This window comes from Bemisia tabaci, chromosome 2, assembly GCF_918797505.1.
Source record: "Bemisia tabaci chromosome 2, PGI_BMITA_v3".
In the NCBI taxonomy this organism is placed as follows: Eukaryota; Metazoa; Arthropoda; class Insecta; order Hemiptera; family Aleyrodidae; genus Bemisia; species Bemisia tabaci.
The window spans coordinates 53953413-54014576 of record NC_092794.1 but is presented as its reverse complement, the minus strand read 5'-3'; the positions used below and the strand labels follow the sequence as shown (position 1 = coordinate 54014576).

At 37.8% G+C, this 61164-nt stretch overlaps 7 protein-coding genes across 15 annotated transcripts in view; 3 read left to right on the top strand and 4 right to left on the bottom strand.

Moving 5' to 3' along the window:
- Positions 1 to 1138: 1138 nt before the first annotated feature.
- On the bottom strand, positions 1139 to 15194 carry fzy (cell division cycle 20 protein fzy). 6 transcript variants are annotated; one of them, XM_072295817.1, is made up of 13 exons: positions 15076 to 15194; positions 14657 to 14729; positions 13651 to 13777; positions 12033 to 12181; positions 10880 to 10977; positions 9985 to 10134; positions 9122 to 9251; positions 7974 to 8167; positions 7423 to 7602; positions 5873 to 6000; positions 4190 to 4337; positions 3296 to 3397; positions 1139 to 2542 (listed from the first exon to the last, which is right to left on the bottom strand). In XM_072295817.1, exons 3-13 carry the CDS (start codon positions 13755 to 13757, stop codon positions 2351 to 2353), a joined length of 1578 nt encoding a protein of 525 aa, XP_072151918.1. In that variant the 5' UTR covers positions 13758 to 13777; positions 14657 to 14729; positions 15076 to 15194; the 3' UTR covers positions 1139 to 2350. The 6 variants fall into 6 exon arrangements, with proteins under 6 accessions (XP_072151918.1, XP_072151917.1, XP_072151921.1 ...); XM_072295816.1 differs by having other exon boundaries at positions 14980 to 15173; XM_072295820.1 differs by lacking the exon at positions 14657 to 14729 and having other exon boundaries at positions 13651 to 13771; positions 15076 to 15185.
- Positions 15195 to 15467: 273 nt separating this feature from the next.
- On the top strand, positions 15468 to 23004 carry LOC109035958 (presequence protease, mitochondrial). 2 transcript variants are annotated; one of them, XM_019049821.2, is made up of 2 exons: positions 15468 to 15649; positions 16402 to 23004. In XM_019049821.2, exon 2 carries the CDS (start codon positions 16427 to 16429, stop codon positions 19553 to 19555), a length of 3129 nt encoding a protein of 1042 aa, XP_018905366.2. In that variant the 5' UTR covers positions 15468 to 15649; positions 16402 to 16426; the 3' UTR covers positions 19556 to 23004. The 2 variants fall into 2 exon arrangements, with proteins under 2 accessions (XP_018905366.2, XP_018905367.2); XM_019049822.2 differs by lacking the exon at positions 15468 to 15649 and adding an exon at positions 15656 to 15798.
- A 127-nt stretch (positions 23005 to 23131) lies between these two features.
- LOC109035891 (uncharacterized) lies at positions 23132 to 30034 on the bottom strand. The gene is made up of 2 exons (XM_019049702.2): positions 28527 to 30034; positions 23132 to 25261 (listed from the first exon to the last, which is right to left on the bottom strand). Exons 1-2 carry the CDS (start codon positions 28539 to 28541, stop codon positions 24860 to 24862), a joined length of 417 nt encoding a protein of 138 aa, XP_018905247.1. The 5' UTR covers positions 28542 to 30034; the 3' UTR covers positions 23132 to 24859.
- Positions 30035 to 34017: 3983 nt separating this feature from the next.
- On the top strand, positions 34018 to 39716 carry eIF2alpha (eukaryotic translation initiation factor 2 subunit alpha). The gene is made up of 6 exons (XM_019049842.2): positions 34018 to 34193; positions 35173 to 35415; positions 36152 to 36380; positions 37038 to 37270; positions 38250 to 38365; positions 39475 to 39716. Exons 2-6 carry the CDS (start codon positions 35178 to 35180, stop codon positions 39637 to 39639), a joined length of 981 nt encoding a protein of 326 aa, XP_018905387.1. The 5' UTR covers positions 34018 to 34193; positions 35173 to 35177; the 3' UTR covers positions 39640 to 39716.
- A 1478-nt stretch (positions 39717 to 41194) lies between these two features.
- On the bottom strand, positions 41195 to 48195 carry Pop1 (POP1 ribonuclease P/MRP subunit). 2 transcript variants are annotated; one of them, XM_019049840.2, is made up of 6 exons: positions 47877 to 48195; positions 47031 to 47149; positions 45343 to 46339; positions 44083 to 44328; positions 43236 to 43449; positions 41195 to 42424 (listed from the first exon to the last, which is right to left on the bottom strand). In XM_019049840.2, the coding sequence occupies exons 1-6, from the start codon at positions 48013 to 48015 to the stop codon at positions 41539 to 41541; spliced, it is 2601 nt and encodes an 866-aa protein (XP_018905385.2). In that variant the 5' UTR covers positions 48016 to 48195; the 3' UTR covers positions 41195 to 41538. The 2 variants fall into 2 exon arrangements, with proteins under 2 accessions (XP_018905385.2, XP_018905386.2); XM_019049841.2 differs by having other exon boundaries at positions 44083 to 44325.
- A 3840-nt stretch (positions 48196 to 52035) lies between these two features.
- On the top strand, positions 52036 to 59859 carry LOC109035968 (uncharacterized). Of its 2 annotated transcripts, none has more exons than XM_072295814.1 (4): positions 52036 to 52351; positions 54029 to 54573; positions 56307 to 56694; positions 57928 to 59859. In XM_072295814.1, the coding sequence occupies exons 2-4, from the start codon at positions 54115 to 54117 to the stop codon at positions 59106 to 59108; spliced, it is 2028 nt and encodes a 675-aa protein (XP_072151915.1). In that variant the 5' UTR covers positions 52036 to 52351; positions 54029 to 54114; the 3' UTR covers positions 59109 to 59859. The 2 variants fall into 2 exon arrangements, with proteins under 2 accessions (XP_072151915.1, XP_072151916.1); XM_072295815.1 differs by lacking the exon at positions 52036 to 52351 and adding an exon at positions 53151 to 53343.
- A 130-nt stretch (positions 59860 to 59989) lies between these two features.
- The window catches only part of LOC109035887 (uncharacterized), a 5686-nt gene continuing 4511 nt past the window's right edge, over positions 59990 to 61164 (bottom strand). Inside the window, exon 1 of the mRNA XM_019049699.2 lies at positions 59990 to 61164. This exon is cut by the window's right edge and continues 4511 nt beyond it. The gene's annotated coding sequence lies outside the window, so the exon portion shown is untranslated.

Genomic DNA, 61164 nt, shown 5'->3' with positions numbered 1-61164 from the left:
CAAATAAAATTCTTCTTTAAGACTCTAATAAATAATGAGCCGGAGCCAAGCAAAAATCACTCTATTATTTTATTTAATATAAAAAAAAAAATAGCAACATTGTTCAACTTGTGCGGCCAAATTAGGGAGCTATCTAGAAGCAAATCTAGATCATGAAAATGTCTAGATCCATTCGAAATGTGTGTAAAATTGTTGATGCGGTAAATGAAGGACTTTTTTTCTATAACTATCCATGATTTTATTTTTTTGGCCGGGTCTAATAGACCCAAGACTTGCTAAAAGCACATTTTTCAAATACAACACAGACATCCATCAAGCACGAATAACTAGTTTCATCTCTTCGCCGCCATCAACTCACATCCTTTCCCTAGCTTCACTTCCATGTGATTCCTTATGTATCACTTGTGTGATGTGTATCACTTCACTCCAATTTTGATGAGCGAATAAAAAATTGTTTCTCAATTTTCTCCTCTGAATGCTGTTCAACTCAAATTTGATAAGTATCATAAATGAGAATGAGACGGAGCTGAGAAAGAAAATTGTTGTATTCCATTCATGCACTGGATGTGAAAAATATTTTCTTTAAATGCTTATTGAAGGAGAGATCTTTTTCAAGGATTCAATAATTTCATAATTTTCCAATTCCCTAGTGTTTCCCTTTTCCCTGACTTCAAGTATTCAAATTCTCAGAACTTCCGACAAGACTTCCTCATAAATTTTTCATTCTTTTCATTATGCTGAATTTTGTGAAACTTAGAACAAAACTTCCATTTCAAAAGATTCAAATTATGAAAAAAAACCCTCAAAAATTGCCTGCACTTTCTCGAAGAGCACCAGTTGAAGTTGTTGAACCAAAAGCTATTCGTTGAATTCCCTGCCTTTCCAGACCACTAGAAATCCTGCCATTACTATATATTTTCTTTCAAAATCTTAAGTTTGCCTTCAATCAACTGCATTGTAAATTAAAAGTATTTACGCATGTACTACATTGTTGATTTCCTTTAAATAAATTGTGGTGGTTACAAGAATAAGGCTCTTACTTTTGGGTAAAACAGACTTTCAATGTGTCAACACTTAAATAAAAAATTAATGAATCCCATAATATATCATTGAAGAATCAGAGAGAAAAGCAGAAAAATTAAAATAGTAAAAATAATATTTTATTTATTTCATATTTGGAAGTTGAAGAAAGTACAAACATTGGCGGGTTCATTCAAAAATACAGAGAAAATTTGTTTATTGTCACAAAAGTATAAAAATACATTTATTAAAACTATGAACATACATAAGAACAGTTAACACATTGGTCGTTGAATAAAATTTCATGCAATAGGTACGTTTCTTATTGATTCGCTTTACTCAAGTACTTAGGATTACAAAAAAAAAAAAGAACAAAAATTAATGTAAGATATTATTTTTTACTCATGGATGTCTTTTTTTTTACTATAGGACTCCTGATCAATGATCCATGCAGATTTGAACATCCATTGTCTGGCCCCTACACTACTCTTAAAATCCAGATTTATTAACGCACTTTTCTTTCTGAGGAAAAATTTTCACAAGAAAAAGTAGCCATTTTAAGAATTTTTCCAGAAAAAACTTGCTTTCACAGATATTCGTCGAGATCGCCTGGTAAGAATTTAAAGATCAATACGATAGTCCTATGAAATCCAATTAACCAACGTCATAATGTTAATTAAATTTTGTGAATTTTATTCAAGGACCACAATATCTTTGCTATATTATAGAGCTAATCTGCAAAATGCATGTAAAAATTGAACAATAAAAATTGATAAAATGAATTATTTGATTTAATTTTAACTGGCAATTATTACATTGATATACCTTCAAAAAATTATTTAAGAACTCTAAAAAAAATTACAAAACATATTAAAACCAACAACATGCTATTTTTAGATTGAGTTACCTTAGGCTGAGGGTTGACTTTTTGATCTCGCCATAAAGAATGTTGAGTATTTACAAAGTTGAAGAGTACAGTGTCAAATATAAAAAACAGTCTTTAAAAAGAAGAAAAATAAATAATTTACTTAACAGAGCATTGATGAAAAATTAAATGAGAATGAGAAAATTAAGCACTTCAATCAGCAAAAATTTAACTGAGCTGCCAAAATGGGTTTACATATAATCAATTCAAAACAGTCTGTCGTAACCGTATTTTGTACACATATAATGAGTGGTCAGCATATCTTCAATACTAAAACAAGAAAAGGATAGATATATAAATTTTCATCTCTATTTTATCAGCTATGTCAAATGAATGCTGACTCTGATAAGCTCAGTCTATACAGTTATCACAAGAAACAAATGAAGTGGAAATACTTGATTATAATTAACGGATACTTTGTTTCAAAATGCTGTGAATGGGTGCCGAATCTTTGACTTCTTTCTTTTTTAGTGGATCTGGGACAAAACATTTCCATAGGCGCAGAGTCTCATCGGCTCCTGCAGAGAGCACAGTTGTATTGTCTGGTGACATTGCAAGATGTAAAACACGTGCTGTGTGACCCGTTAATTCTGCCACCTAGAACAGAAATACATGATACTTAAAATTCTCTTTCTTATGTGTTATGTGTTTCTAGACCAATCAACAACCACCAGAAAGGACAGTTTGTAAACTGCTAAGAGATATTATTTTGTTTGATTCTCTGATTCAATGGCCAAATTACAAAACCACGTATCTCCGTTGAGGTACCTCAACATTTCTGCTTCTACTTTAACTTTTCCTTGAGAAACAAGCCAATTTTATGGCTTTATATTTACACGGAATATTTAGCTGAAAGAGAAGAAAAATCCGGGAAGTTTTCGAGAAATTACGTTGACTAGTTTTTTGAGGAGATAATAAAGTATGACAGAAAGTCTGCAAAGTCGTAAACGGAAATATGTGGTTCCGTACTTTGGCCATCAGATAATTTTGTAAAAAATTTTTGTGATATTCCTAGGTAACTTTTGATTCGCTGTTTATTCACTTTTTCCAGATGTATTCAAAAACCTTATCCTGAGATCCTCGGTGTAGGTAGGAGGTATATTATTTTTCAATTCTATTTAACGATTCTGACAAGGTTACAGTAATGACATCACAGTTAAACAAATACACACAATACAACAGGAGGAAATTCTGAATTATATGATTTTACAACTTTGTAATTGTTCATTTACTGATTTGATTTAGAAAAACCTTTATGACAGTCAACTGTATGATTTGAATCACAGAAAGATAGTGAACTGTGTTCAGATGGTAAGTTTGCTTGATTTTAGTCGATGAATAATTACTTACTTTCGCCATACTGGGATATTTCCAAATAATCAACTGGTTGTTTGCAAAGCCATGTCCTGATATGATTTCCTTGAAAGCAGATGACCATAAAATACCGCAAACCTAAAAGAAAAAATTGGACAGTTAGACTTGCTATTAAGTCAAAAAAGTGTCAGGGAAAAATTGCAAACCATTCATTGGTTGACATTCATCGGTTTTCCCCTAACCTTGACCAATTTTGCTCCATTAGTCAAGATTCTAATTAGTATTGGTATTGAATAATCTGTGCCGATTTTAAAAGCGAGTTTGCCACTTGCAATATGTAAAGAAAAGCCAATTGACCTATAACTCTTGGGCCTAATTTGTTTTTTAAAAAGTGAATGAACATGTAGGCAGATGAACCGTTAGTTTCTAAAATTTTGATCACAAAGCAGGAATTTAATTTGTTTCAGATCGATTTTCTTGAGACCCGTTGACAAATATTTATTTTATGCTCTTATTGGAGCAATTGGACTACATTTGGAAATCAGGAACTACAATTTCTGGCTCATTTTAGAAACAACATATGTGCCATTAGTGTCCCTATGCAGATGGATGTTTCTATTTGAGGGCCAGAAATTGTTGTTCTTCATTGCAAAATGTAGTCCAATCCGTCGAGCTGAGCCACTTGTATGAAGTTTTCAAATATTTCTACCAGACTTTTGAGGCACATTTCTGAAATTTCTCCTGCCTTATAATTAAAGCTACCCTAAAAATAACTGACTTTTAGAGACTTCTAAACACCCTAACTTTGATCAAGAAAAGCGTTTATCCAGTCTATTGCTTTACATCTTCTTATCAATTTCTAAGACACTCATTCAAATTAAAGAAGAAAATACATCATAACTAAAAACAAACAATTCAGCTCAAGCATACCTGAGACTTGGTATCGATGGAGTTGAAACAAGAGCCTATATTGCAATTCCAGAATCGGATGTGTCTATCAGCCGTGCCACCACCACTAGCCAGGATGTGCGGGGCCCATGGACACCAAGCTAGTGCCTTTACCGCTGCTTGATGAGCACTGAAATAAAAGCCAAAATGTTTCAAGAAAAAATTGACTAGCAAGTATAAATCGTAAGAGACAGCATAAGAAACAAAGTAGGTGTTAGTTGTGATCATGCAAGTTAACTCTTATTTTATGATATTTATAGAACGGACGAAATTCCTGATGAAAGGAACAGAATGGGACTGTTAAGTGATGAATGAATATTGAGTGAATTGTTGGAAGTATTTATCTTTGAATGCAAAAAAATACAAATTATTTGAGATCATGACCAATCATCACCAATTTGAAAATGACACGTAGGCACAAATATACGACCGGATCTGTGAAAAAGGACCTCATCATCTGGGAGGAAATTTTCCTCAACATTTCCCAAATGCGTGGAGGAGGAAAATCTAGAAAATTTGGCGGAAGTTTGATTCTGAAAGCTCAGATATTAAGGAAGATTTGAGTCCTCAGATGGAAGAAAAACCGCGGAAAAATTCCGTTGTTTAATGTTTCGAAAAAAGTTGAGTAAAAATTTTCTTTTTCTTCCTGGAAGATTAGATCCCGTTTCACAGAACTGGTCACATATGTGGTTCAAAAATATTATCATTTTTACCATTTTATGAAATAATCGCTAGCATTTTGAATAAAATTTAAAACAGATTTTACAAAATATTCATGTATGTGTAAAATTATTTTGCTTCGTTTCAAACATTTGAAATATGTTCTAATATTTTACTTTGAATTGGATTTTATTGTATTGTTTATAAGGGAGTTAGGTGTGACTAAGAGTGTCAGCCACCCGTTTGCTATCGGGACCTTAGTAGGACGTTATTTTCCTCGACCAGGGGTGGCTACCGCCACTCTTGAAAAAGAGCATGACTGGTGGAATTAATGAAGGTGAGAGAGAAAAAAAAACCCATAATTTCTTGTTTACCAAACGAACAGCTGGGCTCTAATTGAATCATGTAATGTGAATATGGTTTCTCTTTTTCTGAAACTCCTTCCTCTGCCCTTTTTTTTATACTGGAAAATCCTGACCATCTTTCTATTGAAGGAAAGTAATTCTAGACTCCAAATAAATCTTGTCTATTGAAATAAAACACTGAAAATAATGCGCAATACCTGAAAAGGGTCGGTTAAAAAGATTGTTTTACATCCAAAAATGAAAAAAAGAAAAAAAGATGATGTGTTTCTACACACACTAGACAAAGCTCCTAGACACACACTAGACAAAACGCCTGGACAAAGTTCATGCCAAGCGCATTGCTAGACCAATACTTTGCGGGCAAAAAAAAGTAAAAACCACTCTGAAGCTGAGATTATTGTTTCTAAAAAATTAATAATGAAGAGGAAGCTCATCAACAGTGGCGTGACGTGCTTTGCGATACATCGATTGGTCTGCCATTCAAACCCATGGAAAAGGTTCGATTAACAGGGTGTTTGCAACAAACACCTTGATAATCGATTCTTTGCCATAGCCTCAAATGGGGAAATATCGCTAAATATCGAAGCACGCCACGCCACTGCTCATAAAACTTAAAAGTTTGCCAAATCAGATATAATACCTTAAACTATAAAGTGGTGTTGTTTGATATGAAGCTTGACCAGGAATGCCTGACCAGATATACAACATGTTATCATTGCCACCACTGGCTAGGTACTTCCCATCTGGTGACCATTTAAGTCCACAAACCTGATAATAACAAAAATTCAAGGGGTAAATACATTTCATTGAGATCAAGATAAAAACAGCATAAAGGACCCCGCACACTCCTTATGGGCAGATGAACCCCGCTTGATTTCCAATTTTTTGTAATGCACTAAACTCGTCTATAGATGCTGATCAAAAGTCACCATTGCCCCAACTTTCTATGAGCTACCGTTTTCGCACAATCTGCGGTAGACATTTTGATGATTCCTTGAATAAAAGGAGGCAGAGCGGCGAGAAAGTAAAGAGATCCCTCTTACTTCTAACAATTGAGAACGTTCTAGATGTTGGAAAAATTCAGCTGATGAGAGATAAAGGGGAGACTGGGAGAGAGAAACTGATTCGGATGGTCAAGCGAAAAGGTGTGCCGAATCCCAGATAAGACTGTCTGCGGTTTTCCTGATTTTTTTATTGTCGCACAACTGACCATATTCAAGTGCTGAGATAAGGAGCTCTATAAATCTTTATTGCCGCACAGTCTCCTTTTATTCAAGGAATTATCAAAACTCCTTCATGGATTGTGCGAAAACAGTGCTTCGTAGAAAGTTTGCACAATGATATTAAAAAATTGGAGATTGAACAGGGCACACTTTTCCATAAGGAATGTGCGGGGTCGTGTACACTTAGTGAGTCCAATTGAAACTCACAAGATCAAATTTTAAACAAGATTCATATCAATGACCAAAGTCCGAAACCACATACCTCTGTTTGCTGTGTTGGAGACTACCTGTTATACACAATTTTTTTCATTGAAAACTAGTCAACGCCATTTCTGGAAAACTTCTTTCAATTTTTTTCTCTGCTAGCAGAACATTCTGCATCAATTTCAAGCTATGAAGTTGGATTGTTCCTTTACACCACAATAAAGATACGGGGTTTCGCACTTTGGCCATCAATATTTTAACTTTGCGAACACATATATATTCCAGTGCTAGCTTTTGCAAATGGATTTTAAATTAATTCTCATCAATTAACTTTTAGCTTTCAGAAAAGCAAGGCAAATCAAGTTTTTACAATTACAGTAAAAATCAAACAAGGAGAAATTTACAAACACATTCTGAAGCTTGAACAGAGAGAGGAGTATATTACAGCTCTTAGAGTTTGTCACCTTTTTTTTTTTGATAAATACAAAAAGTAAAATTATTTACAAAAGTTACGTGGGGAGTCCTTTAAAATCGCTAGTGGTCAAAGTGGCATCCATAGAGTGTAGAACAAGGAAAATTCATACAAACCACTCAATACTCCCTTAAAAGCCAAAATCATTTGGGACTGTTCATGTCTTTTTACGATAGACTTGTTTGGTGTAAATGAAAATGTGCTTGGTTCTTACTTTATTACAGGGTGATAATGAGTTCATTTTTTTCGCCTCCTTGATTCAATTTCAGGATACAAACTAATAAATTTTACCTCTTGAGTGTGACTGGATAACAAGGCTACTTGGTGTTCCCTTTGTCTCACATCATGATGGATGATCTGACCGGTGCGAGATCCACTGGATAAAATGAAGGTGTTCCATGATAATGATGCAACTCGCTGAGAATGTCCATCCATCAAACGCAACCGTTTGTTTTGAGTTGCATCCCACAACTATTGAAAGAAATACACAAAATTAGAGTAGCTGAGAACAAGAGGAAATTCTTGAAAACTAGAAATTTCATTACGATTTTCTACTGAAGAGGAAGATGTTTACCAATGCAATTTATGAATATCAATGGCCAATACCAATCGCTGCAAACAAGAAAAGGAAGAAAGAAAAAGCAAGTAGTTCCAGCAACCTTTAATGCAGAACAACAAAGTACTAAATTAAGTAATCTTAATCGTTTTTACATTATTCAAAGTAAGTAACATATAAAAATGTGATTTAATAATTATTGTAAAATTATTCTATTCAATGAAGATTGTATTTTCTAAATAACTGTCAAAAATTTCTTTTGTTTTTAACTATAAGGCGTACAAACCTGAACGCAACCTAAACTCGTTCCGACTGCCAGTAAATTCCCTTCTTGAATCCAATTCAATGAGGAAACATAGTCTTGACCTTCCAATTCCAGTAACTGATCTATATTACCGGTGGCAGCATTCCATAGATACACACTGTTTCCTAAAGCAACTGCTAAGATATTGGTTGAACTCCAATCGATTAAATTCAGATCTGGACAGAAAAAAATCGACACATAAGAGAATTGATACAGTCATTGAGATTAATTGTTAAGAGAGTTAAGATCTTTTCGATGCAGGGTTGGCATAATTTCATCTTCAAATTTTTTGACTTTCTTGCTTTTCCTTGACTCTAAGAGTTTCCAATCCCCTGACTTTCCCTGACCTTTGAACAAAATTACCAACTTTTTCTATTTTATTTCTTTTGTTATTTTTTAATTCTTACCCGAATTTTGATCAATTTTGGACTAAATTCCCTTGTTTTGAAATCAAATTATGGAAAAAGGCATTTGGTAGCTGGTTAAGAGATGACATTCTTGAAAAATGACCGGGAAGGGTACAAAGTTTTAAAATTAGTGATATGTTAGAGTGACTAGTAGATGTGTCAAAAATTCCCAGACTTTCTTCGCCTTTTCCCAGTTGCCACAAATTCTCTGACAATTTCGGTTTTCTAGATGTCCAGCAACCCTGACAATGAGTTAAACACAAAAAATACATCAGTGAAATTTAATAAAAAAAAAAACAAAAAATATCTACATTTCATCGTAGCCATCCGCAATAAATGTGGGCTCAGTCTTGAAAATGTAAAAATTGAGCGACTAGCAGTACTGTATGCAGAATTGTTTCTTAGCATCTTGCTATAAAACACAACAAAAAATGTCTAAATAATCCAAAACTATGGCGGTTTGAAGTTTGCGGTACAAAAATGTACTTTTACAACTTAAATAATCAAAGCTAATCGTTGACTAGTAAAATCGAAGGGTGCAGAAAAGTTTGAGCGCGCAAGCGTGGGTGGTGTGAGGAAACCAGTGACCTCTAAACTGCCATAATCCACTCACAATTTATGAGGAATTGAGGACTTTTTCTGGCAAATATTTCCTGGTGAGGAGAATACAATCACATAGCTTCCTATTCATCTACATGGATGTTACCTTATTGTAATACTTACAGTAATCATCAACAATTTCAGGGGCGTCTAGAATTCTATCTGGTGCATGCGGTATATATCTGCTAGTTGCTTTGGCCGACATGGGAGTTTTAGACTGACTGTAGAGAACTTTTAATGGATTTACATAACCCTGAAAAAAAAAATTGAGATGGTTGAAAGACCACACAGGTACAAAAATTTACTAAAATGTAAACAATTCAAAGTTAATCTGGAAAAAGTCTATTGCACATACTTTATTTCGAGATATGTTGCTTGAAAAAAAAAGTTCAGCGACGCCGATTATTGAAATTTAAAGTTTGTCTGGCGGACATAAATGACAGATGTGAAAACGAGTAGAGTGGCTATGTCGTATCGCTGCTGTGTCGTGCTTAAGTCAGGTGGAATTGACGACAAGCTAAAACCACCACCTGAGTTCTTGATACCATGTTGTCAATTCTACATGACATAAGGACAACAAAGCCGCGATAGGACATAACCGACCTATTTCACTATGCCATCCCACCTTTGTCATGTATGACCGCCCGGCATACTTCAAATTTCAGTAATCAGTTAACAGAAATTAACTCCATGAAAAAAGAAAAAAAAAGAAAAAAACATAAATACAGATTAGCAGTAAATTGAAATAAGCAGATGGTGAAATAGGGTTAGAATCACATGAATATTTTTTAAAAAATTTGAGCATATTAAGTGAGTATGTACTTTCATTTGACTGTTTAGATTTTGCTACGCAACCTTCCTCATTAAAGCATGGGATTTTAATAGAAATTTTATTGACGAACACACATGTTACGTTAAATGCTTCTAAAGACTAAGACTGAATCTAATGGAAAAATTCTGATAAAGAAGATAAAGACAATACTTACTTCAGGAGGAGCTGGCGCCTTCTTTTGAAAAGCCAGGATCCTAGTTTGAGATATGTCACAACCGTGAAGAGTTTCTTTCATGGCTTGGCGATTGTCTTTTTGAGCCGGGCTTAACCCGTCATCTTCTCTTTCATTTTCCTGTTGATTGAGCTGTAAAATTATAATTTATTAGCGTCATTATTACCTCTGCATTCTCAACATAAATGAAGAATAAGACATCTCCTTAGTTTTAGTCTAAACCTCTTCCAAAATGAGAATGCATTTACTGAAAAAATTAATACTTTGAACTTACCTTTAAAATCTTACAAGCAAAAAATAATTGTGTGGGAAGCATTTCCAGCAGATAAGAGTCAACGTCACATGAGTTTATATGCATGTAAGAAGGAGGCAGAAAATCCACCATCTTCAATCTTGCATTTAATTTCAATGCTTTTGAAGAAAACTGATCTTTTGTTGCACTCTAAAATTGTGTGGACTTAATTCAAGTGGCCCCTTGGAGAGCTAAAAACATGTGATTTTTAAATGATGAAGCATAATTTTTTTCTTTGATTTAAGTACGTTTTGATTCAAAGTATGAAAACATTGTATAGTAAATTGGTTTTTCGATGATGAATTTTTCACAGATCAAGTTGAGATCCTTCATTTTGGAGAACGTTTATAAGTTTTTTTTTTCCAAGTTTATAAGTCCAAGATTCCCTAGGAAATATTACGCAGAGCTTAAACTTTAAGGAGCCAAAACTTGCACTGAATTACTTCTAGGCACTCTGGTATTGCTGCATTGACAAACATAGTATGAGAGCACTTTTAAGGTTAACTCGGAGGACTATCTGAAACAGAGACAATTGCGTAGGTCCAAACAAGACGTAGGTGGACAAAATATAAAAGATAGAAATACCTTGTAATGTCCAAGTTCAAAATTAGTTCCAGTCCTGCTTGGAATGAATCGATCTCCACCGCTGGGAGTTCGCGTTGGGGTTCTTGAGGGTGTTTTACCTGCAAAATAAATTGTAGGAGGTGAAATATTAGTGCGGTTGTGTTTCAAGCTAAAAAACAATATACTTTACAGCTACACTAAGATTATGGTTTTTTAGTGCCTTATACAGGATCATTGTTACAAGACTAAAATGATAAAGGTGGTGTAATAATAACTAGTCACAACTAAGTATGTAATTTCACGGCAGAAATGCCCAATTATGTGCCCCAACAAGCGCATGAGAAATTGAAAAGGCCCTACCAATGCGGAAGAGAGAATTTTTAAACAAAAGAAAATCACAGAAAAAAGGAAGAAATAAGTCATCATTTTTTATGGTGGGAGATTTTGACGAAAGAAAGCCGATGAGGAAAATGTCGGAAGCCGGCAGCGAGCGTGTAAAAATTTGGAATGTTTGGAAAATCCTACACCCCTGGAAAATGCTCGGGACAGTCAAGCCTAGACATGCGAGGCCTATAAGGACCAGGATAAGTAGGAACTTAGCTTTTACTGTTATTCAGATATGTCTAACAGTTCTGACAATCTTCCTTTCATTTATCATACTTAATACAAGTTATGAGATGTTGATCAGAATATTGTCACAAGCCTATGGAGTGTATCTTTGCCGGCACACTAGCAATTAAAATGCTGGTCAATAAGGGAACCATTGCTCACTTTACCAAGCAGTTACCTACATGATGTGAGCATTTTTCCTTACCACCTTTGGTTCACAGACAAAAAGTTTCCTTTTTGACCAACCAGTGACTAGCAGTGTTGCTGCTGCTAACTCTTCATCAATGAGCCTAAAATTGCATTTACTGTTGGCAGTAACGCCATGAATAGTAGAAAAAAGGTTATTTGATACTTTGACAGAGTTATGATGAAAAACACATGGACAAAGATGAAAAATTTAAGTACAACAGCATTAGTAGTGTATTCTGTCGGCAAATTTTTAACTGAGCTCTGCTTCAGTTGGCCGTGAACTTGACAACGCACCAGGTAGTGCCTGCCTCTGCTTGAGACAATTTACAAAAAAAGGAAAGCACACATATCAATAAGAGTGGCTGGACTGAATTACCAGGTGATTTTTTTGGAGTTTTCGATGGTGTTTTCTTCATGGCCATGGCATCGCTCTGTTTTGGTGTTTTTGGCATTCCTGAGGAGCTGGCATTGAATGAGGCTGATATTTTCCCTTTCGATAAATTCAAGCTGGAGTTGATCCCACCGCTGAAAAAAAAAGAAGAAAAATCTGAATTCATATGGACGAATCCCTAACATCAAGTAAAGCCAGTGTTCAAACATAATTACTTCTGAAAACCCAAGGTACACTCTACTACAGGTATGGACAAACAGGGTGCCGAAGTGGCAGCGCTGAGAAAATCGGCGATCGAGTGACGTATGAAGTCGTACCGTCCATTTGCCGCGTATGTCTTTGCAGTCGTACTCTCGATGCTGTCAAATCTACGCGTTTTGACGACTTTCTAAAATTCCATTTGTCCATACCTGTAGTAGAGTGTACCTTGAGAAAACCTGCTTTAAATGTCAGAGCATACTAGAAAGTTGCTTTTCACAAAGCAAGCGATACATACCGAGCATCTGAGAGTCAAGTCTTGGTAGGGGCTTGATTTCCTATTTACTTACTTAATACAGAAATAGGAGATAGTTGAAGGCACTCTCATACTTAAGTATCAAGACTTAGAGTAACAGGTCAATGTAGTTGGTACAGAATATAGTTTATCAACACGGATTAACAGTCCTGATGGATTAAACTTTAGGAGGGGGCACTGAGGGTGTTGGCAAAAATTCATGGTCCTCTCTGATTTCTCTAGGACTACTAGTTGACCGACAAGCTGAGGCAACAATACTTAAATAAACCACATCTATCTTTGGTGAAACTCTTGATTGTTTTTAATGTCTAGAGATAAATGCTTGAGAAGAAATAATCAATCTTAGTTTCATTTTAAAGACTGACTTCAGCACGTCTTGCTGTTATTGAAATCCAGAGGAACTTACAACGTTGTTAAGTTTCATTTGATAACACAATCATTTAAGTACCTACGTAATATTTTCTAGATAAATATTTCAAATTTTTAGGTGAATTTTCTGGTTACTTTATTGAAATTTCTCATGAGTATAAGAGTCACCTAGAGTTGTTGATTTTTCCCCAAAAATCAATTAAACCGAAAGTGTCAATTCCGTCAAAAATATCGATTATTCACAGAAGAATCACAACCGACAAATCGATTTCAAGAAAATCGCTATGAGTAAAAAAATCGATTTTTAGGATGAGTATTGTGCCATTACTTTTTCTTAAATTCTCGCCTCACTGAGCGTTGAGTTTCATTGTCCCTTAAAGTGGAGCAATTTCAATGGTCTCCTTTAGTTTAGAAGAATAATGTAGGCCTGTTGCTTCCTTCATTATTCAGGAGTAAAATTTTTGTTCGTAAAAAATCGAAAATTTTCGATTGGTGAGTAAAAAAATTGATTCAGCTGCAAAATTGCTTGCAAAAAAATCCATTCAATTTAATCGATTATTTTGTGCAAAAACCTGATATCTCCGGAAAATCGAAAAAAAAATCAACAACACTAGAGTTGCCTAATAATGAATTAAAAAGTGACCAATCAAGCCTTAGTGGCTTTCACCTCTTAAAACCTGAATGATCATGGCAAAGACTTCTATCAATCATAAGGCTCACCTGGGTTCCAGAGTTTTCTTCTGCCATCTGGGGACAGGGCCCTTGGTGATTGGTTCGTCCATGCGGACAGCACTATTGAGATCATTCAAAAACGAAAACTGAGCCATCAAAAACCGGTGACCTGAAACTGAGAGCACAAAATTATGTGGTCTAATCAAAGGAATAGAAATTTACATTACCTTGCCAATTAACTCATTATACCTCATTCCTGAGTTGAAAAGGAGGCTTTTGATACCTCTAGGCGATGACATCAACACAGCTAACAAGGAGCAGAGGCATAAGAGAAATATTGTATAGCGAATGTGCACTAAATATAGCTAAAATTGCCGGAGATCTGAAAATATTCTTCACAAAAGGTGCCGGCATCTTTTAAGTAAGTTCTCAAATTCTCGTCGTAGCTTGCTATTTTAATGTGTCTGCGATTAAAATCTACTTAAAATTAAATAAAATCAAACAAGACTAGATGTAAAGTCTCAAATGGAACACAAAATTCAATAAGTACCATAAAAAAAGCCATGGGAGTGTGGCATTCGGTAAGCATGAGTAGAGGTAGAGATGGTAGTTAGGATTGAGATAGGGCTTCTGAAAATCCGAACCGCAGAGGGTTGCGATAAACCAAGCTATTTCCTGATACCTGTACACTGCTGCTGTTCAGTACGATTCAGTGGGGCGCTGGAGATGCTTTCACAATGTGTTCGTTGAGTGTAGCTGTGATATTTGCTCAAAATGACCCACAGTGGACCGGTCAGTATGTCATACAACTTGACGATACTTATGTCCTCATAGCATGTTTATCTTTACAATGCGGCGACAGCTTTGCAAAAGCTTACGTTCCAATTTATCACCTAGAGCTCACTTACCAGGTGTTGAGACAAAAGTCACCTCTGACATAGCCTGTGGGAGCACGGAGTACCTCTCAACCAATTGGGTACTTTATGCATTCAGATTTATACAGGTATGCAAACGTGAAACTAAGTGGAATTAAGACAAATAAAAAGTAACTTACAGAAAAATTAATCTAAGAATGGAAGACTACAAGCCCAATTTTATACGTTGGGACCAGTCAAACGGGCCTAAAACTGAGATGATGGACAGGAAGAAAAGATAAGATTTTCTTGATTCTTGAGGAGAGCCAGGGTAGTCTCAAGACCAATCCACACAGGTCAGTCATTCCCGAGGACGAATTTTGGTTCTCTACTGCGCAGTGACGTAGTATTGAGTGCATACAATGTATTTCTTATGGGTGCACTCAATAGTACGTCACAATGAGTGCTGCGAGTTAGGGCCGGGCGGGGGAGTGGATTTCAAAAAAGCTGCGCAATGACTGACCTGTGTGGATTGGTCTTGGGTAGTCTTCCGGTTGCTGGTGGAGAGGAAAGATCACGGTAGATTTAAAAGCTCAAAGCTCCACAGAAAGTGAAATACATATAAAAATGAAATGCCGATTGTCGGTGAACACAGCGTGAGATGATAAATTGAGAGAATTGGGGAAGCACGAAGCAGCAACGGCCGTTAAAAAATTTGGATTTTGAAATATTCTTCTTCTTCAACCAAGCGATCATTTTCAACAACATGAAAAAAAAGCACCACATTATTGTTGATTTATTGAATTGTTGATTCGCGACCTGAAGAGTGTAAAAGAATCAAATTCTTTGATAAAACATCAAATAATCATATTTATTGTACTTAATCACTTACTCAATATTTTTTTGGTGCTCACACTCATTACATGAATTTCATCTCAATATCTTTCAGTAGATTTTGAGTTATTATAACTGGGAACCATGAAAACAGCGAGATGATGTAATCAGCTGATTTATGTTTACATCCGCGCATGTGCATGCTTGTGTTGTGCCGAGCTGGCCGAGCTTATCACTTATCAACAATTTTCAATCTAATTTAGCAATTAAGCCTCGCTTTATGAGTCGCTGTCACCAGTAGTACATTGTCGGCTCCTTCCAATTACTTCCTAAAACCCCATCAATTCAGTTTGTTTCAAGTAAGTTTTACTCAGAGGTCTCCTTCATGTTTTTAGGTTAACCCTCTTGTTCGATTGATTTGGTTTTCTTTGCAACCTTTAACTGTCTGGGTGAAGTAAAAATAAACACAAGAATACAGTTTCAATATCTCCGACTGCCTGCATTTAAGGTAAAGAAAGTGTAAAGTGACTACCACAAATAACTGTCAGGAACTCAAACCATTCACTTTGTATGTAGCACACCTCAAAGGAAGTTCGACTCTGTTCCTACCATGTAGACCCGAAAATCTTAGAAGTCATTTGGCTAATGTTCTTAGCAAGTTCTATTTTGCCATCTCTGGCTCTAAATCACTCCCCTCAATTCAAAACTTTTCCTAGTTTCATGAAAACATCTTAAGTATTCTCTACCAATTTTAAGCGGAAGGAATTGAGAAATCTGCGCTTTTGTGACTTTTAACTGGAAGAAAGAAAATAGAATTGACTTATTCTCTCAAAAAAATTCCCCTCAAGCTCAAGAATTTCCTCACATCTTAGGTGAGCTACATACAGTTTGCGAGCTTTCTGAATGTTTTTTGTGCCCCTGTGACTGTTCATACAATATTCAGCTCTTCCGGAACTTTGTTTTAATTCTCTCAAACTATCTGTCAAAAGGTCATTTTCTGTTCGAGCATATTGCTGGGCATAGGAAGCTGGTATTAAGTGATCATGATTATGTCCTACCTTTATCTGTATGTAACTCTTTTAATTTTTTTTTTTTTTTCATTCTTTTTCAGAGATCTGCCTTTTGATTTATTGAGTATGTTCCATTTTCGACGAGCGTCCTCTCACTTAAGCCAGCGGCTAAGCAGCTTCGACAGAATTCTTCTTAAATCTCCAATTACCAATGTAAGTGACTTCAAATATCCATCTAGTAGCTTCAGCACAGCACCCCAGTTGTTTCAGACTGCTCCTGAAAAGAAACGAGAGTCTCACAAAGAAGTACTTTCACCAGGCCAAGAAATCGAAGGATTTGTGGTAGAAGAGAAAACAGATGTCTCCGATTTTAATTTAACAGCAATAAAACTACGGCATTTGAAGTCTAATGCCCAGTATCTGCATCTGGACCGAGATGATTCAAATAACGTATTTTCTCTTAACTTTCGCACCACTCCATTCGATTCATCAGGAGTGCCACATATTTTGGAACACATCACACTTTGTGGCAGCGAACGGTTCCCATGCCGTGAAGTATTTTTTAAGATGCTCTCTCGGTCAATGGCAACATTTTTAAATGCTATGACAGGGCCTGACTATACTATGTATCCATTTGCTACTCAAAATGAAAAAGATTTTGGAAACCTCTTGTCAGTGTACCTGGATACAGTTCTCCGGCCAAGACTTAGTGAGCTAGATTTCAGTCAAGAAGGGTGGCGTTTAGAACATGAAGATATTAATAACCCCAATTCGCCAATTGTAATTAAGGGTGTTGTGTACAATGAAATGAAGGGATGTCTGTCTGAGAATAACACTATATTTGAAGAAAGTCTCCTCAATACCTTATTGCCCAGTCATACTTATGGTGTCAATTCTGGTGGGGATCCTTTAGTTATTCCAAGTCTGACGCTGGACAAGTTACGAAAGTTTCACTCTCAGTATTATCATCCTACCAACTCCCGGTTCTACACGTATGGTAATTTTGATGTAAGGAATCATTTACAATACATTAATAGAGAATACTTGGACAAGTTTACAAGCTTGCCACAATCATTTTTAGATAAAACCAAAGTTCCATCAGAACCTCGTTGGACCTCTCCTAAAGAGAAGCAAATTTTTGGGCGAGAGGACCAAACTGTACCAGAGCCTCTCAAACAGTCCTCTTTGGTAGTCTCCTCTTTGTGCGCTGATATAACTGATCTGAACGAAGTGTTCACCCTACAGATTTTGTCTGAACTTCTAGTGAAAGGTCCAAACTCTGCTTTTTACAAAAGTCTAGTAGAAAGTAACCTTGGATCAGGTTTCCATTCTGCTACTGGGTTTCAAGCTCAAACCAAGGACACAATATTCGCTGTTGGATTGCAAGGACTGAATCCTGATAGTTTTGAAAAAGTGTTACGCATCTATGAAGAAACTGTCGACAAGGTCATCAGCAATGGTTTTGACGAAACTCATCTGAAAAGTATTTTGCACTCGATTGAACTGAACATAAAGCATCAGTCCGCAAACTTTGGGCTAAATGTCTTGTTTGGGCTAACACCTGTTTGGAACCACGATGGGAATATCTTTGGAGCTTTACGAGTCAATGATCGTGTTTCACACTTTTGTAAGGAGCTTGAAAAGAATCCTAAGTTTCTTCAAGATAAAGTCAAACAGTATTTCAAGGATAACCCGCATCGACTCACGCTCACAATGGTACCGGACAAAGATTTTGAGAAAAAACTTAACGAGGCAGAGAAAGAGTTAATAAAAAGTAAAGTCTCGGCCCTATCAAAGGAAGAATTGAAAAAAGTTTATCAGCATGGTCTTGATTTGAGGCATTATCAGGAGCGAGAGGACGACTTTTCATGTCTTCCAAGTTTGAAAGTCTCTGACATTAAAAAGAATATTGATAAGACTCAAATAGCTACAGAGGAGCATAAGGCGATCCCCATACAAATTTCAAATCAACCAACAAATGGAATACTTTACTTCCGTGGCTTGCTAGATATCAAAAATTTATCAGAATCTCAGAAACTTCTACTTCCACTGTTTTGCAATGTTGCAAGTCGAATGGGGACCTCTACTCATAACTACCAAGAATTTGATCAACTTCTACAATTAAAAACTAGTGGGATTTCTCTTGATACGCACCTCAAAGAATCAGTTACAGATATTGGGCGCTTCGAAGAAGCTGTTGCATTTAGTATGTATTGTCTGGATAAAAACACGCATGATATGTTTGGTCTGCTATCTGAACTTTTGAACACAGTAACGTTAAAGGACCTCACCCGGTTTTCAACCTTGGTGAAAATGATCGTCGGTGATCTAGCACATGGAATTGTCAATAGTGGTCATGTCTATGCTGCATCCCTCGCATCAAGCCAAATGAACGCCACAGCTTTCCGCAAAGAGCAGCTGTTCGGATTGAGTTATATCAATCGAATGAAAAAAATTTGTGTCGGTGATTTGACGCCAGTTTTGAATGAATTAAGTCAATTGTCAGATGTCCTATTCAGCCGTCATAATTTAAAGTGCGCTTTGAACATGACTCAGGACAGTCATAAAACTGCCGTCCAAACAACCCACAACTTCATAGATAATCTGTCAAACAAAACTGTCCCAACAAGCCCCCCTTCTTGTAACACCCCTGGATCGGAAGAAAGTGCACCGAACCCGGGATTACACTATGTTTTACCGGTGCCTGTGAATTTTGCCTCAAAATCCATGCAAGGTGTTGCATACATGCACGAAGATTTCCCAAAACTTAGAATTTTGTGTAATTACCTCTCTCTTAAGTACCTTCTCCCTGTTGTTCGTGAGAAGGGAGGTGCGTACGGAGCTGGTGTAAACGTCTCTCCTGCAGGAGTAATCAGCTTTTATTCTTACAGAGATCCAAACTCTGTAGCAACGTTTGATGCATTTGACAATTCAGTAGAATGGCTCATGAATTCGAACTTATCGGATGAGGATATAGATGAAGCTAAACTGTCCGTTTTCCAAAGAATTGATGAACCGATCCCGCCAAGCAATCGCGGGATGCGCCTGTTTTTGCATGGTATTACTGACGAAATGTTCCAACAACATAGGTCGCATTTGTTAAAAGTAACAAGAGATGACGTTATCTTCGTGGCAAATAAGTACTTGAGTAAGCACGAGCCAACTGGAAAAGTTGCAAGAGCTTTAATTGGACCAGAGAACAATGATTTAAAAAATAGACGAAATGAATCTTGGAAAAATATGTCCTTGTATTAAACGTTCGCCTTCTTAGATCGTTAGATGATTTTGGCGGGTTTTAAACATTTCAATTAATGTCCTCCTGTTTTTCGACGTGAAAAATCACGAGGCTCAACCGGAATCAGCCCAAGTTCATCAGATGTTGCCTGATTTGTCCTACAAATTATTTTTTTAACAAAAAACTGAGCAACCCCCCGACTCGAAATTTTCTTGAGTTTACTCTTTACTTACGTACGTAAAGAACGTAATCGTACGTAATTTTCTTACCTCTACATGCGTAAAAATTCCAAAGAGTTGTTTACGTACAGTGCTCTGTCAAAAAATGAAACAAAAGCTAAAAGTGTGCAACGTGTGCCAGGGGTCCAGAAAGTTCTTCGACCCTCGCAGTTTCCAGCAACTAGGAATTCAGTCTCCGCACTATGACATCGTGCGTTCCCGGTGACTTTCACCAAAAAATAACGCGTTCGCAGTAATTTTCTAAAAATCAAACGCGGTCGCATTGATTTTCTTAAAATTCAACGTTTATGTAGTAATTAATTTTCTCAAAAATGCAATAATTTCGCACTTGATTTGTAGCATGTCAACATCATTGTCACAAATTTCGTGAAAATCAGTGCGTTGAGCGTTCATTCTTTAGAATAAAACCTATTTTTTACTTTCTCGCTCCCCTAGGGTAGAGAGGAAGTATTGTCATCCTCCAAGAAAAAAAAAAAAAAAAAGTTGAAATTTCATCATTTCTAGACGTTTTAAGGTCCCAGGAGTCAAAATAACCATACTTGAAAAAATGTGTGTCCGTCCGTCCGGCGTCCCCCAAATCTGTCTACAGCGATATCTCAGAATCTATCTGTTCGATTTCATTCAAAATTCTCACAGAACACCATATTTATGGTCTCCTTATGCACGTCCAACGATTTTGGGGTACGCTAAAATTTGGGGGGGCTAGGGTCAAATTGGGTTAAAGGTCCATTTTCAGCAAAATCACACGGAAAGCTCATTTTGAGGGACCGTAAATTTTGAAAAATGCCTTTAATTCTTTAAAAGTGGGCATCAAGCACATCACCTGGGTCATTAATTTAAGTTCCTAAAAGATCTTTGGACTAATCTCAAAATTCAAGGGATTACGAGGCCCAAAAGTAGGGCACTTTGCTCCGCGACATCACACAAACAACTCATTTTCAAAGACTGTAAATTTGAAAAAAAATGCCTTTCATTTCTTCGAAAGTTGGCATAAGAGCACCACCTGGTTCAATAATGTAAGTTCCTATGAGGTCTTTGGACTAAACTAAAAATTGAAGGGTTACGCGTCATATAGCGAGGAGAGCACTTCGGTCACACGGAGAGCTCATGGACTGTAGATTTTGAAAAAATGCCTTAAATTCCTTGAAAGTTGGCTCAAAAGCACCATCTGAGTCATTAATTTAAGTTCCTAAAGGATTCTTGGACTAATCTCATAATTGCAGAGGGGCCGATAGGAAACGCTCAATTCTCTGATAAATGAGTCGGAACGCTTCTAGATAATAGCAGCAAACGCTTTGAGTCAGGTGAAACCTAGGAATTCAAATGCATTATATAATGCATCATATACTATTTCCAAAATTACTCCGTAGGTATACACCAAGCAAAATTAGACAACTAATTAGGTAGGTAAGTACTTACAATATATAGTTACTATTAGTCATCAAGCTGACGCAAGAACTGACACTTACATCTTTATTAAATACTAATATGTTTGTTGTTAATGAATTTAGAATCCCGGCAGATTCCATCTTTCGCGGTTCCTTTTTACGAGGTACTAAGCACAAATATGATATAATAATACGGCACAAATATGACTGATTTAATGCTTGTTATTTAATAAAGGAGGTTATAAATTGTTAGTTAGAACCCGAGGTTTGGTTGAAGGAGATGGCGCTCTCAGCGCTCTCTATTGTTTTCGCTTTGAATTACAGGGATACGCGGTAAGGAGATGGCGCTCCTGGCGGGCGTGTGGTGAACCTTCCAGCAGGTAGATTCGCCCGCCAAATTTAAAATTTGGGAGATGCTAAGCGAAAACCGTTTAGATTTAAGACTATTTGAACATCGAATAGTCATTCTACCCATTCAAGTAGATATTTGATGGCTTTTGACCGTGCTTAAGGAGAGATTATAATATAAAATCGTATCTGAAGTATGATGTCAATGAATCTAATGGATCCTAATGAATCGTAGAAAAGCTAAGATTTTTACGGATCGCCATCTTTGACAGGAGACTTTGTTAATCAATTACATATTTAATTGAAGATGCCTCATAAAATCAACAAGTCGAGGCCGAATATATGAATTCATCACATATCGCGAAGACATTTACAATAAAGTTCAGTGGTTTGAATAAAAATTTCATAACTATTATCCTGTGATCAAAATTCCAATCAAACTTTATGATTTTGTAAAATTGGCAGTATTTTTCTAAATATTCCAGTAAAAGTGTCTATGCCGGCGCGAAGCGCCGGCTCGAGCGAGAAAGTCCCGTGCGGTTCCCGCACCAATCCGCTAAGCGGATGGGGGGGGGGCGAAGCCCCCCAAATGCCGGCGCGTAGCGCCGGTACGCGGCGCGAAGCGCCGCGCATAAATTGGCCGGAGGCCAATTTTTTTATTTATGCAATCGAACGTTTGGTTCATGTAACCGAACTTCATATTCATGCGTTTTAAGCTCATAAGTTCGGTAATACGAACCGAACGTTTGGTTACCTACGCGAACTAAACGTTGGATTTTCCGAACCAAATAGTTAGGATGATAGCAGAAAACACCATGTTCTCCTTCATTTTGTAGACAAGTAGTTGTTTATATCTTCTTTGAAGTCGATATAGTTGTATCGCGCGGTTTGCCCCTTCCAACTTTTCTACCCCTGCGTTAAAGTCCCTGAACTAGTCGAAAAGAGATTTTCCTTCATTTTATGGATATGCAATTTTACCTATTTTGAAATCGCTGTAGTTCTTGAACGTTCTGCACCCCTGACGTGTGCACTGTGCAGCCAGGCTGATTCTGATCAAATCCATCTATTTTTAGTGCTCCATTTAAGTTTTTGTTTTTTTTTCGTCTTTGCCATTGGTTCTGATCCTACGGAACAGAACACCTCTGACTCTTAAATACAATGTTCTTTATATTATTTTAACAAAATTAGGTTTTAAAATGCTGTGATACTTTCTTGCTGTCACACCCTGCTGGAGGTGTGATCTTTTTCCCCTTTTTTGTAATTAAGTAAGTGCCGTGAAATATCCCTGTGAAAATACAAGTATTTGTAGTTAGTCATCCTTTAAAATATTACATTTCACTTGAAAACACAGGCTAGTAATTTAGTAATCATCGACTGATGATTTCAGAGCCTGTGTGGAAAATCAATATTTTGGCCTTTTCTATCACTCTTAAAATTACACTTTTTTATAATTAATGTACAGATTGTAAATAAATGATTGTTCACCCTCTGAAATCTTTATATTTATTCTGAACGCTATATCTCGAACATTTTTAATCAATTCAAATCAAATTCCTTTACCGAACTTTTACTTATGAAGTATTTAATTTTATCTCTATCATAATATTTTGTTTTTAGTTCCTGCATAAACTCTAGTGCAACTTGAAAATAAAAATGCATGAATTGTAATCGATCTACCGCAAAAGGGATACTAAGTACTTCTGGTGAAAAATATGCAACTATTCCTATCAATTGGAAATAAGCAACATCTTCAACCTGAAGTCCGATTAACTCACCCTCATTCAGGGCCGGATTTACCTACTTGCCGCCCATGGGCCGTCTGTACTTTGCCGCCCCCATCCCATTCGTTTCGAAACATCAATAAAAACCATCAAGTGAATGTGCCAGAGGGGGAGGGGACGGGTGTATAAGACGCGTTTACTCGTGTTAAGCACACTATTTGCGAAAGCCCTGTCAGCACTTCTAGCAAAAGTTCACGGAACTTTGCGCTAAAGTTAAGTTCCGTAAACCTATCTCTGTGAGGACAAGGCCTTCCATTTGTAAGAAATGAACGTAAAAATTATGCAAAAACAAACATAAATGTGGTTTCATAATTTTAACTTCCGCGGCCGCGCTGACCGCACTGTGTTTGGCGCAATGCGTGAAGTATTTCTACAGTCTTGTAGGCGCTATGTGTTTCACGCCGACCGCCGCTGAACGCACTGTGTTTGATGCAATGCGTGAAGTATTCGTGCAGTCTTGTAGGTGCTAATATGTGTTACCTACATGCCGACCGCCGCACAGTGGATTTAGTCAATTAGAGAGGTCGGACATGAAATTGTTGACAAAACCTGCAAATGTTTATGTTTATTTCGTCACATTTTAAAGTTCAAGGGGTGATACTGGAGGAAAATTTCACGAGAAAACTAATGGAACCGTTTGCAGAACATCAGATTCTTGTTTAAACGGAGTTATGAGCGTTTAAAGTTTCCAAATTTTGTCCGACCTCTCTCATCGACTCGATTCACCGTGCGCCGCGCTGAGGGCTTCTCCTTTTCATCTCTAGTCCTCATCATCATTGCTCTCTGATCAATTTTTTTGTTTGTTTTACAAATCTTAATCATTATCAATACCAAATCTCTTGAAATAATGGAATGATTGTGAGACATTGATTAATTATCTAGGTGGTTTATTTTTATTTACCCAATGAAAGACAAAGGTTGGTTTTTTTCTTACAATCTTATCTGCAATCAGTTACCTATACGTGACATCTAAAATAAGCATTAAGTATTTCATAATTGGACAAATTTTTAATCATAGAACTCAGTTTTTTACTTGCTCGCTAGAGTTTCTCCGATGTTAAACTCGAAACCCACTTTAAGAGACACTGTCAAGCAATGGAGATTCATGCAAGTCAACAGTTGAGATTGTGATTTTTTTTTTTTTAAAGGTCTGGATACCCACACGATCAAATTCCGAACCATAACTCTGATCAAAGCACCCCGGTTGATGACTGATGGTCACCATGCACACCTGTCTTCTCGGATCAAAATTTGACGGCCCGTCCAATTTTGACTTTGACCCATGAAAACTTGGCAGAAATGTTTCCGGAAAATTGGACGGGCCGTCAAATTTTGATCAGAATGGAGCACCACCATTCATCATTTCTTGCCACACGGAACATTTCTGCCAAGTTTTCATTTTAAAATTTAGCAAAGTAACGATTTTAAGACTAATGACTCCCGACACTTTGATAGTAATTGGGTCGGGAATTTGATCATGTTTCAAGACCTTGATGAGTGTCAAGTATAGTTACAGCACACGCATACATCCAACAGCCTCGAGTTATTATCGTTGGTATCAAATCACGTCAATGACAGAAGGGGTAATTTGGACAATGGTGAGCGCTGACCCCCGCAGGGTAACTTCTCGCCCCCGCGTAGCCATGATTGTAATGTACCGCGTGAGGGATGTGGTGGCTGCAGTAGGGGTAGTTGGGACAAGCGGATGGCGACAGGCCGACCGGGTAACCAGGAGCTGCCTGCGGCCCGAAGAATCCCGGCGAGGAGTAGAAAGGAGCATGGCCGCCGCCCTCGTGGATTTGCAGAAGAGACATCGCTGTGCCCGCGGCTTGTCGGTCGCTGCTCGTGTGAGCGGGGACGAAAGCTCTGTCGCAAAGGGGGTAGTTTGGACACGAGGCCGGGTCCACACCTGCTGGGTACCTGTGCGCTTGTGCTGTCGTACCTGCGATAAGGGAGCTTCCAACTAGAATCTGAAACATGTATGCAATGTAATGTAATGAAAGTATTTGAACCTAAATGTCGACGGTGTAAGTCCGCAACCACGTACCTCGGTTTGCGACGTCGCAGACTTCCTGTCATACTTTATTTTTTAAATGGAAAATCACTCAACGGTGATGCTTTAACGCTGCCGTGATTTTTCTTCACAGTGCGAAGAAAGTTCTGCAAAAACCTCAAGGAATGATGCCGATTTGTTCTCTTGTAAACAAATAATAAAGGAGCGGAGATTTTCAAACACCGCAAACGAGATACGTGGTCGCGGACTTACACCGTCGATAGGTATAGTAGAGGCGTCGCAACTTGAAGTACACGGTTATTCCAAAAGATCTAGCAATGTAAGATTTGGGCTATATTTTGCAATGCGGAACCACAATAGCTAGCTCATCCGTAAAAACACGTTTAGGCAATGGGAAACTAATGTTGCGTACCTCATTTCTAGACTGAGCCAGTAATTGTAGTTCCTATAATCGTAAAATGTAGTCCAATTTAAGTTGAGAACAAACAGAGCTTACTTCCATTGAAACTTTGCAACGTTTCATGTGGGTTTTAGGACATTTCGTCAACGATTTTTTGTCCGCGCGCCTGTTTTTCCCAGTAATTTTCGTCTGCGCGTATTTTCGGAACGGAGGTTTTGGTCCACGTGCCAGTTGAGACCCAAATTTAATAAATTGGTCCACATGTAAATACAAACGACAATTGCTCACGACGTTTTTGGATGAAAATGTGTAATGTGTAGGAAAAATAAGGGATTGCTTATTTTTTTTTTTTATTTATTTATTTTTTTTTATTTTTTTTTGGTTGTTTGATCCAACGGAGAATAATATATAATTGAGATTTTTGGTAAAAATGAGGGAGCGTCAATTCCATTTGTACATTTGAAACATTTGTACTTTTAAAGGCTACCTGTCATTCTTAATACGTTCAATTTCGTAAAATACTGCGCAACACCGCTGTTGTGAAATAGTTGCTTCAGGCGCCGCCGCACGGTGGGCGGGCGGTCAGCGCGAAACGCGCATTGGCGCCCACAAACTTAAGTGGATACTTCAAGCATTGTGCAATGCGAGAAGTATCCACTTAGGTTTGTAGGCGCCAGTGAGCCTCTCACGCTGGCAGCACGCCGCGCCGCTCCGCTCTGTTAGGCTCTACTATTTATACTCGCATAGTCAGCGTTTTTTAACTGATGTTTTTGAAATGTTTGCACACTCTGCATTGATTAATCTCATTTCAATTATTGATGAAAAAAAATAAGTATCAATTTATCAAAGGAGAGTAATAATATAACGTGTTTTTTAAATATTGGTGGTTCCGTGTCAAATTTAATGATTTCCAAGCACTTTAATTTTTTATTTTACATTTTGTGCTTTTACTGTGCTGCAGCGAGGTGTACGCTCAACCAAACGCTCAAAAATTGACGTATTTGACTCTAAAAGATCGATGTACAAATGGGTTAAAAGTAAAGATTGCGTGCCTCTTGGTTTTTTCCCTCTTTTATTCATGTTTGCAGTTTCTTTCGGCACAACTGCGGCTCATTGAGATTAATATCAATGCCATTGCTTGGAAAAGGTTTTACAAATATTTGTCACGTTTTAAAAATATAAATGTTTACAAAATGAAGTAATACTTTCGTAAAAAAAAATGTTTAAAAATAAAAAAAAGTACCTGTACATATGTGAGGTATATATTGCAAATCGAATATTTTAAGGATAGAAATAAAACCATAAATTCACCAATGACAATTTAAAAAGATGAATCAAAAGGAGAAAGTAAAGTAACATTTCATTTAGAAAATGAACAACCATAACAACACCTCCTCCTCTCTCAATTTCATATTGTCAATAAAATTTTATATTCCAACTAAAATATAACGCTTGGACCAAGTCACTGAACAGTGACTTGGTCCAAGCGTTATGGATAAGCAACATTGCTTATTTTACGTGTGGGCGTAAACTACTGGACAAAGAAGGTGCGCGGACAAAAAATCGTTGACAAATTGTCCTGAAACCTTCATGTGCGACGACCTATTCTTTTACCTAAGAGAGGCTGAAAATTTATAATAGAAATGTGTAAATTTATTCTCCGATTTAACGAAAATTCTCACATGTAACACATTCTTTCGTTTCATTATGAATTTGAATTTCATTATGAAAAATAAGTTGAGTATGAGGTGAAACTTTGAAACGTTGCAATGCAAGTAAACATCGATGCTTCTCACCCCTTCAAAACATGTTCTTCCTGGGCATTATCATGGTTTCTCGGACATTTCGTCAACTAACACAAAACAGTAACTTAAGTAAAGGTCAAGCTAAAAATGCTGAAAACCTTAGGATGTTGTAGAATTTTTTGTCTATAGGTAGAATGGGTACTTGATTTTGTCGACAAGCGACTGTGAAACATTTTGGATAAATAGGTTTTAACGAATTTTTATAGATGCCGGAAGAATAAGCAGATATAAGAATAAGCAGAGTAAATCAGTTCGCCTTCGATTTTTAGCCTATGCAACACACAACCCTAGAAAACGAATTGCTGCCTATGAACGTAATAAAAGTCGGCGCGCCTTCAGTATGTCTCATCTGCAATTAGCAGTCGAACCAAAGAATGCATAGTTCTACCATAAATTAATGCTGCTAATTGCTAAGGAAAAACGCAGGATATATTCGAGGGTTGCCAATAGGTTCCCTCTCATGAAACTTTAATTTTCAAGGCGAGTTCTACATGTTTTCTTTTGAAATTCTCAGAATAATTAGCTCACATCATCAACGAAATTTTCTGAAAAACTGAAGAAAAATTTTCACAAATTTTCCTAAAAATTCGTGTTCTATCAAATTAAATTCAGCAACGCCTGGAGGCCTATAAGGCGTTCGTCCTTAGCACGGCAGTATTGAACTTGACAGAAGTTTGAAATGGCTCACATTCATGCGTGAACCAGTGTTCCTATGCGAATCATCTGGTCCCGCTTGAGCTCTGCATGCCTGCATAGACTGCATTTTGCAATTTAGGAACTATAATGCCTACCTCATTTGTAAAAACACGTATGTGCCCGCGGAAACTGATGGTACATTCGTTATGTTTCTAAATTGAGCCAAGAAGTGTAGTTTCTGATTGCAAAATGTAGTCCAAAACAACTTGACGCCAAGGCAATAAAGATCTTGTGGAGCTCAATTTTCTCTGAAAGACGAATGGAAGTGTCGATAGCACGCCCATAATATTGAATCAAAAGTCACATAAATAAATAATTACCAAAATTCCGAACATTTTGTCACGTAGGTATAGGTATATGGCACACTGGAAAACGATTCTTCACGTCGACGGACACGGAAAAAGAGCGTTCTAAGTTAAAAATTTGAAGCACTCAACTTGAATGACACATCGCACATGATCGGTCATGCTCTGTCACCAGAGCTTTTATAATGATTCGAAAATCGGGCATTGGGTAGCGATCGAGTACCGTGACCATGATTGCACGGTTCATGTCTTTGTGGTTTAAACTGCAGTAACTACAACTCCCCTCCCCTCCCTCTTGGTTTTTCAAATTCGATAATGATTATTACTTTATCGGTGACTGTCGATATTCTCTCGGGTTAATGCGGAGACTCTGGCTGAGAGAGCGCTACATTTTGGCCAATGGTCGAACCGTAAATGAGCAGCATCTTGCTGTAAAGGAATCAATATATGTCTGGATCATTTTAGAAACAACAGACGAGGAGCTGGAAGGTCAATAAGGCGCATATGAGAGCAGTTTTTGAAGAAAATTGAGATAGGTATTAATGATTTTAATTAGGACTAGTCTTTAATTATACCTATGTATAAAATTCACTCCCATCATAAAGTGAGTTTGATGTTTCTTTCCGCCACAAAGCTCCATAATGTACCTAATTTTGAAACTTTAAATGCGTTTTTCTTGAAATAGCAAAATTGGAATTTTGCGCCTTATCCTCCATGCCCCTGATATGTGCTAGTAGTTTCACCATGCAGGTAGGTGATAAAATGGATAAGCCAAAATTTCGTAGTACCTTTACTTCATCGGCGGATCCAGCAACTTGGCAACACCGGATTTTCTCCATTAAAACCTATGGAAATGTATAGATTCTTAGAGGGGCCAGGACAGGTGCCAGATGTTCCGACAAGAATTGATTATTCAGCATAGGTTCAAATGGAGGAAATCCGATGTTGCCAAATTGCTGGATCCGACTCTGTTGCAAAAAGTGGTCCAAATGAGTCGCATATTCAAATCTCCTACAATGGATTTTAGCTTAAATGTTGCGTTATAGCTCTAACTTTAACAAATATAAAGTAGCAAACAGGTATCGCTGAAAAGACGTAGGAGGAAGAAGAATAATACTTTAGAAAACTATGTAAGTAAGGTATCCAAGTAAAATATTCACTCTTTCCCCATGCCATACGTGTCATTATGGCGCCGCACTTTCCTCAGCCTTTCTTCGCAAGGCGAAAATTTTCTTACTCATGCCACTTATTGAAAGAGAACGTGTACGAAATTAGCAGTGACCGTGCATTACTGTCAAGACGCCTGCTCCCACTTAGTTGCTAAGGTCGCAATAAATCGCGATTTCATCGTAGAGTCCCTTTATACCCAGAGTTAAGACAACTCACTTTTGGTTCGGCTGAAAGTGGCCTAAAAAAAAATCCAATTCTGATTGGTTCTCGCTCATGGAGGCCGAAAAGAGTGCACCAAGATGGCGGTACCTCGAATGTGAACAAGAATAATGAAAATATCACCTAATTGTGGTTTATGAAGAGTAAATTGTCATTTCCATCGGTCCAAAATGAAAAGAGAATAAGAAATTATTTAAACCAATCTCATTTTCTTTTTAATTGATCAATTTGTTGCTGTTGTTGTTTTTGTGTGACAGACATCGCAGGATTCCTGATCCTTATCCCTCAATATCGTTCGTTTGGGTGCACTCGTTTCGGCCTCCATGACCAGCCAAGGCCGGCTGTCAGTCAGCTGATAATCGAGTTGTCTTAACTCTGGGTATAAAGGGACTCTATTTCATCGTATTGTCGCTTCGTCGGTGTGTTGTATAATATGTTGCATCTTTAAGAAATGAAGGGGCTCGAATTCAAAATCGTAGTAAATTGCAATTAGCATTGCGATTTTTCTTCGCATTGAAAATTCATATTCTAGTCTCAAACCATGTAGGTAGATAAAGGAAAACTGTCAAGGGGAACATGTTAAGGAAATACTTGTAGCAGTTACGTTATATTTAAATACAATTCCTTCAAAAAAAAAAAAAACAAACAAACAAACAAAATTCATATTTTCCTGAAACATGGAAAACTTTGTATTAATCTTTGAACTGTATTGGCCAAATTACCCATTTAAAAATTTTGCAATAATATGATGATAAAGAAAATTGCAGTTTCATCGCATTAAATTGCAACTCTATTTCAATATTTACGTGTGTTGCGTTTGCGTCGAGGCATATAAAATGCTATACTTGTGTATAGATATTTCGTTTTTCCACTCGAGAAACGTTAGTTTCCGATCGCATTTTTCTTGTCCATAGCTGTCGATTATGAGAAATCTCATGCTCATGATTTCGACAGAAAAACCTGAGATAGAAAGTGAAAATACCAAGCAAACCATCACCCACATGTATGAGCAATGAAGCTAGTAACTAGAGCTTGCAGTAGTTGAGGGAATGGAGACACATATTATAGTTAATTGGAGAAAAAAAAGTGAAATGGGGAGGGGGGGGGGATCCCTATCTCTCTAATACTGCATGCCGTTCAACGTAGAAGACCACGCTCCTGATCCATGAATGAAATCACGGTTCGGGTGGCCACAGTCACCACTCACCACAATGTCACAATCCCGCAGTTCTAGTCTAGTTGAAGGGGTCAGAGCCATAGAGGCTTAATTCCATCGTAACGTTGCAACGTGTCACACGTCTGCAACCTCAACCACGTATCTCTGTTTGCGAAGTCGCAGACTTACCATCATTCTTTATTTTTTAAATGGAAAACTACTCAAGGGCAGTTCCCAAAAACTGATGTGATTCTTTTACTCTGTGCGAAAACTTCAAGTAATGATGTCGATTTGTTCTCCTTAACAAAAATATAAAAGGAGAGGAGATTTTGAAATAACGCAAACGAGATACGTGGTTGCAAACCCATAGGTACTAACACCGTCAAGGTGGAATACTGCCGTGCTAAGGACTAACGCCGTATGAGCCTTCAGGCATCGCCAAATTTCCCTTGATAATACACGAATTTCTCGGTAAACTTATGAATATTTTTCTTCAAATTTTTCAGATAATTTATCTCGCAATTTCACCGAAAAGTCCTGAAAATTTCAAGGGAAAATATTCATAAGTTTCCTCGGAAATGAACATTTTATCGAAGGAAATTTGGCAACTCTCGAATGTTCGAATTTGTTTTGTAAGTTCTACCTAGGTGCCTACCTATACTCCGGCGTTCATTGATAATAATTCACCTGCTGCATCGGAATGTTGTGCATGTTGCCTGTCTACTAACTGAAGGCGCTCCTCTTATTGAAATGCATTGCAATAAAAATTTATATCGGTAAGTTGCAATTCGATGGTGAAGCTACCAAACCTCGCGTATCTCGGTTTGCGACGCTGCAGACTTTCTGTCACATACTTTATTTTTTAAATGGAGAGCTTCCACCGTCAATTTTTGAAAACTTTCGTGATTCTTCTTCCTTGTGTAGGTACAGCAAATTCTGGAAAAACTTGAATGGTTTTGATTTGTTCTCTTTTAGAAAAATGAATAGAAGTGGAGACTTTTGAACACCGCAAATGAGAAATGTGGTTTGGTAGTTTCACCATCGAATTGGTATTTCCATTGTCAACTGGCTGCTAATAGTTTAAAATCGGCATTGAGTGATCAAATCACACATGTGAACAAGAGAGGGATTTCTTTTTATTTTATTTTTTCCCTGTAGTGCATGCCAACATCTAGGGAATATCGCATCTTTTATCAACGAGTTCTACAAATTGACGGGGTAAGTCTGCAACCACGCACAGGACCGGATTTACATACTTGCCGCCCATGGGCCGCTTGTATTTTGCCGCCCCATTTAGAGTCCCTTTATACCCAGAGTTAAGACAACTCACTTTTGGTTGGGCTGAAAGTGGCCTAAAAAAAAATCCAATTCTGATTGGTTCTCGCTCATGGAGGCCGAAACGAGTGCACCAAGATGGCGGTACCTCGAATGTGAACAAGAATAATGAAAATATTACCTAATTTTGGTTTATCAAGAGTAAATTGTTATTTCCATCGGTCCAAAATGAAAATAGATTAAGAAATTATTCACAAACCAATCTCATTTTCTTTTTAATTAATCAATTTGTTGATGTTGTTGTTTTTGTTTGACAGACATCGCAGGATTCCTGATCCTTATCCCTCAATATCGTTCGTTTTGGTGCACTCGTTTCGGCCTCCATGGCCAGCCAAGGCCGGCTGCCAGTCAGCTGATAATCGAGTTGTCTTAACTCTGGGTATTAAGGGACTCTAGCCCCATTCTCATTCGTTTTGGAACATCAATAAAAATCATGAAGTAAACTCGCCGAAGGAAAAGAGGTGCATAAGACGCGTTTACTAGTGTTGGACACATTTTTTGCGAAAGCCCTGTCAACACTACTAGCGAAAGTTAAGTTCCGTAAACCCATCTCTGTGTGGACGAGGCCTTCCATTTATAAGAAATAAACGAAAAAATTATGAAAGAACAAACATAAACGTGGTTTGATAATTTTAACCTCCGCCGCCGCGCCGCGCTGATCGCACTGTGCTTGGCGCAATGCGTGAAGTATTCATGCATTCTTGTAGGCGCTATGCGTTTCACGCAGACCGCTGCTTAACGGAGTAACGGACTGTGTTTGACCAGACGCAATGCGTGAAGTATTCATGCAGTCTTGTAGGCGCTAATATATGTTACATGCAGACCGCTGCGCCGAGGCTTCTCTTTTTCATCTCAAGTCCTCGTCATCATTGCTCTCAATGCGCCGCGCAGCTCCAGGCCAAATTGCGTGATTGGTTTCTCTCTGAACTCGACTACATAGTTAAAGGTGCTGCCTCTTGTACCACCGAAAGACGACAAAATTAGAAATTACTATCATCTCAGGAAATGAGGGATTTTGTCGCCTTTTCTCGTTTGTATTTTTTTCCTTAATCCGTTTTTTTTTATACTTACATTTAAAAAAATTGCAAAATTTGCTGCCCCCTAAATCCGGCCCTGACCACGTATCTCGGTTTGCGACGTCTCAGATTTCCTGTCATACTTTATTTTTTAAACAGAAAATTACTCAACGGAAATTCTTTAAAACTGCCGTGATTTTTCTTCCATGACCGACGAAAATTCTGCACAAACTTTAAAGAATGATGTCAATTTGTTCTCCGTCAAAGAAATAATACAGAGGCGGAGATTTTCCAACACCGCGATCGAGATACATGCGGTTGCGGACTTACGCCGTCGAAATATCTCGACGAAATACCTATAAATAAATTATTAACACGAGTTTTAGAACAATAAAATAAGAGTTTTGCAAATTTCTTGGCACAAAATGAAAATTATGTTCGGATGTGCCACGAATGTATAAGCAAATTAAGTTCAACCTAAGCCGCGTACCACTTTTGGGTGCGCTTTTTTGAATCTCGCGGGCGATTGGTGCTCTTTTTGACTGTTTTGACTACCGTCCGAAGTTCCATCATAAAACAGTCGTTGATCCCCATGCATCAGCAGCAGGAATTTAATTCTAACCTCACTTTTCCCCAATTCCGCTCTCGTTGACAATTTTTTAATAGTTTGTCAATTTCTCCTGATACTTCAGTGCCGTAAATGGATTTAAAGTGTTAAAACATTACATCAGGTTCTTTTAACCAGGGTAGCTCTCTCAGTTTGTCTTTAAAGTTATATACACTCAGGTAAGTCGCCCGGCTTTCAGCAATTATTGTCCTTATCTTCAAAGCCAATGTGTTGTCACTTGGCCCGCCTGCATATGTTTCATCATATTTCAGATCTGTCCTTTTGGATTTCAACTTCTCTCGGCGATATAAACCAGTCAAATTAGAACTTACTATAGCTTTTTAAGTTTTCGCACGAGTTTAAATTTGTTACCTATTTGCATTGTTGTGGACAGATTTCTGATAGGGGGGACCAAACCCTAGACAAGGCTCTTATTTCATAGAGACATAATGTGTTTTGTGTGCAACATTTTCCGGATAGCGAATGCTTTGATAAAAGGCTCCAATGATTATCTCTCCTGTCATTATCTGCTCTCAGTACTGCTCTTCAATTGAAGTGCCACCCTGTTAGTAACTTCATCGATGTTGCACTCGAAAATTTTGGCATGTCCCCTGGATTGACACCGAGATCAACCGATGGTTTCTTTCAGCTATATTTTAAATTATGACTGTAAAGTCAACTCTAGTGCTTGCTTACATTGATCCACATAAATCTCTATTTTCTCTCCTATTACGGCCAGCATAATTCTCATAATTGATTGGATTTACCAACTAGGCGACATTTTGATCTGCGATTACTCCATTATTTTGATACCACTACCCCAACTTATCATGAGGAACTAGACGCAAGCTACACAATGGTTTGTACGTGCTTATAGAACAAGTAGATTCCCAAACTATCTGAATTGTTAGGCTCTGTTTTTGCCATTTTTTGTTACTTAAGTGTCAAAAAATTCACTCCCTATATCATCTTCAGTTTAATTGTTGATCTAATCTGTGTGATTATTAATTGCTAGCTTATTTGATGACATACCTTTTCCTCCTTTCAGTGATCAAGCCTTCCAACAGATTATTGCAAAGTGAAAAACTCAGGAAGGAACCAATTCAATTCTACTGCCCATCAGCAGGTGTAATAAATTTATAATGCTTCCTGTTTCAGTGAAAATGCCGTTGTCGTGTCGGTTTTATGCCGAGAGGTATCCAGAAGTGGAAGATGTGGTCATGGTAAATGTCCGAAGTATAGCAGAAATGGGTGCATACGTGCATCTGCTAGAATACAATAACATAGAGGGTATGATCCTGTTATCTGAGTTGTCGAGAAGACGTATCCGATCAATAAACAAGCTCATCCGAGTCGGCAAAACAGAGCCAGTTGTAGTCATCAGAGTGGACAAAGAAAAAGGTTGGCAATCCTGTTGCAATGTATTTTGTCTGATTTTTTTTTATTTTTTTTTTACTGTAGTTTGTAAGTGTGTCAGAGTTTCATTCACGTGATGATTTACGACAGAACGCTTGGATGAATTTTTCAAATGCAGAATAATTGAAAGTGTTTGGCGGTTGTTAGATGGAGAAAGCTAAAGAAACTCAATGATAGAAGTAGAAAAAACAGTGTCTAATGACCACTAAACAATTGAGCATTGTATAAATAAAGCTCTACTATATTGAATTTTAAAGTGAAGTATGCGAGAATGAGAAATCTGTACAGATGTAAAAAGAATGGAAAAGTGAAATTATGAGCAAGTCAGTGTCTGCATTTTAAAATTTTCTTGATTCAGGAATGGGTAAAATTCCTGAAGGAAAATTGGATTTCGGAGTCCATTCATTTTAGATAGATTTGAGTAAAGAACAAAAAAACCTGGTCCTTGATATTTTATGAGGTGTTCCTCTTTTCAATATTCCTGGATGTAATATGTAACATCAAATAAAGTTTCAACTTAGTGTTGTTGTAAAATCTTACTTAGCAAAGCTGTTTAAACAATTGCTGTTGATTAGATGGTCTTTTAAATTTGTTTATAAGTTTCAGTAGGTATAGAAATTACAACAACAGCAAAAAAAAAAAAAGAAAAAAAATTATTTGTTTTTACAGAAATGTAACCACTGAAGTAATTTATTCTAAGAGTTTTTTTCATTTTTCACAGGTTATATAGATTTGTCAAAACGTCGAGTTTCTCCTGAAGATATTGAAAAATGTACAGAAAGGTTTTCAAAAGCAAAGGCTGTCAACTCAATACTGCGGCATGTCGCTGAGTTGCTTGGATATGAAAATGATCAGCAACTGGAAGAATTGTACCAGCGAACGGCATGGTATTTTGAGGAAAAAACCAAAAAGAAAGCATCTGCTTTTGACTTTTTCAAACAAGCAGTAGTGTAAGTACTTTATTTCTTCGTTTCTAGCTTTCAATTGGTTCAGAATTCTAATTACATGAAGGTTCTTTAGAATTTATCAAGTGCTTCCCTTCTAATGCCAAGTTATTTTCACCAAAACTGTTTCCTTTGCAGAGCTTTAAGAGTTATTGTCAATCTGTTTATTATCTCTCTTAGAATAAAGTTAGTCAGATTTTTGGAGACTTTTTTTCTCAGATCTGTAAGTACTCTTAGGGATACTCTTGCTTGCTCATTTTGCCGCAGCAGAAGGGAAGAAATCTATGCTCGTGCGATAAGAGAACAGAAGAGGTCTAGCATTGTGTGACGGAACGTCAAAGGGGTTTTTACCCATTCCTCTCACCCTTTTCCCCTCTTTTCTCTATAAAGTTTATAACTGTACACTAATTTGCAGGTTTTAAATTATATTCTTTTAATTTGAGATTTTTTTCACACTCATATTTCTATCAAAAAACAGAAGTTTTACAAAGCATCTTATCTGTTGCTATTATTTTTCCAGTGTTTTAACATGTGCATTGTACTTACGAACTGCCTATCTTGACAAAAAATTGATAGTTTCAAACCAATTATATTTTGCTTTCATATTTTTTTTGTTGTGTTTAATTTGATTTGTTAATTGTTATCTGATACTGCTGTTTATAGTGACAAGAGTGTCCTGAATGAATGTGGGTTGGATGAGAAAACATTAGATGTGCTGTACAACAACATCCAAAATAAACTGACGTCGCAAGCTGTTAAAATTCGAGCTGATATTGAGGTTGCTTGCTATGGTTATGAAGGCATCGATGCTGTGAAAGCTGCGTTAAGGGCTGGTCTTGCATGCTCCACACCTTCTTTACCAATTAAAATCAATCTTATAGCGCCTCCCTTGTATGGTAAGTCTCCTAAATATTTATGGTTGTTATCTCATTGTGCCAGTGAATTTCTCAAGGTATTTCTTTTTTTCTTTGTGCAGGTATTCCAGTCCATTTCAAGCTTTATAAAGTTGATCTTTGATTTAAAGAAGGTTGAATTGTATCTATTAGGTACTTCAAAAAAAAATAAAATAAAAAAATAAAAAAATCATTTTGAATGAACATGAGAGGTTTCTTATTTTTAACTTTGATTTTCTTTTGTCCGTTCGAGGAAAACGGAGCCTAATTCATAGAGTCAAAGTTTTAAGAAATGTGATTTTGTCTTGTAGGGTTGTACCTAATTTGAGATATTGATGGAAATCACTTTCTGGTATCCCACAGAATAATTTGCGAGTAGTTTCATTATAATATTTAGCAATAGAGGAAGAAAATTTGTATTAAAAACCGACAATTTTTTGTCTTAATCATGGCTGATTAAAACTTTGATGAATAGCTTTTCTACTGAACCGTGATTTTTCAATTGCAAACTTCAAAGTACCCAAATTGTTGTTCGGTTTGAACTTGTCTTTGCCAAAATGTTTGTTGAACACTCCTTCGATCAGTGGTACCAATATCTTATTTCTGGGTCTTTTGCACTTCAGTCCCTGTTCCAGTAGATGATCATATTTGGGCAGATTTGGTAGGAATCAGCTTAACTGCATTTCTTTTTGCTTGATTTTTTCTTGTGTTCTTTTTTTAAACACTTAAACAAAAAACTAACCCACTGAACTCTTTTAATCGTTCAGTGAATTTACCCCAGATTATGGAGAGTATAAGTACTCATGAAATTTCAGTTCATGTTTAAAAAATAAACTACCAGAGAAATTTTGGCATCGTCTGATGTCGTCGAGCTAATTAAGAATAAACCTGTCCATTCACAAAAAGGTTGTTTGCTTTTCCTACATACTTATCTTAAAAGTTCTAATAACATTGCTTTTATTTATTTTTTTTTTTTTTTCAGTCATGACAACAGCAACACCAGAAAAAGCGGATGGCTTAAAAGCTCTACAAGATGCCATCGAACAAGTAGACAAGAAGATCAACGAACTAGGAGGTGTTTTCCAAATCCAGATGGCTGTAAGTGCAGCAAAATTTTTGATGAGATACTTTATTTTGGGTTAAATTGAATAGCGTTCATTAAATAGGAGCCTACACTGGTACACATTTTTATGAAAACGACAAGGAAAGTAGTAGCCGATGGGATACAGATTAATCCGAGAGAGTTGGCTTCTGTCTAATAAATGCAGCTCTCGTGGACTGCATTTTGCAATTAGGAACTACAATCTCTGGTTTGCTTTAGAAAAAACGTGTGTACCATTTGTTTTCCTGTGCTCAAACGTGTTTTTATGAATGAGCCAGAAATTGTAGTTCTCAATTGCAAACTGAAGTCCAATTAAGGTTCCTTTTCATGCTTTCATACAATCCCCCCGAACATTCACTCAATATTTTGCCTTTCGAAACAAAAATCTTTGATCTTATGTCTATTTAACCAGGTTAATGCCTTCAGTTTCCTATGTTGGAGGTCGTGTTTGCTCAGCATATGTCATTAGGTGAATGTACCATTTGGCATGTTCATAAGTTTATTCCAGCTAGATTTACTACTGCCTTTCTGCGGATCTATACTATAAATCAACAGAAATAGGCACTTTTAAAAGTTTACAAGTTACTTAAACAGAGCAAGTTACTACATTAGACATTGATTCTGATCTGATTTCTCATTTTTTAAAACTTTTGCAAACTTAACTTGTTAAAAGTAACTCGAAACTTGTTTTCATGAAGCCTTCATGAAAACTTTTGCAATGGTTAAGATTGTGAAATTGTCAAGCCCAGACTCTGCAAACAGAAAAATTACTGAGAAAATAAGAAGAAAGTGCCTCATACAGAGTCGAACAAAGAACGCCCATGCCACAAACGTTTGCAAGTTTTTGGTTTTATACAGACACAATCAACCCAATTGCGATCATGGATAGATTAAGCATCGTTATTCTATCTCTTTTCTGTTTTTCTCTCTATCTGTAATGATACATTAGGTTTTTTTCCTCTCTTTAAGATATCCCATCATTTGCAAGTGACATTTCAAGGATTTGAAAATGTGTATTGTTAAAAAAAACTTTAAAAAAAACCTGAAGTTGGACGGTTATAGTGGCATCGCTTTTGAATGATATTTCATTGTTTTGTTATTTTAGCCGAAGGTTGTGACAGCCAGCGATGAAGCAGAGCTGGCACGGCAGATGGAACGTGCCGAGGCTGAGAACGCTGAAGTGGCGGGAGATGATGATGAGGAGGATGAAGAGAGAGGAGGCTCTGAGAACGGTGATCAAGACGACGAGGAGGACCAAGACTCATCCTAAAGTTTGCTACCAATTGAAAAATGTTTAACATGTATTATTTCCACTTAGGCAATAAAGAATTAAAATTTTTCTTAAAACTTCTTTGTCATAATTTCAACGTTGGCGTCTATAGCTGCGGCAATTTTCACAAGTCATTGACTCCAAGTTTTAAGGTGGACCCTCAACTGTTTGGCAATGCACCCTGGGTATGATCGATGAATTAAAAATTTTAACCTGCAGTTGAATTATGTGACAAAATCGAAATTTCAGTTAGTAAATAAATCATTGAAGAATGTTCATGCCAAAAATTATCTTTCAAAGACTTAAGATAAAGTCAAAAATACTGTTTCTAATTAATCATCGATATCGGTTGCTTCATGGAAATAGTACATGACTTAATTCTAAGATTTTGTAGGATGATAAATTTCGATTTCCCCAACATTATGCACCAAACGGTTAAAATTTGAAATATATCTTTCATACCTAGAATGCATTGCCCTAAAGCCAGAGTTCCACCTTAAACATTCCAATCTAAGTAGAATTGTAAACATCAATTATCATTGGTCACCTTTCGGCCAAAGTATCTCAAGCGCCATGTACAGTTAGACGCCATGTTGCTGGATATCTCAATATCGCTTTAAGTTTTTCTTTAAACTTTGGCACATGTGTCTGCGAAAATTTCAGAGACAAATTTTGACAAAAGAAAAAAATATTGGCCAAAATTTTCAAGTGACTCTGCTAATTAGTGTTCAGTGTAAAAAAATGGACAGTTTTGCAAAGTTTGGCATCAAAGTGCCCAAGCATAAATGGCGTTTGTAATACTTTGGCCGGAAAGTAACGGATAATGGTAGGCTCCCAAATACAGATTGATCTTTTAAAATGTAAGCATTCCAAAATAAAAAAAAAACAGTGTTGCCAACTTTTGACAATTTTTGCTATGGGCAAGAAAGAAGATAGCCGTACTGCCATTCAGAGAAAGAAACCCTATAAATTGTTTTAATATTGGTGAGAGAAAATATTGATATCTTAATTTATACTTAAAATGAAAAATTTTCCTATAGTATCAAAATAGTAAACTTACTTAAACATATGGACTGAAAAAAGTTGATGTTCTGTTTAAAATAAATTGGTTTTTTCTTAAGAATAGAGTCATTAAAGCAGAAAACACAAATACTCGGATGAAACAGATGGAAAAATTCGTAAATTAAAGACCAAATTGAATAAATATTTTTGCGACAGTGTGAGCATTTGAAAAAACTAAATTTTCTCCTATGGACAGTAATTAACTTTTGCAGGATATTATAATACTGTTTCTCAGTATTTTCTGATAAATTTTTAATTCCAAATAAACTCTTTTGCAAATCAAAGAGGAAGGCACCCTATCAAAGCAGAAAGGGATGCCGGAAGCCTATTTAATAAGGTTTTTAAAGTTATGACAAACTTTACTATTCAATTTAATTCATTCAAAGTTATGACTGACCATGAAACTCTGATTATTGCAAGGAATAGAGGCAGATTTCAAAATTGAAGATAGGTAGCTCAGGAAATATATATGTATTAATAAAGAAATGGGAAATGCAAGTTTTTCTCTTTTTTAATAAAAACAATACTATACAAAATAAAGACATACAAAAGTGTTTTGTCAAAAAAATAAACAAATTCAATATAATTTTAACTGAATGCAAACATATTGATGGGTGATCAGTATTAATCCATTTCATCTCTGTTTTCTCGGACAAATACATACTGAGACGACAATGAATGTATTTGAACATTAAAAGGGATGAACTTTTGGATTCTGAGCCCTGCAAAGCCTATGGCCTCATGAAAGAGAGATGTTAAGGATGTCTGATTCATGCTTAAAGACAAACACATAGTTTATTCACAACGACTTATGGACGAAAAACAGGGCAAAGTAATTTATAGTGCTAGGGAGAAGGCAGCAAATTTGTAATGAGAAGAGGCATAGTTCCTGATTAAGAGAAAATTTCTTGAGACGCTGCATTTATCTAATAATAAAATTAATTGCAGGAGGCTCAAAAAAGTGACATAAGCTTGACCAGATGACAATGACTCAGAAAAACAAAAGGCACCATTAGTGACGAAGCCCATAACTGCTCTTGAATTAGAATTTTGTATGGATTTTTCGTCGGGTAACCAAAGCGCTCGCATTTTTTCATTGTAATCTTTCACTAACTCTAATGTTGGTGAGGGTTTCCTCATTTTCCTCTTTCGAATTTTGAGATCTGCCAGACAACAGTTTGCTTGCTCCTCTCTCCTTTTCCTATATTCTATTACTCTTTTTCTTCTGAGTTTTTTCAACAGTTTCTGATGCTCTGCCCTCAGAGATTGTCTTTTATCAAAGTGATAATCTTCATGCTGGCTTTCTATGATATCTTTATCAATCATACTTTGATCTCTCATTCGCTTTCGATTATGAGTCTGTTTTATTCCAGAAAAGTCAGATTCATTTGGAAGGCATACTAATGAATACTTATCTAATTTACCACCATTATTTAAAAGAACATTAATAGGTACTAGGCACTTGGATAGTGCTGGCTCAAGTATTAGAAGTTTTTTCAATTGTTTTTCGATTTTTTTCTTTTGTACATTCCTAGTCAAAAAAGATAATAATTGGTCTAGATAAAACCTATTCCGTAAAACAAAGAAAGAGCCGTCAGAGCTCGGATTCTCAGGCAGCAAGCTGGAGGATGAATTCCATTCATCAATGAGTCGTGACCACTGGAAGTCGAAAGGAGTTGGAATACCCATAAGGATAAAATTCAATCGCTTTGCAGGAGGCCTCCTGTTAAAATAAATAACACCTACTTACATTGAATGCTTCAAAACTCACCATGGATATAAAAAAAATTTCAGTGTACTAATGCACATAATCTGTGCTTCAGTAAATTTCAAAACATCTAACTAACAGAGTATTACAAATTAATTTTATTTTTTTTTTTGGCTGAGCAGCAAATTGTTTGCGTGGTTATAACAGAGAGACAACAACAGATTGTCTTTTTCAGACCTTGTTCTGCACAAAGTGAAGATGAAATAGGCAAGAATGGGATGCTCTAATTTTTTCCCTCTACAAATAACTGACCATTTTCAACAAGAAAGTTTCTTAGCATGGAGTGAGCACTTGAAGGCGGCTCATTGAGCGTTTTCCCCAAAATCCGGTTCCACAAGCAAGCTTCTCAAGTCTGCTTGAAGCACAAAAGTAATTTACTACTTCCATTGTAAGATTGTTCTCGGTACCAAACCCATCAGAATTGCTTATTTTTCATGTGCTGATAACCATGCATTTTTTTCTACAGAGGCAATGTTCAAAATGTAATTTTAATAACTCAAAAACATTGAAATTAAACGTGTAATAAATATATTTGAAAAAATACTTTCACAAATATTTTTTCCATGATGTGAGCGAAAAAAAAAGAAGTTTCAGAAAAGTGAAATATATAGAATCAGCCCATTATTTAGATTATTCCATTCTTTCTAATAGGTATCTTTTTTTCCTTTACTCTCTTCATCAAGAGTACGTAATGAAAACACTGAGGAGGTGAGCATATTTGTGTTGAAGTATAAGGTAGGCAAAGGAAAAAGATGGAGATTGGTACCTGAAATATGCATCTAGATTCGCTTTCTTGTCTGACTCATTGCTGATCTGCCCCGCTTCAGTGTCTGGTTCATTGAATAATGGGGTCCCCATTTCGCGAGAAAGTGAGATTGCTTCACGCAAACCTCCAGCTCGACATCCTCTAAACACAAGACCCACCCACAAGGCCATGCCCCAGCCGGCCGGTGAGATTATATCCCAGCCGCCACCAAAACCTGAAATTAAAGACAAATTAAGTGCACAGTAAAGTTTTAACTCCTCCATAAAAAAGAAATTAAACTGAAAATTATTAGGCAATGCCAGAGCAAACGTGTGAGACAGCATGAACATTTAAAAGAAATTGCAGCAACTTTAGCTTGCGGATGTTGATTGGTTTTCTTACAAAACATTCAGCTAGGATATAATATTTGGAAACACTGCATTGTAGATATCAGTACTTTGCTTAATTCTATTCAATTGAATGTTTCATGTAACAACCCGCTATCTACTTTCTACAGTGCAAATTCCAGTCCGTAGTTCTTCCTTGGAACAAAAATTTCTTGGGAATTTAAGGAGCACTTTTAGAAAGACTCAATTGCGCCTATGGTTATAAAGAAGGAATGCTGTTAAATCCTGGGGTTCAAACATGATGTTATGAGTCCTGAATGATTGATTTTTGTTTAGTCTGAGTTAAAACCTCTAGTACTGAGTCAATGAAGAATGGCCTGAATATTCTACTGCTAACAAAATTGTCAGTTTTGGGAAATATTTATGGGCTTTAATATTAAATAATTAATAAAAATATCAGGGTGGCATGATTTATGTAAGGTTTTATTACACAACCATTTGAGATTGAAAGGAATACATACCTATTCGTTTTGAACTGGACTGTACACCAGGCCTTTGAATAAGCAAAATAGGAATGCGTGAACTAGGAAAAACCTCAGCCTCTCCGGGCAGGATACCTGGGACCACTCGCTTTGATCGCCGTTCTCCCAACTCTGCCGTTGAAAGCTTGGTTTCCGTGACCTTGTCACGAATTGCACTATCCCACAGAGGGCTGTCGCTACAAAGTGGGTCTAAAGTCAATACCGGCGTTTGATGAGGAGTCACTGCTGTGAAAACATAAATTTCATGTTAACTGTGCAAAATAATATTGGATATATTCATAAAGTCAATGACAGATTGTAAATGGATTTCAAAATAAAAAATTATTCGATCAACAGAGAAGTAATAACTCATGAAAATATAAATCTTAGAGAGCTCACTGAATCCAAAAACTTATCTAAGAGATTAGATTTCACTATGGTGGATACAGTAACGAAACGCAAGTCTCATTAAGCTTTTGGCAAAGCGAATTACTACTAATGCTACTAATGCTTTCATTTACTTTGCTCTGCAGTACTAGCAAGTTATAAATGAAAGAAGGTGGCAAAATAGTGAAATCAGGTTTTTACATAAAATCGTGCTGGGTCTACACTATTATTAGAGGAAAACAAGGCCAAAGAGTTCAATTAATTTTTTGGAACTTTTTTTCAGCACTGTTTTACCACCTGTTACATACAGTTTGTGCCACGTTTCTAAATGCCCCCCCCCCCCCTTCATTATTAATGAAGGAGTTGTATTAAGAGACAGGTATATAGCAAGTCATATCTACTAGACTTGGCTTGCATGTAACTTAAAGAAGAAAAAAAGCATGGGTTCAATTTCCTGGCATCACAAACTTCCGATGAGGATCATTAGTCACTGATTATTTTCCAGTCAGAATGAGCCACTAAACAAGGTCTGAACTGGAGAAAAATGGCGGTGTGGAATGCGTAGTAATTCCAATCTTCTTTGTTTACATCAGATGGTCGGGTCCCTGCGTATTGAAAACAATCGATTATGTATAAAAAAAGTGACCCGACGTGACACAGGAGTCTCGGATTGCAGGATTTGGAAAATGCTTAAGAGTGGCGCCAGTTCTCTCACTTACATTACGAATCTATGTACTCTATGATTATCAGTTATTTTTCAAAACAGTAAAAGGTAACAGGAACTTGGCAATGAAACTAGGGTGAGTGGTTTTCAAATTTAACCATCGAGATAATGCAATTTAGGTTGTTAAGTAATAAAAAAAAAAGGATTACCAGTTTTGTCTGGAACTGCTTTTGTCCTCGTTTGGGGCAAAGTTAATCGGGGATCAACAATTGTGACAGACACGGCAGAATGTGGTGGTAACTGACAGGGGCTTGTGCAGGAGGCCAAGAGAGCCCAGAAGTTTTTCTGAGCTGAGTAAGCTGCAGACTTTTTCTCCGAGGAATAATATTCGCTCCACCAATCAAAAGCTTTAAATTCAGCTGACGAGTCAAGCTCAGGAATCTTGAACGCAGATGTTAGAACTGCATTGGCAAGTGGACCCGTCAATCGAAACCTGTTCAACGTATCCTTCAATAAATTCAGTTTGACAACGCCTGTTGAGCTAGTATACGTAGGGACTCTCGTAAAAGGGATATTTCTGGTGTCAAGCTTCAATTTCTCTTTGCGTTTCTCCTTTTTTTTCTTTGATTGTTTCCTGTCAGAACTGACAATTTGTAAATCAAAAGAGGAAATGATTTGCTCTAAAATTTGATTGAAATAGGCAGGATGACACCACAGCCACAACTTGGCATCAGTTTCCTCAGATAAATCATTGAATCTCCAAAGAAAATCAACTTTGCCAATGGCACCAAAAGGATACTTATCCTTTTCAAAGAACATGACATTCCCTTCTCGAACTCCACTTTTGTAGCATTTTGCTCCAAAGGTCAGTCCACATTCAGCACTAGTGTGGGACTTGAGTGTGGAGACAAGATGACTGTAAGGCCCTACAAGCTCAATGCAGTTCATAAAGGATAAATCCTGTAATAGACAATGGTTCGCAGCTGCACGATAACATGCACGGTAGCTTTTATCGTTGGGTCTATCTGCAAGATGATACCCCCATTTTTTGGTCATGTGGAACCGTTTGGCGTGCCAAATGTGAGTTTCCAGCCAAATGTTTGTTTTCTGTCGTCTATTGTACTCTTTCAGTAGATTGCTTGGTCGCCGCCGGTACTTTCGGCTGGGTCGTTTGAGAACAGCACTTAAAGCTCCCGTTGATTTCAACTGTAAAGATGAAACACATACATCAATGATAAAATCTGACACTTAATTTTGAAATGAATGGGTTGGAACTACAAGGACTTGCCTACTTGCATTCCAACTTTGTAAATTCTGACATAAAAATTTAATTATTTGCTCAAGAACAGTTGCATATTTTCTTTTTTAAAAATTCTAGAGATTATTTTTAAGGGACATGTACCTTGAAACATCCCTCTGAACTGAATTAGCTGTCTTATCTACAGCAAATGTCAGAAATGGAGATACACAGTTTTGCACTTTGGTGATCAATGTAAAACTTCTTAATGTTACAATGCAAGTAAGTCTTTCCGGCCCATAATTCAGATTACAGAGGACAGTTGCAAACACCAATTTTCAATTTTCACATTTCTGAGAGGTGCTTAGTGCTACATATTTAGCATTTGTAAATCTTAGCTTTGAAATTTTTGAATCATATTAGTAGAGGTATCTACCGTAAATGTCAAAGGAAGAAAATATGTAACCGTGATACCTTTCATATTTTTCATGCACCTGCATAGGTAGTTTTCAAAATAAAATATGAAAGGTGTCACGGCTTTATATTTTTTTCCTTTGAAATTTTAAATTTAAGTATTTCTTCAAAATGTCATTCCTTAATCATGTTTCAAAGCAGAAATTCATGAGATTTTTGACCATACATTCTGGGTGCGAAACTTACGGAGCGTGTGTGAGCCTCTCTAAGTTTTCGAGGCATTCTTTTGATTGTGTGGCTCATAATACGGCGTCGCATGTGTTTTGGCAGGGTCTGAAACACCATTCCCTTTTGAGACGCATCTCCTGTGAGATAACAACAAAGAAAATAAATACAATGTTGAAGTACTTCAGATAAAAAGTTTTAGTTTTCAATGGGCAGAGAAATGAACCGATTTTTCGGAAAAAAAAAAGGAAAAAAGTATTGGAGCAAAAATAAATAGGATACTAAAAAGACACAGACTGATATGGATTTGGTTTTGAGCCCTTCTGGATGTTAAACCTTTACATACAGAGAATGGTGTAATTCAATTAGCTGAGTAGTATGTCCCCAGCAGGTGCATGAACAACCTACCTCCTTTTCTACTGTCAGTAATTTCAATGCTGACAAGATTCTCAAACTAAAAAATTCCACCTTACATTCATACTCTGATGCACCTTGCATCGATTTCATCTGGCAGACTTAGAGAGTTCATAGTCGACAGAGAGCTTTGTTTTATCATGCGTCCACATCGACGGTGTAAGTCCGCAATCACATAACTCGGTTTGCGACATCGCAGACTTCCTGTCATACTCTACTTTTTAGACGCAAATCTACTCAACGGCAATACTTTAAAACTGCCATGATTTTTCTATTCTGTGAGAAGCAAATTCTGCATAAACTTCAAGGAATGATGTCAATTTGTTCTCCTTTAAAAAAATAATATAGTGGCGGAGATTTTCAGACACCGCAAACGAGATATGTGATTGCAGACTTACACTGTCGACATGCATTACAAACTTAAATGAATATCATATCATAACGTTAACTTACCTATGGCTAGATTCAAAGCTTCAATTTCGTCAATGCGAGCAGATATGAATGCCTTGTTCTCAAAATAGTTGGGTAAGAAAGTGGCATCTCCAAGTAAAGCATGCCTTGCCAGCTCTTCCGTTTCTGCTGTTTCACCCATTTTTCTACAGAGAAAATGTCAATATTTTCAAGCAAGAGAGAGTGTTGAAAACGCAGAGTTTAGCACAATGACAGAATTATCACTGATTCATGGAATTTGAATGGGAAATGAAAAGAAACCGTCCGCGCATTCTGAAGCACTCACAACTTTTTTTAGGTTAGTCACGTTGAGAGTTGAGAGAATTGTTTATGTTTACATTTTGTTCAAGGGACGTTCACACTGCAGAACGCCACGCGCCGCGCCGCGGGTACGCATCGCGCGAGTACGAGCACTGCGCGCCGGGCTTGAAGGTTGAAGGACTAGTGGAAGAAGTGCAGTTTTTTCGCTATTTCAAGAAATACGTGTTTAAAGGTTCAAAATTACATGGAGCCCTAGGCCGGAGAGAATAAGTTCGAACTCATACTTTTTGACGCTTAAAAATTGGATTTCAGTGGGTGTCTGGTGAATTTTTCACAGATTATATTTTAAGACTAGTTTTAGTTAAAATCTTTTACATACATCTCAATTTTTTAAAAACTGCTCTTATGTATCCTACTCGTCCTGAAAGCCCCTTAATTTGGGTTCAGGGCTTGATTTGCGGAATGTCCATTTAACATTTTTAGTAACTTACTAAAAAATAAAAAAATCTTATAGTGACATATTTTCATTAAAATCCTTTATTTTACTCACGAATAAAACATTTAAAATAAAAACATACGAATATCAGAATTGCAATGTCTTTCTCCACGCCTATAAAAGCTGTTACAGGCATAATCAGCAATCGCCGGCAATTTGTAAGCGGCATGCGTGTTGCTAAACAGGTCAAATTGCAATACTTTCATCGAGGAAGTAAGTAAGGGTGTCGTGTCATTGGTGAAAAAACTTCAAAGGACGGCTACCGTATTCCGAGTTTCACAAAACTCGAACGCGTCCGCCATCTTGGATGTGAGAAATTTCAAAAACTGACAAAAAATTCGAGTTCCCCGCGGGCAAATTCCCCCCGATACCAAGTTACACAAAAATCCATTTAAATCCATCGAACAAGAGCCGAGATAGCCTTTTAAGCCACGTCCGTCATTTCGGATTTTCTTTGAAAATTCGACTTATAATGCGTGGTAAGTATTCAAAATCCAAGCTCAGGTTCGGATTCTTCGTTAAAAATCGATGCCAAATCATGTATCATACCCGATCGTAGCGTGAAAGAAAGAGGCTTAACGTATACGCATACTGTTTCTAACATATGAATCCACGTGGCAACATGGGTAGCTCCTCAGTGGGTCAGCGGAGGAGGAAGAAGAAGAATTTATCGTCGGAGATTCCTCGGGACGAAACCGAATGCTTAGCGCCGGCGTCTCCTCGCCTCGTTCCGCTTTGGTTCCGCTTCGTCTCGCGCAACCGGCGGCATAGTACAAAGAGGCGATGTGACAGAATCTATACGCGTCGTTAAACCTCCTTCCTTCATGTTATGCTAACAAATGATACATGAAACTGCATCGATTTTTCACGAGGAATCCGAATCTGAGCTTAGATTTTGGATATTACGCAATTTAATCTATTTAAAATCGTAGGAGAAATAACAGAATTGTTCTTGAAAATTGATCATGCATTAGTGTTTTCCCACGTTTTTCTTCTACTCTTATACGCAACGATAACATAATGATACATGTTACAGCATCAATTTTTCACGAGGATCCCGAATCTGAGCTTAGATTTTGGATATTACGCGTTTTAATCTATGTAAAATTGTAGGAGAAATTGCAGAGTTGTTCTTGAAAATTGATCACGTAGTGTTTTCCCCCCGTTTTTCTTCCGCTTTTACGCAATAAAATTAGACAAACCACTAACTCGTGGACTAGTCTAGCCTACTCTCCCAATATCAGTAAAAAAAGGCGCACGAATTTATCAGATAAGATGTACGATCATAGTTTCCGCGCAATCGCGATTCGATGCAATGTGATGAGGAGAAACGGAGGATATGTGAAACTCGGGCGGAGATTGCGTGATTATTACCAGTATTGCCGTGCTGAGGAAGAACGCCGTATGAACATTCGAGGGTTGCAAAATTTCCTCCAATAAAATGTTTATTTTTGAAAAAATGTATTACTTTTTTTCCTTGAAATTTTCAGGTTTAAGTGCGAAATTGCACACAAAATGGTCTGAAAAATTGGAAGAAAAATATTCATAATTTCACAAGGATATTCGTGCCTTATGGAAGGAAATTTAGCAACGCCCGAAGGTTCATAAGACGTTCTTCCGAAGCCCGGCAGAGTGAGGGAAAGGCTCCCTTGCTGAAAAGTTTGTACCCGGGCCATCTTGTGTGGTCACCGGAGCAGTGTATAGCGGGTTGCAGGAAATTATTTTTTTGCAGCGAAAACTTAGTTTCAAATCTGCATTTTACTTTCTCCATAAGATTACTAAACATATTTTACACTGACTTTGATGAGCTTATTATTGATGGAGAATATGATTAAACAAATCGATGGCTGAATGCGAAAATTGCGCATCTAAATCGCTAAGTTTAAGAATCTCCGATTACGTTGATTTTCTTTTTTTTATTTTTATGTATAAAGTATCAGAGTAAAGAAAATTCGCAGAAAATATCGGCAGAAACAATTGGCTGATTTTCCTTCTTGTTATTTAGAAATTATCGAGAACCTACAACGCCGCAATCTGAGATGCTCATCATTTTTTCACTACAGCCATAGTTCAAAGGATGTCGCTTCCCCCTCTCATTCCGATTCCGAACACGCAGAAGCTCCTGTCAGTTCGCCTGCATTTCGTTGAGCGGCAACTAATCGGGCGCGACAATCGCGTGGTGTTGCATACTCATCCTTTCGAAGGCGATCTTGGCGAACGCAACACAAATAATCATACTCACAAGCGCCGCGCTGGCGCTGAGTTTCACTCCGGATTTTGATGTTGTAAAATTGTTTCTCTCTCTTTCCCTTCTCCCCTTTCCTTTTCCCTCCTCTCCTTTCTTGTATCTTCATCTTCCGCTCCTTCTAGTGACATGTTCGAAACTTACTGCAACTGCGGGGCCAGTTTTGCAGGTTCCGTACCTTGTTTCCATGCGTCCCGCCGAGAGGTGAATCGCTCAAAAGAGAATGAGCAAGAGAGTTTTCAGTGCCAATCGGAGGTGTCTTTGCATAGATAAGAAATGTCTGATATTAGAGTGGAGGACAGGACTTTCGATCTCTGAAATCTACTTTTTGAACTGAAAATTTAAGAGTCGTCACTCTTGTTCATATTGAAATTTCTGGGCGGGTTTTGCATTGTAATGTTCGCAAAACACTATTCTCAATGCAAAGATCACCAATATTTCTCCCCTTCTCCACTCTATCTGCACCCTCTGCGCAGACCACCATAAATCGATGGCCAAAGTACGAAATAATCACGTATCTCTTTTGCGGTTTTTCAAAATCTCCGCGTCTAATTTCTTTTTTTGAGGAGCCAAGTTAACCATAAATACAAAATATTTCTCACGTATAGTCACCAAAACTCTGTCAATTAATCTTCACCTATTCTGTCGTGCTAAGGAAGAACGTCGTAGGTATGAAAATCTGAGAGTTGCCAAATTTCCTCCAATAAAATGTTTATTTTGATAGAAAGTTATGAATATTTTCCTCTTGAAAGCTTCAAAAACGATTTGACTCAAATCGAAATTTTGAACTTTTCGGCCTTGGAAAATAGAGTGAATCCCTTTCACCATTTTGTTACGTATAGTTCGGGCCACGTTTCTTTGTGTTTTTCTCTTGCTTCGATCTGATTACGGATAAAATTCTCTAAGGAGTTTCGGAGGGAAAATATTCACAGATCTCTCTGAGAATTCATGTTATCAAAAGAAAATTTGTCAACATCTGGAGATTCATATGGTGTTATTCCTTAACACGGTGGTATTCCGAATGGAAGCGTGATGTTCACTATCAAGTCATTTTCCTGTCGTGCAGTTAAGTCGTGGATTCGACACGTTATCTTGCCGAATTCGTAACGATATTCATGGTATCTGCACGTTATAAAGGTCTATTTTGGGCATACCTACTTACAGTAAACGTTGAACTGTGCGCATGCATTTTTGGTTTTTCTTCGAGCAATTTTCCCAGTCACGCTATGGTTATTGTAAAGAGGCAGGTGCTCATCCCTTTCTGTTTTAATCATACTTGTAAAATAATCGGTTTTAGATTTTTGACTCGAAGTGAAAATCATAATTATTAAGTGGTCGATTAAAAGTTTTCGAAAAAGTTTCGATTTCGATTTTTTTATGCGCGAAGTCCAAAGTCGGGTCAAATTGACCCGGATATAAATACATTTATTTTGATAGTTTTTGGGGGCACTATCTGTTATTTCTATGTTTTTGAGGGTAAGAAGTACTTTTTTCTCCTTTAATTTTCACAGTTTTGATAATACTGGTGCCACCTCACCCTTCTCTTCATCCGGCATTTGTAACTCCTTCAGCAGGGATAGTTGGGTTATTTTGACGCGGCTTGGGATCTCTAGTCGCCAAAAAAACAAAAGTTCCCAGACACGATAAAACTCTCGTCAAAATAACAATTTTTGTACGTGCTGCGTTTTTTGGGGCGCTTGAGAGATCTCTAAACATTTTTTTTTTTTTTTTTTTTTCAAAATGATTTTTAATTTGGACACATTATAGCGTGTTTTGAGTAAACTTGAACATATAATTTGTCTCAAATATCAAAAATAAGAGACACCTCAACGTGTGCTTATGCCAGCGAAGAGATACAACTATTCGTGCTTGATGACTGTCAGTGTTGCATCCACAAAATTGAAGGCGACGCGTGAACTCGCAATGCTCCGCTCTATGCTGCCAATGAGGTTCCGCTCAAATTCGGGAAAAAAATAAAATACAATGCCGGATGACGTTTTGCCTATCTTTGGCTGTGTAGCTCAGGTAACCCTTGACGCACCACTACAAATTAGACAAACGGTACCAACACAACATGGAAATAGAGCAACAGAAAGGACGTGCGTTGACGACGGCGCAAAGATACAACTATTTGTGCTTGATGGATGACCGTGTTGCATTTAGAAAATTGAAGGCGCGATGGCATAGGAGGCGGGAACTTGCAATCCTCCACTCTTTGATGGCAATGATGTACCACTCGGATTTGGTAGAGAAGTTAAGTAACGAGGCCGACGCCTTCTCCTATCTTGAGTACCTCCCGATGTATGCCTGATCTAAGTATTGACTTTTGACACAATAGTTTTACACAACTTAACGTTCAGAAAATATGGCTAAACTTAACGAGGTACTCGAATTTCTGCATTTTCATGTTCCAGGTTGTCGGTATCTACACACTTTGCACCCAAGTAGAGTGTTCCGTCTTACATTTGGTAACCTCTCCTCCAACACACATGCAGAAACAAAAATCCTTGCTCCTACGATGTTCATAGTCTATACCAAGTCCAACCTATTTTCCTAGTGTTCCATTAGTTGGGTATCTTAGGGCCCAAAAAGGCAGCCAACCCTCAGACACGAAAAACACTGTCAAAATGCGGCTGCCTATCTACAGATTCCAATATCGAACCAAGATGGCCAAGAAATGTTCATATTTGAACATCCTCCCGCAAAAATGAGTATATTTACGCAAAAAGTAACTTGAATACGTGCTTTACAAACTGAGGGTCGGAACAGTCAGAATAGTACATCATTCAGGATAGTTTGAGTTCATAGGTTGACCGTTTTTTTGGGTCCTAGAATCTCCATAACCTAAATACTCAAATGAAGAAAAAAAATGAATGATCTACTGATGAGGTCTAAAGAGGCCCAAACCGGTATAGATCTCTCGACGTGACTCCAACTTAATATTCCTATGCAAACTGCCTGAGCTGAACACTCTCCCCCCTCAGTTTCGCACTGGTGCGCATTAGAGCTCAAAAAATTAATTTTGACTCTAATTTTAATTTTTGGAACTCTTTGGCTTTGATTTCCCCGCGAAATGGTGTGGACCCAGCACCATTTCTCCACCTTGTTACTAACACTCAAATTTACCGATATATCCATACTCATCTCTTATAGGCACTCGAGCTAGAACCGTACTTCGGAATCCGAATCCTGCGGATAGGTGTAGTTCCGTCTAACCACACTAGACCTTGGCTGAAAAAATGACGCTGACTGTGATTCTCCTTTCAATGACCCTTATCGGGGGTTGCTACTCCACGAATCTGGCCGAGTCCTTGATAGCCGAGGGTATCACCGACTTCAACGCCACGCTTCTGGGGCAGACCCTCCTCGCGGCGCCTCCGATTGGGACGTTGCTGAACCGCGCGGGTTGGACGGTCACTTGCGACAGCTCTCACGCGGGGAACGAATGCGCCAAGGTGTTGGATGGGAATGTGAACACGTTCTGGCACAGCGAGTATCAACCTACGGCGAAACCTCTGCCGCACACGATCACCATCGACATGAAGGCTGTTAAGACCGCCAACGGACTCTCCATGCTCCCCAGACAGGACGGCAATACCAATGGTTTGATAGCTGGGCATACTATTTCCGTCAGCCAGGATGGGAGGAATTGGGAGCTGGTCGCGTTCGGCACTTGGTACGCGGATAACACAGAGAAGGTACATGATATATCGATGGCCAAAGTGCGAAACCTCATACCCCCATGGTGGTGTTTCAAAAGGTCCACTCCATCATCAAAGCCGTCCATTTGTAGCATCAGCGGGGCTTATTATTGAAATTGATAGGGGAAAAAATAGACAAAGGAGACAAATGTTAATCGAGGGGCTTGGAGGACAAGGCGCATAAGTGCAGTTTTTGCCATTTCGAGAAATACGTGTGCGAAGTTTCGAAATTAGATGGATCCTTATGGCGGAAAGAAAGTTTAAACTGACTTTTTGATGCTTAAATATTGAAATTTGAGAGCGAATTTTCGTAGAATATGCATTAAGGCTCGTTTAACTGTAAATCATTAATATCTCAATTTTTTCAAAAACTGCACTTATGCGCCTTTTCCTCCAAGCCCCCCAATCGAGCAATCACATTGGTTGAAACAGGTGCTTGCTATAGACTATGGGGGAGAATGATGGATGAATTATAGGGTCTCTCGTGGGTTGCCGTCAGTTCGTCTACGATTATTACTTACCTACCTCCTTTCTTCATTGCAACCACCCGCCTCCACCAATAGGTTAGCTTCATTTTCCCCTCGAATTCTTTTTCTATAGTATTGTCTACCAAATTCAATAATCAGCCCGCGGATTTGCTTACAGTCAGTGTCATTTGAAGGAAAACCCTGGATATACACAATATTATTCCATGCCAAAGATTGTGCGTGTACCAGCCACATCAAAAAGTAGGCATTTTGTCCAGCGATTAGCCTAGTAGAGCAACAGAGCAAACTTGTAGGGAGAGTATGAACACCAAGGAATTCCTGATGTTTGACTAGCTTAGCCACTTCAGGCCTTAGAAGGATGTCTGAGATCCAGGAAAATGTCTGACATTGCATGTGGATAATTTATAACTACTGAAAATGTGCTCTTATCGGCGCTCCTCTGACGTAAGAGCGTATATCTATTTCCTCATAAGCCGCGGCAAGTATGGAAGTAAACGGAGCACAGGGCTCATGTGGAAATTGAGATTCGCTCTTACGTTAGATGAGCGACGTTATGTGCTCGTGTGTTCGTAAACTGCACTAAAATTACAAAATCAGATTTTTTACCCAGTTTTAGACCCCAACTTGTGTGTTGCCATATTGTGGCGAAGCGGATTTTTGTGTAAACAGTGAATTGTCTACATAGTACAAAGCACTTTTTTTTTTTAGAATTTTCAAAGGAATCAGCACAAACGCTCTCTTGTAAACAATTAAATTGCCCAGCTAGTCCATGCTTTGGCGGATCTATGCTTATTGCCTGTTGAACCCTGGAATTCTATACATAATCTTGACAACTTGACAACGTCGCATTATTCCAATGGCGACTCATACTGCGAATACTGGGATTCATAATTCCATTTTTGATAAGAACTTGCGCTTATAGCAGCCCCTTCCCCGTTAGCTAGTTCGTTCTCAGATCTCTTCGTCGGACCACGTTTTCTGTATTCCTTTAATAAAATATGTAATACGAATAATACCCAAAACGCACCTATCCTCATTATTACCCATCAAGAAAAAGTCACCCGCCTCCCCCCCCCCCCCCCCATTTCAAACTTGACGAGTTGTTCGTCTGCAAACATGACTACTAACACCACTGCAATCTCCGCGTTAGTTTAGGTTAGGTTAGGTCAGGCTATGTTAGATTAGGTCAGGTTAGGTTAGGTTACCTTATGTCACTAGTCCTATGATAGCATGTTTCTGTAGATATCCGAATTCGAGGCGGTCAAAGCGCGGTACATGAGACTGGTACATACAACGGAGCCAAAAAACCAAGCTTTCACGGCTATAGCAGAGATCAACGTTTACGCCTCGGCTTCGTACACGGCCCCGCAGGCGAACCTCGGGATCTGGGGACCCACGATCGACACCCCGATCGTCCCCGTCGCGGTAGCCGTTCTACCCAACGGCAACGTCCTCATGTGGTCCTCTTACGCCAAAGACAGCTTCGTCAATGGCCCGGGTGGCGTCACGCTTACAGCCATCTACAACCCTAATGACAGGACCATCACGCAGCGCACCGTCTCCAACACCCGCCATGACATGTTCTGTCCCGGGTGTTCCATCGACTTTAACGGACGAGTCATTGTTACAGGTACATATCGATGGCCAAAGTGCCGAACCTCGTATCTTCATTCCGTTTTTTCAAAATCTCCGCTTCTAGTTTATTTTTTCGAGCACTGGAAAAAAGCACATTGGATCTAGAGTCTAGACTCTTGAAAACATCGACAAGAACAAGGACTCGTGATTCAATCAGATTTAAGCTTAAATCAAAAGGAAATCCGCTCAAATTAAGAGGCTTGGTTCTTGATTTAAGCTTAAATCTCATTGAATCAAGAGTATTTTTTCTCGTCGATGTTTTTAAGAGCCTGGACTCTAGACGATCCAATGTGGTTTTTTTTTCAAGTGAGGAGGAACGAGTAAAATTTATAGCTTGAAATAATTACATAACATAATACAATTATGATAACATAAAGAATGGTCCACTCATAGAGAGGAGAAATCAAGGAAGTTTTCAAGAAATTACGCTTACTACGAGTAGTTGCCAAGAAAAAAAAGAAATAAAAAAAATTGACCAGAAATCTGCAACATCGCAAACGGAGAAACGTGATTTCGCACTTCAGCTAGCGATATATTATTCTTATTTTTTCCTTCTCCCTCTCCCTTTTTCCGCTAGGAAATGGCTGTGAAACGGCAACATGCACCTAGATTTTAGTTGTACTCACAAATTGCATTAGACATTTTATGCGAAAAGATCATTGGAGAAGAATCAGTTTGAAAAGAGAATCTGCTTGTTACCGCGATAGTTAATAGGAATTTAGCGTGGCGCAACGGAAAATTAAAACGCCTTCAATGAATTGGATAGGCACACAGAGCTCCTAGGAGTTCGAATGGTGGTATCACGCCCATCAGCACACATCATAAGATTTTGTATCATAAATTCATAAACTGTGTAGTTTTGTGGGTAATTTTTGTGGCAGTTAAAAAATTACTTGACTATGATGAATTCATTTTAATATTTTTCTTAATGCTATGCGTAAACTTTTCCGTACAGTTTACAAAAAAAAAAAAAAAAAAAAAAAAAAAAAAAAAAAAAAATGTTTTCCAAAAAATGCGTTATTTCTTTCTGAAAACATGAATACTGCGGAATTTCACCGAATATCCTGCAACTTTTTTTAATTCACGTTAAAGTTTTGAGTGAACTGAATGTTTTTTTTTGGATAGCGCAAATGGACGATTTGCGCTTTTGGGTGTTGCGCTTTTGAAAATTTGCGCTTTGGGTTTCTTCGCTTTCTCCGTGGGTAGTGACGGTTAAATGTTTCCACAGGTGGGAATAGCGCTCCCAGGACCAGCATCTACGACCCAGCCTCCAACTCCTGGATCTCGGCCCCGGACATGAACATCGCGCGCGGCTACCAGTCCTCTTGCACGTGTTCCAGCGGCCGAGTCTTCACCATCGGCGGTTCCTGGAGCGGCAACCAGAACGTCGTCAAAAACGGCGAGATCTACGACACCGCGACCAACAAATGGACTCTCCTCCCCGGGTGCCCCGTCAAACCGATGCTAACAGCCGATAAGAAAGGCACCTACCGCGCGGACAACCACGCCATGTTGTTCGCCTGGTCCAACGACGCGGTCCTCCAGGCCGGGCCGAGCACGGCCATGAACTGGTACACGGTGACAGGGACCGGCGGTCAACGAAGCGCCGGTTCCCGCGGCGGGGGCCCGGACGCCATGTGCGGCGTCGCCGTCATGTTCGACGCCGTCGGGGGCAAGATCCTGGTAGCCGGGGGGTCGCCGAACTACGACGACACCGCCGCCACGACCAACGCCTACGTCATCACCATCGGACAGCCGAACGCCAACGTCGCCGTCAAAGCGACCGGCAACAAGATGACCTACCCGCGTATCTTCGTCAACGCCGTGGTGCTCCCCAACGGGGAGGTCTTCATCTGCGGTGGTCAGGGCGTGGGGTTACCGTTCCAGGACACGGGAGCCCAGTTGACCTCCGAGATCTACTCACCGAAAGATGATAGATTCCGATTGGCGGCGACTAACTCCATCCCCCGCGTCTACCACTCGGTCGCTCTTCTCATGAAAGACGGAACGGTGGTCTGTGGTGGGGGTGGTCTCTGCGGGACCTGCAAGACGAACCACTTCAATTTCCAAACTTACTCTCCGTCGTACCTGTTCAATGCCGACGGGAGCAGAGCAACCAGACCAGTTATCACCGGTGTTTCGGCGACCACGATTAAACCTGGAGGAAGGCTAGTCATAAAGACCGATGGTGGTGTAGCGACGGCAAGTCTTTGCCGTTTGGGTAGTGCTACGCATTCGGTTAACACGGACCAACGCCGTGTGGCGCTTGACCTGAAGGCGGCGGGAACGAACGCTTATTCTGTGACCCTGCCGGCGGATCCCGGAAAATTGCTTCCGGGTTACTGGTTTTTATTCGTTCTGAATGCTAAGGGAACGCCGAGCAGCGGGACTACAATTAAGGTCACTTAGCCCTAAAATAGGTCTGCAATATTTTAGAAGGAGTCTAAAGTTACTTTTTCCACGACTCAGAAATTTTAGTTCGAATTTTTCAAAACTTCACAAAATGGTCATCTCGCGATTCTCTCTCATCATCAGGTATGCCCGAGTAGCATTTTTAAACGGAGAAATCGCGATGTATTGCAATTAAGTTGTGATTTTTTTATGATTTTTTGCCGATAAATTCGCTAAGATCATCAACATCTGAGCGATTATCCACACTCTTGTCGCGATTTTATCTCTATAAAATCATGTTCGAAAAAGTCGAAAAATCTCAATTTATCACGATTTTTTTATCGCGATAAGCCGCCGTCAATTAAATCGCGATTGAATTGCAAAGTTATGCGATGAAGTAGCAATACATTTTCCGATCTAATCGCAACTTATCGCGATCACGTACTGCTGCTCGGGTACTTAAAAATGGAATAACTGTATACAACTTTTCGCGAGTCACGAAGACGTGAGAAACGTGCCGTGGTTTATCTCTTCACGAAAAAGTTACCTCGAACTACTGTCAAGTTCCACGAGGCGATTAAAGTTAGATGATGGGTTTATCCTATTATCTTTTTCATTTTCAGGGTTGTATTTCGCGATATGGTTAAACTTAAGCCAAAACACAAGATTAAAACTATATTCAAATGGTCAAAACTAGTTCCCTCAATCCTCTTTTGTCATATAAAGCTTTTACAATGTAAACTAGAGTTAAATACAATTTTGCCCGCGATTTAATTTATCTTTTTAACCTAGTTCTGACCGTGCCCATATTTGAACCAGTGAGGACGAAAATACACCAATTTGGTAATAGCTCGAAAATGCTCCATTTTCATACCTAAGGGTCTTTGAAGTTAGCGCATCTGTTCCAACTTGGACCTTTGACGTGTAAGGACACTTTTAAAGGCATTTGACGAAGTACTCGTCTTTCGGCACCAAAAATATTTTTCTTGTACTAACTTCATCACCCACTGTGCAGTTTCGTGTCTGTCTTCATTTTTTTCATTTTTTCGAGTTGATGTGTTTTTGTTCTCACTGATTCATTTTTCCGGAGCACAAGTTAAGACGATTATTCATTCACTTTATGCAATGAAACGCTCCACATCATTCAAAAAATTATATTTTATGATCCGTAAATTTTGGTGGAAAGAAAATTCAAAATGTTTTTGTAATTATCTGGATACTTCATTCAAAATGTAGAAGTAATTTTTAATGATGCAGCCTTGAATGATATGAATGACAAGTCACAGAAAGGTTAGGGTGAAGCGGAAACACAAACTCGTCGATTGGTTTTTATTAGGAAAAAAATAATGAAAATAATTTCATCTGTGTGTTTTACAAACTTGGGTCTTAGATTTTTTATTTTTTTTTGAAAAATAAAAATAAGTAGAACTTATCATCACACTAATGGCATTTCTTGATGAAGAAGTCGCGTAAACTTTCCGCAAATATTTTGAAGAATGATGAAATGAGAACGAGAAAAATAATAATGATAAAAAAATAGAAGCAGACTTAAGTAAAATAAAAACAAAAAATAGAAACCACATCACAATTTATTTAAATTTACTCATAAATGCAACTTTAGAGTTCTAATAAAATATTCAGAAAATTTATAATAACATTGGTTTTGGGTGCAGGACAGGAGTAACCGAAGGTGACGCAAAAATGCAAAATATGACCATGCCATGTAGCACAGTGTAACGAAAATATTGAAATTAAATTGCAATCTAATTGAAACAAAATTTTAATTTTTTTATCATTAAATTGCAATATTTTTACATCATTTAGATGATTTATGCCGATTTTAAACAATCAACAAAATTCACTCCATGTGTCAGAAAGATAGACACTATGCAATGCAATGAAAAATTGCAACTTATTTCAATTTTATTGCAATAAGATTCAATAAATGGGGCCCCTTCAAATAGGAGCTAGGCAACATACACAACACTCAGTGGAATTGTAATATTTTCACAATTTAATCGCTACTTATTGCAATCTGTGCTACTTGGGATGTGTCATGCATGTCACCTTTCGA

Coding starts and splice junctions, on each gene's coding strand:
- eIF2alpha (XM_019049842.2), top strand. CDS start 35,178: ATGCCGTTGTCGTGTCGGTTTTATGCCGAGAGGTATCCAGAAGTGGAA. Junction 35,416..36,151: donor CAGAGTGGACAAAGAAAAAG/GTTGGCAATCCT, acceptor CATTTTTCACAG/GTTATATAGATTTGTCAAAA. Junction 36,381..37,037: donor TTTTTCAAACAAGCAGTAGT/GTAAGTACTTTA, acceptor TGCTGTTTATAG/TGACAAGAGTGTCCTGAATG.
- LOC109035968 (XM_072295814.1), top strand. CDS start 54,115: ATGACGCTGACTGTGATTCTCCTTTCAATGACCCTTATCGGGGGTTGC. Junction 54,574..56,306: donor ACGCGGATAACACAGAGAAG/GTACATGATATA, acceptor ATGTTTCTGTAG/ATATCCGAATTCGAGGCGGT. Junction 56,695..57,927: donor CGGACGAGTCATTGTTACAG/GTACATATCGAT, acceptor ATGTTTCCACAG/GTGGGAATAGCGCTCCCAGG.
- fzy (XM_072295817.1), bottom strand. CDS start 13,757: ATGGCTCAGTTTTCGTTTTTGAATGATCTCAATAGTGCTGTCCGCATG. Junction 8,168..9,121: donor TGAAATTGTTGATGATTACT/GTAAGTATTACA, acceptor TTTTCTGTCCAG/ATCTGAATTTAATCGATTGG. Junction 3,398..4,189: donor CCATCGATACCAAGTCTCAG/GTATGCTTGAGC, acceptor TTTTTCTTTTAG/GTTTGCGGTATTTTATGGTC.
- Pop1 (XM_019049840.2), bottom strand. CDS start 48,015: ATGGGTGAAACAGCAGAAACGGAAGAGCTGGCAAGGCATGCTTTACTT. Junction 43,450..44,082: donor GTCCAGTTCAAAACGAATAG/GTATGTATTCCT, acceptor CTTTAATTTCAG/GTTTTGGTGGCGGCTGGGAT. Junction 42,425..43,235: donor AATCTAGATGCATATTTCAG/GTACCAATCTCC, acceptor TTATTTTAACAG/GAGGCCTCCTGCAAAGCGAT.
- LOC109035958 (XM_019049821.2), top strand. CDS start 16,427: ATGTTCCATTTTCGACGAGCGTCCTCTCACTTAAGCCAGCGGCTAAGC.